Source organism: Prosopis cineraria, unplaced genomic scaffold, assembly GCF_029017545.1.
Source record: "Prosopis cineraria cultivar Desert tree isolate PC_DT_omini unplaced genomic scaffold, ASM2901754v1 PC3, whole genome shotgun sequence".
In the NCBI taxonomy this organism is placed as follows: domain Eukaryota; kingdom Viridiplantae; phylum Streptophyta; class Magnoliopsida; order Fabales; family Fabaceae; genus Prosopis; species Prosopis cineraria.
The window spans coordinates 42343914-42400022 of NW_026555334.1; the positions used below are offsets into that span (position 1 = coordinate 42343914).

A 56109-nucleotide genomic window follows, 5' to 3' on the forward strand; every position below is an offset into this window, starting at 1 on the left:
ATGCTACTGAATAATAATAAAATGATCGAGTTTTATTGATAATAAACTTTTCATGTGTTGTATATACTCTATATATTAATATATTGATTATTATTACGCCATTGTAACTTTTAAAATGATTTTTAAAAGTTGAATGGAATTCCCATTAATTTAGTTGAGTCAAGAGGAAACAAAGGGAGACAAAAATTTAACAATGAATATTTAATGTAGCTGTTTAGTATTTAAATTCCAGATTATTAGTTATTACTAATAAAACTCTCAATTGGATCAATTAAGCAGTTGTCAGATGGATTTAGATATTTTGAATGTATTAATATTATTACCATATGAACTAATTACACATCTAATACGTTGTTTATAGTCCACAATACAAGACAACATTAATTACCTTGCTATTCTAAAAAATTAATAATTAAAATCCCAATCTCCTGGATGGTTTTATACATTCCTCATTTTTCCTCGGGTGATGTAAGGCCTAGCTTTAAATAGTTGACTCCTTTAAAATACGCATCCTTAATTACAAGGAACAGTGATAATAATAGATAGAGAGATGAAGGAAATCATCTGTAAAAGTCATAAACATGACACATCGTGCTGTATTTTGGGTTGGGCAAAATTTCTAAAAATTGTCCTATATCATGGATCAAAGTCCAAAGGGTGTGAATTAACAAATAACACACGTAAAAGAAAACATAATGTGGAATTTTAACTACACAGCAATTTATAATAATAATAATATATATATATATATATATAGTCAAAGATGGATCAGATGTGTTATTTTGAAACTTGGGAGACACGCTTTTAAGGTTGAAACTAATGCGGTTAGGAATAAATGAAGTAACAAATTGAGTGATTATAATTATAGAAAAGCGGACAGTCTGAGCAAAATCTGGGTGCGTGCGTGGCTGCTGCAATTGGAGGTAAACACTCGCGGCGTCGTCAGTCTTAATATTAATTACATTGTACTATATTTTTATTTATAAAAATAATTATTACTTTTTATTTATTTTTTAGTACAAGTAAAATTATATATTTTAATAAATATTTATTACATATTTTTTTAAATTGCCCTCTATAATTTACATTAACAATAAATAATTAATGTATGTTCAGATTAATTAATATAAAGTACTTTAATTTTATTTTTTATTTTCAGACATAATTATTATAATTAATTAATTATTTTTGAGTGTGTGATATAATTTTTCAGACATAATTATTATAATTAATTAATTTTTTTTTAAGTGTGTGATATAATTTTTTTTCTGTTACATATAAAAGTGGAGGAAGTAAAATATAAGGTGGAAGGTAGGGCTGCACAAAGGACTGGACGGCACTGGACTTCACCCTAACCCGAAGTCCGGTCTCTTTCATGAAAAAGACTGGGTTAGGCAACCCGTAGTCCAGTCTTGTCCAGTGATAACCCGAAGATTAACAGGACCGGACTTGGTTCATAGGACTGGGAGACTGGTCCTGTCAGTCCAGTACTCACTTAGCTTTTTTTCCCTCTTTTTATTCTATGAGAGACAATAATCCATTCCAACATAATAAACTCAATTAAGATAGTAAAAATACTTATAATAATAATAAATTCATAATAATTTCTAACAATAAGAAAAAAAATATTTTTGTTATAGTCTAAATTATTTAAATTTATAAACTTTAATAAAAACAGTACTCAAAAAATTCAACAACACTATATTACAATAACAATTTAGAAACAAACTTAATAAATCTTTATGCAATCATCTCCTTAGCATCAATTACACTTTAAACATTTGTCAAAAATAAATTAATTATAATTATAATAAAAAAAATTAATAGGACTGGACTGGACCAAGTGGTCCGGATGCTTGGTCTCTTGTCCAGTCCAACCCGAAAAAATAGTCTGGTCTTTTTAGTCCTTTTGGTCCTGAAGGACCAGTGACTATACAGACCGAACAAGACTGAGACCATCTCGGGTTGGACTGGACCAGACAGGACTGGGAGACTTTTGCACAGCCCTAGTGGAAGGGGTTCTGCGCGTGTTGCTTCATTATAAGAATTGAAAAGTGGATATCGTGTGTGTGTGCGCGTTGAAAACGAGAAAGGGGACAAATTCTGTATTTAAAATGGAAGCATTTGGCAGGTTTTTTGTTGTGTTGTGGGATGCTCCACCTGTGTTTTTCAAACTGACAAACGTCCCTTGTTTTCTTCCAAGGGGGAAGCCCTGACTCCCTGACTTCCTCACTAGGTTCTGTTTCCACGCCTCCAAAGAACTGACTTCGTTTGTCAAAACCATTACTATTATTATTATTTTTTTTTAAGTTTAGGTGAATTAAGTCTGAACTGATCCCTATTTGGTGTAAGTTTTGTGTCTTAAGAAGCTTTTTATAATATCTATATCCACAACAAGATAACATGTTTTGCTTGGTATGGATGGATTCTTCACCGATTAGTCTACCGTCCATTGACAGGCTAGAGTTAAACTCTGACTTTTGTTTAAAAAAGTATAGTCACTACAATTTACAAGCAGCCAATTGCAGTAAAAATTCGTGGATGCTGCAATTCAATAGGACCGAGGCGTACTCAAATTTCATGAAACTTTTATGCACGAGAAAAAAATTAGAAGTACCCAATTCATATTAATGCGTATGCTTTTAGATGGGAAGGAAATTTACACGAGCGAGAACAACGACGACAATATCACCGACATATGTTTCCTTACGAGAACATTAGTATTTAGGAAGACGCTATAAACGTCAATGCAGAGCACAAGACAACAGAAGAGCAAAATTAATGGTGAATTAATTGAGAAGATTATTTCGTTGAAGGGGATTAGATTACAAGGGCCCAGTTAGTGGCCTTGTGTGCAAACATGGTCTTTGAAGACGTACATATTTAATAGGGCTAGGAGAGACAAGGTGCCATTTTTCCTTAATCAAAGGGCATCTCTCGGTCGCATCACCCACATATTCAATGCCCACAGCATAAATTATTCTCTGCTCCTCATACACTACATCTATGCCTACGTCAATTATTTCACCTCCCTACAACAACATGATGCTTGTTTAGATTCCCCATCTATACAGCCAAAAGAGTTTGTGTGTTGTCGCTGTTAAATTTTACGCAAAGAAACTAGCTAGAGTCTCCTGGTATGTAAGAGCCTCTCTCGTCTCCAGAGGAAAAAAAGGTAACTTTATTGTAAACGGAAAACCAGTTCTTCTGATCATCGTGTTATTTTGGGGTCATCTCATATAATATGGCGCCGATTGAGGGTGAAAATAGTTGTATACTTTATTTTTTTTTTTAATTCCAGTTGCGGACGATGACGGAGAGACTACGACAACACTGAAACAAAAGGGGGGCTATAGTAGCAATGATCTTATCCTGCAGCAGGGGGAAGAAAAGAGGCAAGTCAAAAGGACATGACAAGGACGATCACATGTGCACGCGTCTATACCGATTCCATGCTCATTTTGCTATTCATATACGAATTTGTCTTCGTCACCGCCAATAAAGACTGAGTACAAAGAGTTTTAAAAAGAATGCAGAGTGAGTGGAATAGTCTGATCCAACGCTCACAACCTTTTGGGACAATATTTGCATGAGCATTATTTGACTTGCAAAAGAGGTTAAAATTATTAGAGGGACAAAGTCAATAACGTGGTGGTTAACAAACTATGGGGCCGAATAATTTGGTTTGGTCATGTGTATTCTGATTAAATGGTGAATGAGGATGCTTAGGAGTTGGGGAAGGGAAGTGGCTTAGGATTCAGTGAGGAGGTCATTGGATCCAAAGGAAAAGACAGGGGGAAGGAGAAAGATGATGGTTGTCTGTCTCCGACGCGTACCCACAAATAAAAAAGGTGGTTACAAAGCGAAGGTGAATGGGGTCACAATCATTAGGGAGCTTCTACATATCCATCCTTTTAATTATCAATCAAAGGGCTCTTCTTTATCTCCTTTCTTTCTTTCTTTCTTTCTTAGGAGCATGTGAAAGTAGAGAACTTGGACTATGGACAATCATGGTGTCTTTCTTTACTACAAGTAATGTTATTATTGTCCGTGGAGGCCTTGCGAATTCATAGCCCAATCACTGCCTGCCACCTCGTTTATTTCATCAAAATGGTTGACCCTCCTGACACTCTCTGTTAATTGCCACCTCCAGACAGAAAGACACGGGAGACACCCCCAAATTACTGCATGATTGGTTACCCCACACAGGAAGCCTGACACTTGGTCTTTTTTTTATTTTTGATATGAACCATTCGACGTCTTGAAATATTCTGTGTTTATTATCCACTCCAGATTAATTCAAACCTCTATAAAGAGACCTTACGATGATAGCAAAATATTAATGGAATGACCTCTTTAAAATTACATTAATTATTACGTTTGTCATTCTTCAAGATTTGAACCCTCACTCATTGATCCTTGATTCTTATTTCAAGTTCATTTATACTCTAACTACGTCTCAGTTTAAGTTTCAAATACTCAGCCCATAAAATTTGTTAAATATATTTTATCATTTTATTTTTCTAAAATAAAAATATATAATTTAAAAAATATCATTCATTTAATATAAATATTAAAAAAAGAGATAATGTAATAAAAAGGAAAGAACAACATTAAAAATATATATTTAATAAAAATTTATTCTTACTAAATTATTTTATATTTTGAAGTAGGGCATCTTTAAAATTATCTTATAAACCAAAACACGAGCAATTGTTTATAACTGAAATGCTACTGATCGCATGTTAGTAGTGACTCCGGTTCGTTTTTCACATCTCTTGGCCCTTTAGGGGCGCGCGCGGGTATGGGGATTTGTGTCTTTAACAAGAATCTCTATGATGTTTTTTTTTTTTTTTTACAGTAATTCGATTTAAAAGCTTGCATGGGATGGCAAATATGAACGACTAATTAATTAAAGCAAGTTGGCTTAATTACCTGGGTCCATACAATAATGGCGTTTGAATGAGAGGGGATAAACCTTTGACGAGCACAGGGAGATAAAAACATCCGGGCATTACTCATTATATTCCATTAAACTACACAAATTGCAGCCTAATGTGCGACCTGTCTGAGTTTGTAAGACGATGAATCTTGTAGATTAAGACCAAAACCCGAAAGGGCAAACTAAACCTACGAGTTTAGGGCCGGCCTAACATTCTGTTCGGGACCTAATTTCGCGCAATGTACAATTTAAGTCAAACCCTATAGCCAAAATTCTGAGGATTAGGTTACAACCAATATGATGCACTTCCTTAATCTTTCCAGTTTCTGCTTCTATCCGGAGTGGGTTAGGTTTGAGTCCTTTTTCAAGGTAATTTTGTTCAGTTATCGTGAAAAAACCAACCTCACCAGCTGTTCATAGGATTCTGAAAAGCATTGTAGTATAAGGGGATCAGCTTGACTATTTTGCAGTTCAAATCATACAAGTCCTATAGATTACCGCTTACATCACAGCAGATAATTGAAGAGAGAGTGCTCGCTACTCAGTAATTGAGAAATAAAAATGGGAAAGAGAAGAAATTAAAATTAAAATTCCTTCGTTTCCCAGCTCTCTTCTTAATAATTTTGGATTTAGAAAACAATTCAAACAAATTTCGGATCAGCTTATATAGGGTAGAGAACACTTTCGGATAGCAGGAATTAATGTCCCAGGAGGCAAGAGAATCTTTAGGCAAAACGGAGGCTCCAAATAAAAGAAATTAAATTGGTAAAGGTAGAAAAATTCCTGGACTCCAGTGGGACGGTTCTGTGCAACCAGGAGAGGGGACAAGAGCTTGATGGCTCACCAAAACAAAAATTTGAACTACTTTATTCATTCCATTTTTCCCTCCTCCAATTTCGTTTGCACAGTAAAATACTAAAATTCATTGCACGACGTCGTAGGAGCTAACAAGATGGAGGAGGAGGAAAAAGGACAGCCATCCCTATTGCGAGCTTTTTTTTTTTTTTGGTTTTTATCCTCGTTCTGGACTGACACAGCCTTAGATCCAAATAAAACCACAATAAACCACCAAAAAACAAAACAGTAGATTGATCTATCAAAATGGGCCATATAATGTAACAATCAAAATTCAAATTCTTATCAAAATAGGCATTTATATTTAATGTTCAATAATATTTTAAAATTGAGAAAACGTCTTGAAGGGGGGGTTTTATTAAATCAAAACATATAGATCTTTTATAAATTATTTATTTCTCAACATATGCTTTTTATTAATATAATTAATATTAAAATTTACTTATTTTAATTTGATTAAATAAAATATATTAAATATATAAGACTACACACTAAAATATTGAATAAAAAAAAAGTTATGCCACATAGTGTTTAATTTTTCTGTACCAAAATTTAAATTTTTAATGTGTTTGGAGTAATTTTAAAATATAAAATTTAAAACCATGAATATTTATTTTTAACATGCATCCGAAATTTTACCCCACGAATTTCCCAAGCTATTGTCCTTTATCTTTTTGCTCTTAATATAGAAAACTCGGGCATCGTCTTTCAACGAGCAACCAAAGTTGACCCCAGTGTCATTCATGATTCTCTTTCTCCCCATCTTTTGATTCTAAGCTTCGTCACTGGCCTCCTTTATTTTCCTGCCAAGTGCAATTTTTTTTTATTACTCAAGGTATCCACCGCCGATAACGGTGACTAATTCTTTTACCATGAGATCTTCCACAAGGGAGCAAACGACTGGCCATAAAGTGTTTTCCATTCGTATGAGTGAGAAATCAAACCCCCCACTACATGCTTAAGGGACGAAGTAAGATAGCCACTATGCCACACTCACATGGTTTATAATGCAATTAATAACATAATGTCCAGTTCACAAAAACATTCCATTGATAAAATCAGTTCAGCAGGCAATTACATAGATCAGGAAATGCTCCAGACAACTGAGATTAGCGTGGAGCACAACTCATTTCAACTTTGCCAGTACTACGAATACGAGCATGCATGGCTTAAGACAACAGCTCACATATTACCTACCTTGTTACTTGAAACAAACTAAGGAAAAGATTATACACCAAGTTTGCGAAAGATACAATTGGCCTCGCATTAGAATAAAGACCCCAAAGCCTAAACAGCACATAAAGACCCCAAAGCATAAACAGCACATATCATCAATGAAAGCGCAAACTAGCACGCTTGAGCGATTTTAACTTTAGAGCCCATAGATGCGAAACAAGACAATCAAGTGGGAACCTTTGTGTACTTTCTTTACTAAAACATGAACATGCTTTCCAGAATAATCGAAGAAGATGCAGCATGGGGAGATTAAAACTAGACAGGAAAGGCTTAGAACCAAAGCAAACGAGCATAACTGGGGCGTTGAGCTGTTATCCACGCTCAGCTACATCTCAAAACATAAGAAAAGGTTCAATATTATTATTATTTAAAAAAACGAATACAACTAAGGATCCCATAGCATCCAAATACTTATGTAGAGGGAGGCTAATGCTGTAGTGCATCAGTTGCATTTTTCATCACCAAAATAGCTCCGCTAATGTTGACCCTACGAACTTGTACTATTCATATCCAACCATCAAGAGTATATCAATTAGATCACTATCCAAAACATTTAACAAATCAATTTCAAAGAGTGTAAAAAGAAATTAAGAGAAAATTTAAAAAGAAAAAAGGAAAAAAGAAAGAAAAAGACAACCTCCCTATGGAACCATCCCGTGGTCATCTATTGAAGAAATTTGGTAAGTCATCTCAGTTCTTCGCACCCGCTCCCTCCCTCTGTGTCTTCTGTGAAATTACATTCATTTCAAACATATTATCCTCAAAATACTCCCTGTAAGGATGGTTCTTAGGGACAAGCCTCCGGAACTTGTCAAATTGTTTTTCGGCTTCATCTTTTTTTCTTAGAAGAGTATATATAATACCCTGACATAAGTAAGGCCTGAAATCCTTCGGCTCTTCCATTACAAGCTCCTGATAGGCCTTCAGCGCATCAGAAAATTCTCCCTCCATTACTTTAATCTGCGCAATCAGGAGCCTCAAATCCCTGACCTCCGATTCCCGCTTTTGTTTCTTGAACAATTCCACTGCTTGTTGAACCCTCTTTAACAAATCCTCCAATGGCTTATCCGACTCCGAAGTTGCCATTACTAGGCCATGATAGGCCTCGACACGATAGGGATCTTTCGTTAGAATTTCTTCGAACTTCTCTTTGGCTAATTCGTAGTCACCATTGTAAACATACATGTGAGCCTTCAGCAATGGCCACTCGAACTCTTCCGGTTCGAGCTCAATTAAACGGTCTATAGCCTGGATTGCTTCATCAACTTTGCGCGCTCTGACCTTTATCTCAATGAGCGACCGAAGAGCCTCAGTATCATTGGGATTGTTTCTCAATTTCTCTTCAATAGCTCTATGATTTTCTTCACTCGAAGAATTTTCCATCGACTCCTCACTCGACTCCACCTTAGGCATCTCAAGCGGGGCTGCCATAGCGGGCTTGTGGTGAAGACGCATGTAGAAAAACGCAGCCGCTGCTATGATGGTACAGGTGGTTCGGACGACGGGTGAGAAAAGGGAGTTTAGGGTTTGGAAGGACTGCGGTATTGTGGTTCTGGATCTACCGAAAGCAGAATCAGAGAATGATTCTGACGGCGAGGATGCCGCTATGATGGAAGATGACCTGAAAGACGAAGAAGATAATTGCGAAGGCGAAACACGGGGTGGTAGAGACCTGAAGGAGACGGAAAATATGGGTACTGACAGTGAAGAAGAAGGAAGGTGATTGAGTGAGAGGGGAAGCGGTTGGTGACAGTGATGCAGTCTGGCCAGAGACTCCATGGCTCGGGCCTCACAGGAGTTGAGGACGAATCGGAGACACGAGCAGCGAAGGCCGGAAAATGGGCTAAAACCCTGATTGCAAAGGAAATGGATAGCGGAGACCAAAACCCCTGGCGATATTTCGTAATTATTTTAATTTTTTAGGATTAAAAAATAATTTTATTAAAAGACAAGAAATTAGAACTAAGCGACAGACAAGGAGAGTGCTTCGTTCAATTGGTGTCCATGAGGTTGAATTTGCTCATTCTGTAATCTCGAGTTTTAAGGTAAGCAATCATGTTAAATAAATATACTAAAGATATTCGTTTTTGATATACTTGTGAGACATGGTTGATAATAATAATTTCACATGGTGAGAGATTGAATTAATTTTGAGTGAGAATAGAAATCTGCTAGATTTCACACATAGTGATAGAATTTTTTTTTTTTTTTGGGGGGGTGGGGGACTAAGTGGCAGATGTAATTACGCAAGGGTCCAGCAACGAGTTTGCAAAGTTTTTTCAGGTAGCAGGTGACATGGCCAACTCGGTGCCGGAGAATAAAGTTGATCTCCAAGAAAGGCATTCGCAGTCGGTATCCCGAAGAAGTAGAACTTAGAAATGTTTCCAAATTTTATTTGAAAAAGACGCTGCAAGTTCAGATCCTTTGATTGTAAACCATCCAATTTTCATTTACAAGACCCGTGCTTGAGATTAGAATAATCTACTTGTCTAATAGAAAAATAAGAATTAGCTAAAACAAAGTTGCATATTTATAACACGCAATAACGAAAGTTATCATTCATATAAATTAAACAAGCAACGTGGTATAATTAATTTAAGTGGCATTTAGAATTGCATAATTGATACTCCCTCCATGACTCCATCTCCTTTTATAAGACAAAACAAGTGAGAGTTACATTAGACGTCCTTTTTGAAAAAAAACAATTGTAAACAATAATTAATTGAGATGTAAGCCACATTCACATATCTAACAAAATAAAATTAACAGCTGTTTTGAATAGATTTCGGATACAAAACAATGATGGAGTTTTCTGTGATAGCCACCAAGTCACGTTTAGTCAATTCAGTAGTAAATAAAATATCGAAAGACATGAGATGACCTGTTCCTCAATCACGATGATGATGTTTATAAGGGAAGAATGACAAGAGATATCAAAAGAGTCAATTAATTTAGAGTAGATTTTAATTATTAAATTTTAAAAATTTATAACTCAATCTCTCAATTTTATAATTTTATTATGATAAATTTATAATTTATATTTTAAATTTTAACAGGAAACATAAATTCTGTTTATAAAATTATGATATGGAATTACATTCATCATGATATAATCATTAAATTTAGTTTATAAAATTAAAACATTAAATTTTTAAAAAATAATACTTATCTAATTATGATTTTCATTATTGGATGTTCAATACCGCATTCTCATTCTGTGCTCATCAGAGTGATGAGCACTGAGAGCTCATCGGACAAAACGGTGAGTTTCTGTGAAAAGAATCCTGACCGTTGGTATAGATTAATGTTAACCGTTCGATCATCCAGAATTCTTTCTTTCATTGGTTGGGTGGGATTTTGTTTCCTTTCTCCAAATTTTCCCGCAGGACTTCAGAGACGAACAGAGATGGACGACACAGTTCAAAATGCAAAAACAGAGCAAGAAAATGGAAGAAACTGCATTGAAACAGGGCAAGACGATGAAAGAAATTGCATCAAAATAGAGGAAGAAGAAGGAATAGAAGGATTGATGCAAGCTAGAGAAGAGGAGGAAGGAAGAAATGGATCGCTACAACCTCAACAAGAGAAGGAAGGACAAAGACAGTGGGTACAATAAAACTAATACACTAGTTATATGATACACACACAAACACCCATTGAAAAGCTGAAACTTCATTGAAAAAACACAGTTAAAACCTGCAGTGAATGTGTATATATACACGCTAGCGATATGCATGTATGTATATAAATATACACGTTGACATTGCTATATATATGGACACACGCATATATAAAACTTGATATTTCACACACATGTATATATAAGATGAAAGGAGTTAATTAAAAAAGTTGAGATTATAATTTTATGTTTTATGAATTTTTCTTAAAAAATTGAATATTTGATATAACTTAAATGGAGTTGACTTTATTTTGCACAGGGACTTTATGATGGAGGATGAATTGGAACCCAAAATAGGAAGGGAGTTTGGAAGTTGGTAAGAGGCATGGGAATTTTGGCAAGAATATGCTAAAAACACTGGGTTTGGACCTAGAAAGTATAATGGTACAAATAGCAGAAAAGATGGTTCACTTATTACATATCGATATGTATGTTGTAAGGAAGGTCGTCGGAAAGAAGGTAAAAAAGAGACATATTCTTTCAAGTATCGGGCAGAGACAAGGACTAACTGTAAGGCAAGAATGATAATGTCTTTTATTGATCAAAAGTATAAAATCACTAAATTTGATGAAGAGCATAATCATCCCTTGCACACACCAGCAACAAGGCACTTCTTAGCCTCTCAAAGAAATTTATCAGAAGTTGATACTTATGGGATTGATTTGGCAAGAAAGTCTAGGCTCTAACAAAAAGCTACGTTTGACTTAATGAGTACATATGTTAGAGGTAAATCAAGTCTTGGATATACTCGAGTAGATATGCAAAACTATTTGCAAAAAGAAAAGCAAAGAAGTATGAAGTATGGAGAGGTAAGGTGTCTATTTGAATATTTTCAAAAACAACTTGTAGTAAATCCTACATTCTACCATAAATATTAGGTGGACACAAAAGAACAAACCACCAATGTGTTTTGGGCAGATGTTGGAATGCTAATAGACTATGCACTTTTTGGTGAGGTCGTATCTCTAAACACAACATATTACACAAACCGTGATCATCGACCTCTTACAATCTTTTCTGGCTTTAATCATTATAGAAGTGCAGTCATTTTTGGAGCAGCATTATTGTATGATGAGACCACTATGTCTTTCAAGTGGCTATTAGAAACTTTCTTGGATGCTCATATGCAAAAGAAGCCTGAAACTGTGTTTACAGATCAAGATCAAACTATGGCAAGAGTTTTAAATGAAACTCTTCCTAACACAAAGCATTGTTTGTGTACTTGGCATTTAAAGCAAAATGGCATCAAACACTTGGAAAATTTAATGAAAGATGGATCACATTTTTTAACTGATTTCTGTAAATGCATGTCTAAAATTTTAGAAGAAGATAAGTTTGAAGAAGCATGGAGCTAATTAATCTCTTCTTATGATGTCCATGAGAATACATGGTTGATATCCATGTATAAGATTAAAGAGAAATGGGCTTGGTGCTATGTAAAAAATCATCGTACTCTAGGTATGAGAAGTACACAGCTTAGTGAAAGTGTGAATGCTGATGTGAAGAGATGCACAACACCGGGCTTAGCTATAAATGAATTCTTTACCACTTTTAACAAAGTTGTTGTAGAGGAGCAAGACAAGGAATTGAAGCTTGAGTTTGATTCTCGACAACAAATACCGAGGATGGTTAATCAAAGTGCACCTATATTGCGCCAACTTGTGCTAACTTATACCCCCAATGCCTTTGACATGTTCCATGTAACACACCAAAAATTTTTTTTTTTATAATTTAATTCAACCATAGTTGGGTTACAGCCACCCAACACATTTTAATATCAATAATTTCGATATAAAATATTTTATAATTGGCTTCAACTCACACACTATAACATTTCAGATAAATTTTTACCTCCCACATGCCATTAGGCTAAATCACATTTGTCCATCCTTATACTCCCAACAAGTAAACTAAATCACATTTGTCCATCCTTATACTCCCAACAAGTAAAATAAGCAATTTAGTCAATTTTCAACACAAGCCAGTTATTTGGCCTTATAATCATGCCATTTTAACCAATCCAAAGTAAACCAAATATTAAAATTACAGTCATCCAAATTGTACTAAAAATAGAAATAGTTTGAAAGGCATGATTACATTTATATATTCATATAATTGACAATAAACAAAAAGCCCTAATATTGGCAATATAACACATTATAAATCATAAATTAAATACCCAAAAGAGACAGTGGATCTATACCACTAAGTCTCTGGGACTCCTCCACGTGTCACTTGTGGCTCTTCTCCTGAAAATTGTTAACCACATAATGAGACTCAAAAGTCCCAGTAACCAAAGCCAATTTATGATAGTGTATACAAACAGTTAAGTGTGTGCTTACTAAGTGAGAATTAAAAATAATATAATTCCAATAAATATAAGGAATATTATAATAAACACAAACAACCATCCTTATATCCCTCCATTAACCTCGAGCCGTAGCCCTCACTCGGTGCTAAATTACCCAGCCAAAGGTAGATTAGCCCGAGCCCTTACAAACCACCTATTGAGCTCCAATAGGGGCATACCACGTGGCACATAAATACAACAACAATAGCAAGTCTCCCAACACCTCCCACAATAATCAAACAAATTCATAATAATATTGCACAATTATACAATATTATAAAATTCATAATTTTCTCAATAATCACCCAATTAACATGAAGTAACACTAATCACAAATTAAAAGCATGGTTACCTTGTGGCTTTTTCAATAAATTATTCCTTAAAATTTCTCTCTCACCACAATCTTCACCAGTAATACAATCTACAAATAACATATTATTTATAAATATTAGTTTCAATTTTTGAAACTAATAAAATAATTCTAATAATAGAATTAAAAATATAACATAATTCCTAATCTCAATCTTAATACAAATCTATAGTTAATACTATTAAGTATAATTTTTAACTCCTCTTTTAATTATTAATAAACATTAATAATCTAAAAATCAAATTTTAAACTAATTTCTATTATCAAAATTTTTTTTATTTTATAAATTCGTACCTAAAATACCCAAAAATTAAAAATTGAGTCTCTAGTTTAGAATCATAATCCTATAGCCATAATAATTTATTTCTCATCCCAAATAATCATCTAAACCTCAATAAATCAACATATATTTTCAGATCTAGTTTAAAATTTGATCCATAAGCCACAGATTCAAAGATCATCAATAAATTTATACTCTAGAACATTTATTATACTACTGACAACCTCAAAAATCATATTTATTCAACATAAATTCATCCCTCTTCCAGATCTTGAATTTTCTACCACTACAAACTCAGAAACTAAAGAAGAAGGATGACTAAGAAAAATTTTTAGAACACTTACTTAGTCTTAAAAAGCTTAAAATCACACCCTAAATATCCTATTAAAAACTCTTACCTTAAAAATTTAGATATTTCGCACCGGTGACTCGCGTTCTCTCCGCCTCAGCTCGCGCGCAGGAATGAATGAGGAAATGAAGGAAGGTGAGTTTTTATAAAAATTCAGTGGGTCCCACACATTTTTTTTTAATTATTTTCTCTCTCTTCTTCTTCTTTTTTTTATTATTATTTTATTATTGTTACTGTTGAGGCGGCGGACGAAGCAAATTCGTTTTCTTCTTCTTCTTCCTTTCTTTTTTATTATTATTATAATAATAATTAATAATATTATTTTATTATTTTTTTTATTTTTTTTATTTTTTTAAATTATTTATTTTTTTATTTTTTTTTAATTTTCTATTAACCCAAATTAACTATTAAAATTTATATTGGGATATTACATTCCAAGGATAATGGAATCTCTAATTCTCTGTGATGTTGTCTAATCATGATGAGGAAGGACCATCATATGTATACATTGCTCGTATGATTGATGAAGAAGGAGAATGGAGAGTTGAGTTTAAACCCGACATATATGAAATTTGTTGCACTTGTCAGATGTTTGAGGCCACTGAGATATTGTGTTGTCATGCATTGAAAGTATGCGAGTTGAAGGATGTGAGAATTATGCCCAAGCAATACATTATCAAGAGATGGACTAGAGAAGCAAGAAGTGATGTTGTATATGATATTGGAGGGAGTGAGATACAAATAGACCTAAGGCTTGAAATCACACAAAGGTATAGATAATTAATGCATAAAATGGGAAGATTGGCAAAAAAGACAGCCAAGAATGTTGAAAGTTTTGAGCATGTTCAGAGATGCATCATTAAATTAGATAAAGAAATTTCAGATAGTAATGAAGATGCTACTCGTGAGCCAAGTAGATCACCAGTCATAGAATTTGAAAATATGCCTAAAGAGTTTAAAAAGAGAGAAGGAAGAAAAAGAAAGCGACGTTATAAACCTTAGGAGGAAAAAAATTTAATGATCAGAAGATGACTTGTAAAAGACCAAGAGGTATTGAGTTTTTTATTTAAATTGCATTTAATACAAAAATTTGTTACTAATTTTATATTTTTCTTGCGTAGGGAATTCAAGAGGCTCCATTCTGTAAGAAAAGAAGAAAAGATTCAAAAAACAAATTTACAAAGACACAAGCTGTAACCATTCCAGCAGAACTTATACAGACTCAAGAATCAACATTTCCATACTTAGCACCTTCAACTCAATATGTTTTTGCACCATCTACATCTCAACCATTGTCATTTACAAGCTTGTTGACGGTAAATAAGTTAATACTAATAATTATGTACAGTTATCATATCATCAACTCACAACTATTATCATTTAGAATTTAGGAGCCTGAAGAAAATGCAATCCCATCTCTTGAAGCTATAGAGATTATAGCAGCAAATTATTCACAAGGTATACAATAGAAGAGTAGATGGAATAATCTTTCATTCATTTCAAAGTTTTTATACATTTGCTACTTGTATACATAAATTGTCTCATCGCATATGGACATCACATTACATAAACCTAACTATCTACAATTTCTTCTTCATATAGGACATTAAAATAGATGCAAGATAGGTTGCTGGCCATTTTTTTGGATTCACAAGCATTACACAATTTTCTTGGACATTATGGTATACCCTCATCTCCTCTCTTGGAGCACATGACTTCATAGTATGATTCTTTTTGTTGGATGGCACTTGCTTTGCTTTATTAGACAACAATCATCTGCCCCTACCAGCATTTAGTAGTAAATTAATCTCCATCCATCATTGGACAGCTTTCAGCCTTCCTCTTGTTTTTTGTCAGTCTATGTTTGTAAATGTCCATTCAGCCTTCCTTTTGTTTTTTGTCAGTCTATTGTTCCTGTAAATGAAATATTTACTGAGGGTAAGAACTATATTCAGTTAGCATATCTACAAATGCTAAGAGTTTTAATTGATTACATGGATAGATGCCTTATTAAGGTTTCAAAGACCAAACTCTTTGATCTTTATTTTTTTTAGAACAAAAACAGCAAGCCAAAGGCTTAAAAGCTTACAAAAGGTAAAGCCTGATTAACTATAGATTTATTGTCTTGTAATGCCACACAACAACCAACAGATACATCATTGATAAAAGTTATCAAACTCCTTCATTTGACATGAGTTGGGAAGAGTAAAATCAAGGAGGATTGGAACAGATTTTTGTCCATCCATGTCAACATGTTATATTATTATACTTGTAATAAGTCCAGTTTGTGGGAAGAGCATGGAGAGCTAGCTGGACGTCTGGGTTATTCATATAGGCTTCCACATAGTAATCAGAGCATGGATCATAATTGTACAGCTGAAATTATCAATACATTAATTGAAAAGACAGTCTCATCAGATTGAGAAGATATTGCTAACAAAATAACTACAGGAAGACTTACAGAACCAGGCGGACCATTTCTGAGTGAGGTGTCAAGCGAACCAGGAAGACTTATATTATTAATACTTGAATGGGTTTCATATGAGATTAGAGCATGAGTCCATAAGTAATTAAATATTCCCTTTGAACTTGTTTCATCATCGATCCAAGCATTCCCTATCTGAGATTTCATCACAAATATGTCAAATTATATAAAATTTCATAGTAATTAAGTGTGTTGCAACAAGCAAATTAAAGGGCATTATTGTTAAAGGATGGACGTACAGTAATGCCTTTAAGGTTGATAATGGTTTGTCTAGGGAAAATATGTTGGACCAAAATGGTGTAAGCAAGTTGAGGCACATAATGACCAGCGTAGCACTCTCCAGTGATGAAGAAATCTCTGGATTTGTATTGTGGAAATCTCTCGAGCCAATTGATGAGGAACACATAGGCATCTCTTGCTGTAAACTTATCTCCTGCTTGATCATAATCAGACAAAGTGTTTGAGTAGGAAAAGCCCACTCCAGCTGGTGATTCCAAGAACAACACATTTGCCACTGCATGTATTCATTAACACCAGAATTGCAACCATCGAATGAGCACAAAGGCAAGTAAGACTGTATTAAGATCACACAAAGTATGCTACATGTTATAAATTGAAAATCAACATGTTCATTACATTCTTACAATCACAGAATTTTATAGAATTAACAAAAATCACAATAGCATAAATCATATTTTTTTCTTTTTGGAGGGGGAAAAGAATAACTCAAAAACATAGTTGCTAGATTAAAAAACTTGGAAAAGGATCTAAAAAAAACATTCTCTACAATCTTCAATTCCATTCTCCAACTGGGAAATTGCATTTAGGCTTGTTCGCTTCATGTTGTCAATTAAAGGAACTAATAAATTGAATATGCGTATGAACATATATGCTGAGAGTTGAATATGCGTATTCTATGTTAAGTAAACCTTATGTATGATCAAACCTCTTCAACCTTCAAAATTCGCAAATCATGAAGGGTTACTGTCTTGCCAATGCTACCACTACAAGTCTCTGGTCTGAACGCTCTTTGCCGTCTTGCTAGTGCTGTTGCAAGTCTAGTGCAAACGCCCTGAATGCTTTCAAGTTGGGGAGGAAGAAGCCTGGGGCGAGCGATCTGAACGGAAACGATTTGGGGAGGAATACGTCCGGTGCGAAATCTCGAGTCTGAAATGCAAATGATTTGGGGAGCAAGAGGAATAAAAAATTAAAAAGAATATTAAATATTAATTATAAAAAGACGGTTGAGATTATGTAAAAATCAATGATTTAGATCTGCTCACTTATTGAAACTCATCGTTTTGTCCGATAAGCTCTCGGTGCTCTGATGAGCACCGAATGAGAACGCGTTCAATATCTGTCGGATGGTCACCGGGCTAGTGTTATCGGGCTCTATTGGGCTTAGGTGAATTTGGTTTACCCCAGGGCTTAGTTATATTAACGAACACCGGGAAGAAGCAAGGAGACAAATCACCAGAAACTGATGGTGACGTGATGAATGGTTAGTGGGCGACGACGAATTAAGTTAACCTCGGAGTAAAGGATCTCAGCTGTTCAAAGTGACTTCTCTTATCCTTGGATCTGCTTTGTGAACGTTGGAATGAGGGACCATAGTCCGCAGACATTCAATGCTAGGATCCGTTGCAGAGAAAGATCTGCTCTCGCGGACCAAGTGAAAAGCATACGATTTGAGCAACGGTCTCCTCTTTTATTGTTGACGTTTATGGTGTCGCATTTAAATAACCAAGCGGCCGTTTTATGGGCAGTGTGAGAGAGCACGGCATTTACGTCACCTGTTATCCTTTTATTAATTGGTCCTAGTCTGGGGCGTGTGCGCGTTCGTGTGTGCAACTGCGTGTGGTATTAATTGGTTCAAATAAGAAGCACTCCCTCCGTTTATGTATATATATATAAAACAGTACCACACAATTTAAAAAAAAATAATTAATTATAACAATTATATTTGAAAATAAAAAATTACACTAAAATGCCCTAAATTAATTAATATAAGCATGCATTAATTATTTTTCATTAATGTAAATTATGAGGGGCGATTTAGAAAATGTGCAATAAATATTTATTAAAATATGTGATTTTATTTATATAAAAAAATAAGTAAAAAGTGATAGTTTCTCTTATAAATAAAAATGAAATAGTAGGCAGAAAGAATCATTTGCAACTTACTCCCTCCATTTCTATATATAAGAGAAAAAAATCATATCACACATTTAAGAAAATTGATTAATTATAATAATTATGTTTAAAAATAAAAAATTAGACTAAAATGTTCTACATTAACATAAGTATGCATTAATTATTTTTCGTTAATGTAAATTATGAGGGGTGATTTAAAAAATGTGTGATAAATGCTTATTGAAATATGTGATTTTACTTATATAAAAAACAAGTAAAAAAGTAATAGTTTTTTTTATAAATAAAAACAAAGGAAGTACTTTCTCCATCCTTATATATAAGAAATCTTTTAAATTTTTTTATCCTTAAATATAAAGGGTTGTTAATATTTTTTTATGAATGGACCATTATATTCTTATTAAATTAAAAAAATAAATATTCTTATTTATTTATTTAAAAAAATTATTTTTTAATTATAATAATAGGAGAAAAATTAAAATGTTGTACTTTTAATTAAAAAATTAACTTTTATTAATTTATGTAATTTACTTAAAAATATTTTACATATAAAAATGAAGGGAGTAAATGTTACAACTTACAAGCGGCTAAGGCTTGAAGTCTGCAAAAAGCTTCCACAAACGTTGCTTGGGTCACGTTTTTATTTTTTTGGTGGTAAATGGTCAGGTTGTATTAAATATCTACACTCCTCCATCAAACGTTGGGCCTATATGTTAGACACCCACACTCGTGTCTTGCAAAGCAATTTGTATTTTTCTTCATACAAAAAACAAAAAATTATATTGTCTTGAAGGCAAGCCGCAACCATTTCAGTCAAATTTTTTAATGACGAAAAGAAAAAGCTTTTTTCTGTTCTCTCTGAGTCAAAGAATCCCTTTTTGGTGTTTTTAAAAAATGTATTTCCCATCATCCAGTGATAAACAAAATCAAATAAACACCAATGATCTTGTAATCTACCGACACGAAATCCACCTGTAAGTAAAGTGTGAGTACAACTCCGCTGGTACCTTCAGGTTATTAGTAACTAACGTAATTAAAAAAATACATATAAACTCCAAAACTACCACTTTTTTCACAACAGAACTGCCACTTTCCTCCTCAATTCTCAGCACACAACTGACTACTCTCTCCTCTGAGTCATGATTTTCAGAAAATGTTGTTTACTGAGAGGCCTTACAAAATATAAAAAATCATTCTAAATCATTGCCACTTAATATTTACCACCTTTTCATTTTACCAAAATCTACTTACCACGGTAAAGACAGTTTGATTGGACTGCTCGTTAAATGCGTCGTTTGGAATTAGAAACCACAAGCCCGTGTGCTAGAAAGTAACGACCAGGAAAGCAAAGAAAAGAGGGGAAGGGGAGGAAGGAAAGACGAATGAAAATAGGAAAAGAAACGACACAGAGAGCAGAACACAATATGATTTCACTATACAGTGTGGGGTCATGAAATAAACATACCATTAGAAAGTAGCGTTGCACAAGAAATTCATCTCCAAACTCATGTTTTCTCCTCCATGTCATTCATTCATTCTGTATGAGGTACTTACAAAGGATAAACACGTTTTGCTTCCCCAGTGAAGAAGGGATGTCTTAATGCTTCCCTTGCTTTGAACCGTTCAGCAGGGTCATATCGAAGGAGTCCTTGAAGAAGATCAATCAAATCGCCAGCAGAATGATCAACATGCTGCATTATAAGGTTCTGCAGTGTCATAAAGGAGAACTCGGTGTTAAGGAATGTGTTAATAACCTTTGCAGCATTGACAGGATGGTGGACTATACTACATAGAAGAAATAAGAATATTTCCGCATATCAGAAAAAGAAAAAGAAAACAAAGGAAGAAAGAAGCAAAAGAAAGAAACAAGAATATTTCCTTTAAGGGTAAGCTTTATTTTATTGAAAATACGATGATACCAAAAGTTGAGGGGATTTAAATTAATAAAAGTTTAAATGTATTGTGTGTTGGATCAAGCACTATTATGTTTATACATCCCATAACCTCAGCCTTTTCTCAGTTTATACACCGATCCTAACACAAGCTGTCTCTTACACAGTCCCAAGAGAAAGATCGTTTGGTTATAGAGCTGTACTCCATTAACTGAGCATTTGACACTCCGAATTGTGAATTTGTTAAAAAAGCAAACAGCAAAGTTAGCTTGCAGAACTGTAAGGGGAGTGGGAAGCCTTGACTAATCAACCTGACCGCCGCTCAAACATTTTGATGGTCAAGATAGGAGACGCAGACAAGTAAACATAATGAGACACAAGATATTTTAAACTTGCAAGGCCCCAGGGATTTGCTTGGCACTAAATGCACTACCAGATTACAGTAGACAAAAAGAAAAGATAACACCGAATTAGATATGGTGTCAACACTAGCTTAATTAAGAAGGAAAACATATACTTTGCATGTAGCATTTCAAAAGTTTCAAAGTAAGTACCGGCAAGCGAGGCAATTTCCAGACAGCCCTCATGCTTTCTCTTGAAGTTGAACTATCTGGCCAACCCAACCGTGCACCCCTTCTAAAATATTTCTCAGCTCGACGGCTGGAAATGTAGACGAGATATGAAGCTAAATGAAAAAGGAAAAGAGGAAACAATTACTTAAAGCAACGAGAATCCAGAAGCACTTACTCAGCCCTGACCACCATATGTGGAGGTAGTGGCCCCAAAACTCTCTCCATCATAGCTAGATGCTCCAAGTTCTCATGAGTTTGAAAAAGGGCCTCACCCTGTTTATATACAAGAAAATTATAACGCTAAACATGGACTCCCAGAAGCAATCTTGATAAGGTCGTTCAAGGCAATAGGAAATAAGCTAAACTGCTACAGTATTCAAGATAACGTCATTTATGGTAATCAGAAATAAGCGTCACTTGTGAAGCTAAGAAAATCAAAATCTTTGCTCATATAAAGATTATTGGATGTGTCAAAATTCACTTTTGACATTTTCTGCCTCCATGGGCCTTCAGATTCCACGAGAAATTGCCATTCAACTCTTGAAGGAGCGTCATCCAAATCCATCACTTCAACTCGCTTGTTATTTTATTTGTGTTTCAACTGCCTTCTCCCATTAGACAAGAATTATTTGTGAAGTTAATTCATAAGAAATTGATCGCATCTAGAATTAGCATGACTCATTGCAAGATAACTATTAAGTGCACACAAACAAGTGAAGCAAGAATGCTCTGTGATGGCTTTAGAAAATGAAAATATTTGTGAAAATTCAGAGGTAGTTGCAAGAAAACTTGTTCCGATGATCATGTGCTCATCCCCTTCATATTCAGAGTTACTTGATATGTAAACTTATATGCCATTACTATTTTTTGTTCCCAGAGATAGACATGAAAACCTTAACTTGGCACTGCGAGACGCCCATAACTGGTTCAGTTTAATCAGTCATTCAACCTTCTACCAAGGAAAGTGAGTAAACAAATGTGAGTCAATACTGAAAGGTCACTTACAGAGCAGAGTTCAACCAGTATACACCCCACACTCCAGAGATCGCAAGGATAATTCCACCCAAGACCTGCAGAAAACATCAGACGACACCTGATACAAAATCACAGAGGTAACAAGCATGTGTTTCACAGCCAACAATGGTTACCTAAGATAACCTCTGGTGCTCGATAGTGTCTGGTTGACACCACGTAACTGTGATCCTGATGTTCAAATGTTGTACTCCCGAAGTCAATGAGTTTTATGGAACTTGACTTAGGTAGGTTTTTGAAATAATAGCCATCTTTTGTTGTTCGAGCCAGAAACTTAATTGACAGAGACGGATTATGCCAACAAAAGAAGGAAAAAAGTGTCAAAGTTTTGGTCTTTGAGAATGATGACAAATAAGTACAGCAATATTTCCAATGTAGCATCATGAGTGGTGGTGAAACATACCTTATAGTCTGGCACTTTAATATAGTCTGATGAGACAAGAAGAATATTCTCAGGCTTCAAATCAGTGTGAATCAATCGTAAATCATGCATAACTGCGGATATAAGCAATGGAATAAGTTATCTAGAATCAGAATAGACAGTCGTAATAACTATTTCTGTCAATTCAATGAAAGTTAACTTGATTCAAATATCAAAAAATTATCATCCATATTTAGAAAAGCAATTACATATGCCCATGTCTTAAAACTCTCAACAAGGAAAAAGGGGAATCCATTAGATGATAAATAGATAATTGGGTACAAGTTATGTCCACACACATGCTACAGACTCCAAAAGTTGTCTGCCAAACTCCCGAACAAGATCAATGGGAAAAGAACGATAGCTGTTTTTGCGGAGAAAATCGTATAAGCTTGGCCCAAGCTTCTCAAATACCTGTTGAAACCATTTAAATCCATCCGCAAGTTTTTTAACTCACAGAATATTTAAGCATGAAGGAATAGGCATTCCCATCATATTAATCAAATTATGAACATCAATAAATACTTACAATACAAATATGATTACGATAGTCAAACCAATTCCGTATTTGCACACAACTGCAAAGAATGAAACAACTTATACCAAAATCGCTTTGAACATCCACAACCAATCAGGGAAGGTAAAGAGAGAAACATTCTTACCGTGCATTGCCAATGTCATGCCTGGCAAGCCTCTGCAAAACATCAATTTCAATCATTGCGGCCTCACGATACTTGTGTATGGAGCGAATAACTTTGATTGCAACAACTTCCTCTTTTTCATTGTCAAAACATTCCAAGACTTGGCCAAACGTCCCTGCATAAATTTTAGAAAAGATGTACATGGAGCAAAATCATCTGTTAGTCAAACATACTAAAAAACCTCCGATAAAGTGTTTTCAATAACACCTTGAAAATCAATTAATATAAAGAGTTAGAGGGGTAGGATTTTAAGAAGAAAAAATCAGAGAAATTATAAAAATTACCTTCACCCATTTTACTGAGAATTCTGTCTGCAAACATCAGAAAGTAAACAATTTTACTGAACAAGTACATGCATAGCATAATCATAAAGCAGGAACAAAATTCTCCAAAACCAAATTCAATTCAATTAGTTATCTTTCTCCTCCTCCTCCTTTTTCCTGTGGAGGGTGTCAAGAATGTTCTAGTGCAAAGGGGAAAACAGTTTTTTTTAATCTAGTTAATTGGGCCATACTTAAATGGCACTAAAAAATTTCTAGAAGTTACGAGTCAAGGAAATATTCAAGTTTTTCATTTCAGTTCAAGATTTCAGTCCACATTAAATGAGGGTGAGGTAAAATAATAAACTGTGCTCATCAAATATGCATCTAATAGACTATGCAAATCTACATGAAAATGAATCACTTACATCGTGAGGTTAGATTTTCACCAATAGCAAAAACGTAATGCCCATCTTTATCATCGGGTCTCCAAGGAGGTGATGCATTGCGAGGCACTCCCCTGTAGATCACGGAAGAATATACATGATTTGGAAGCACTCCATTCGCAAGTTCCTGGCTGCAGTATAAAGCCGGAAGAGCCTGCAAGCATCCGTAACTCAATTATTCAAAGGTGATAGAAAATCTTCCATTAATATACATTTTAGGCACAATAGCATATGCCGATATGCGTATATCGTAACTTCACACTTCCCATATGCCTGTCTGGGAATAATTGGTGCAGCAAACTTCATCTAAATTTTAACACAACCATTTCCCAAGGAAAAAAATCGTAAATTTGAATCCATCGAGTGGAACATTCCTATACAACACGCTCCAATCTTTCCCGCCACGGACGCATACAATTTACCGGGGGATGGTACGGCCAAGCAATCAGCTAGAACACGTACGGAAGAATTATACAAATTGTATAGAAAATTATACAAAGTAAACGCACCAAAAAAAAATAAAGAAACTAACGACCGTTCGTGAAAGGGCAAGTAAAACGAGAAAAATATAAATCACCGGGAAGACAATATAGAAACAAGCAGGGATGGAAGGAATTAAACCTTGGAAGCCGGAGGAATAGCAGGGGGCATGTCCCATGTTAGACGAGGTCTCTTCCTGGGGCGCTTGTCCATGTTCTGATGAGGAAATTCGATAATTCGCTGCGTCTCCATTTATCGGTGTCTATGTCTGTTGTGGAGAAACATGGAACAATTATCAACGAATTACGCGGTCGGGAGATCGATCTCGAAGGAATTGGCGAAAGATATCAACAGAGAATCAAAGACAAATCTTCCAAATTGAAACCCTAACGATGGAGTAGATCTGAAGCTAAGCAATTACAGGAATCGATGAGGGAGAGGAGAGAAGGAGTTTGACCGTGGTTAGGAGTATGATGGTTTGCTAACCCGGGTTGAGAAGTGGGCCCAATAATTCATTGTTGCCTTCCGTTCTCGCTGTGCACAGGACGTGCCGTCATCGGGATCACCAGCTAGGGGTTGAAATTATTGGGCTACTTTAAATGGGCCATTAAATTTCACCACACTTTTCTCGGCCCATTGAAATTTCCGGCCCTCGTAGACAATGAATCTCGTTGGATCCAATTCCAATCTGTGATCTTTTTTTCACCTCAAAATCTTTTGGTGGGTTTTTTTACCTTTGATCTTTGTCTGCCCGGGATAACGATATGGAACGAGAAAAGTGATTTCTTTAATAAAAACCTCTAAATAAAAAGGATAAAACATATATAATTATTGTTAAGTAATGATAATAAAAGGTACATCAAAGTCTACATTGCAGGCTACCTTCAATACCAACAAGAAAAAAAGACTACACTCCTCAAAATCCATGGAATGAAATATGCTCTTTCCAGTCCTATTTATAACATATTTTGTACATCTTTTGTGTGCTTTAAAAAATTTATTATGTTTCTTGTTAGCTTTTGTTTTAACTTTCCAATTATACTCTTGTTAAAAATAGAAAGGAAAGTGATAGGTCATTTTATCTGTACAATGCTTCCCAGAGCAAGGTTAAAAAAGAAATATTATTCTCTTTTTTTTATTACCATGTGTTAAGAACCATTGTCTGTGTTTACAAAGTACACCTACCATATAAATAGAATTAAAGAGAATAATTCAATTTTCATCAAGATAGTTAAAACAGGGCCCCTGTAGCGCGCATGCCCATCTTCCCTGTTTGTGTGTATTAGTGGGGGTTATTTCTTGTTTTTTAATTGTATTGTGTGATTGCATCGTGTCAATGTGTTAGGAGCAGCTCCGGCTTGGGGACTGGAGGAGATGATAGAAAATGTACTCCGTATAAGCATGGAAAATTACACTCAATGAATATAGAATTTTAAATTTTGCATCCTCCCTTCCCTTCACATTTTGCACCTCAGGATTTAATCATTTCTTCAAACTTAAATCTAAATTTTTAAAATTTTTTAACCAAAAATCCAGTAATATAATACATCTATATAATTACTTTTTTAATTGTTAAATTATTCTTGAAATTATTATAAAAAATAGAGAGAGAAAATGGTCTCCTAACCTGAAGTCCTAGCTCAGCAATTGCGAATTTAGGTGAATTTAGGGATGATGATTGTTCATGGGTAGAACCTAGAAGAGTTAGAGAACAATGATGACTCTTTATATTTCAAGTATTTCGAGAAGTTTTGTCAGTCAATTAGAAAGTCATTTAGTGGATTTTGATTATATTTATTGTATTTGATGTTAGTTAACTTGTTTTATAAATATTTTATTTTGATTCATTTTAAAGTAATTTTTATTATTAATTTGAGTCATTATAATTTTAGGAACCCCTACAAAAGTTTGAAAGATGTGGAGGAAGAAAAATATCGTGATTTTAAGAAATAACTTGGAATTTAATGATTGTCCACTATGTCAATATCATAAAGGAAATTCTAAATCAACAATAGAGCTTGTTATAGTAAATTTTGCACAAGAAACGCACGGCTTTGGTTTTTCAAATGGAAAACGTGAAAGGGCAAGGGTTTTTAGATAGTTTGCATTTTCTAAAGCATTTTGGATTAGAGGAGGCAATTTTAAAGGCTGCGCATTAATCTAAGAGTTTGGAGGAAGATAGTTCATTTGATTTTCACAATTCTATTTAGTTTAATTATGTTTTTCTCCTTCTCCAATGTTTCTGATTTGGCTCTTTTATTTTGTTAATATTGGACTAGTGTTACTAATGTGTAGCTAGATTTTCTTTATGATTTAAGCAACTATGAACTTGTTTATATCTTGATACTATTTTATCTAATTACTCTATGTTAGTTTTGGGTTGTTTGATCTCATTTATTTTGTTTTGAGTTGAGATTTAGGGGTTTAATATTTATCTTGGAAAGGACAACCTTGGATGAACCTTGAGATTAAGTAATATGACATTAGAATTTATTGTAATATGTCATTAGAATAGAAATATACCTCTTGGACCCATATAATCATTTTATAATGTTATTTTGAACTTTAATACATCATGGACAGTTGTGTTTAAAATAGCATTCTTAACTAAGAAATGGTCGTAATTGATCTAGAAGATAGTTTCAACTAGATTGACTCAATCTAAGTTAACAAATCAATATTAATCATAAATAATTCAGTGAAGATAATAAAGTCTAATAATTAAACATGGGAGTAAGAGCTTAGATAATCTCTTTTATGAAATTGTTGTTTGGTGAAATTATTTGCCCTTGCATATTAATTGTTAACTTTTCAAGCTCATAAACTCTCAATTATAATTTGTTTGATTTGAATAAAATTGAAAATTTAATACATATTTATTACTTTACTTGATTTTTTGTGAGGTCAACCTTAATTTATTTTAAATTATATTTGCGACCTATACACTAGTTTGTATTGGTTTTTGATGGCATCAAATAACTCTACACTCAAGCTGGCGAGCTAACGAAGCCTGAACCAAACTTGTCAACGACTTGCTTTATTGACTACGAGCATGTGAGGGAATGAGTCAGGGAATAACTCTACGCTCGGAGTTAGGTTATTGAATGTTGTTGAACTATAATTCTATAAATGATAGACTAATCCTTTTTCGGCCAGCAGTTTCTCTTTTTAGATGATGTTTTTTCAGTACACTGGCGTTTTTTAATATCCTTTATGCAATGGGTTGATACATCGGAGGGTTGGTTACGAATTGTTAGGTATGCGTACGCAGTAAGTATCTAATTAATTGGTTCTACGTTTTCTGGAAAGGTCAAAACAAAAGAACAGTCATGTATAGTTAATTGTCAGTGTATGCGTGTTGAAATTTAAGCATTTTCTTCAACATCTTCTCCATTCCTTTCATTTCTGGAGCAGGGTGTGAACCGTGAAGTTTCAGTTGGGTTGTGACATAATTAATCTCCGAAACAGATGGCGGCTCATCCGGTGTTCATGTCAATATTAGCAGCAGATATTTCATCTCACCCAACTGCTCTACCAACCAACACGTGCTTTTCGGCCAGTCACCTGCACGAGAATTCCAAGTTTCAGAGAACATGTTGATTGATTCCGTATAATTAACAGTTTTTAATATTACGTGCTACAAGCAATTTAAACAGTTTTTAATAATATTACGTGCTACAAACAATTTATACTCTATAAGTTAGTGGCTCCCTCGGATGGCTCAACCATACATAAGTGTATCTAAGAATTTTTCACGAAACAACAAAGATTTACACCTTACGCGACTCTACGTAATATTTTGGATAAGTACCAAACGAAGATAACCGTAATTTCTGCAGTATCCCGTCACCAGTTATGTAATAAGCTTCTTGAGCACGTGTCTTCTTTCAATTGGTCAAAAAGGTCGACTAACTACTTCCACAACCCCAAAAAATAAATTCCCTAGATTTGAACAAAAAAGGCAACTCCAACATTAATTAATTAGTCAAACTTCAAGCTGCGACTACAATGTTGTGATTTAAACGCATTGTTTTTAGCTCTTAATGATACTTGATTGCCAGGATGCTTCTTGAGAACCAGTAAACTTTAACTCATGCCTTTCAGGGTTGAATATTGTGGTGGTTTCCTAGCTAATTCCCCATCCGCTCCAAGTTACACGTAAATTGGGTTTTGACTCCCGACCCTCAAGTTTTACTTGCATTCTCAACAGATCGAAGCTATTCGCCCCAACCCTACGTACGTATCTGCGACTTGGAAAGTTCTGAATCAATACTAACATTCCTATAAGCTCGTCATGAACAAGTTGATCAAAGAACATGTATTTTACTGAGACAATCGTTTGTGCGAGCAAATCATATGTCCTGAGTGATCGTTCCAGAGAGAAAAAAGTAAACATGAACAAGGCTTTAATTTACGTACCGCGATAAAAGTATACGGAATCTTTAAATGCACTTTGAATGTGACTTTTCAAAAAAAAAATAAATTAAATTCTGCGAATGAATCTTCAAATTTTATCGAAAAAACCATGACTTCTGATCTAATATTAAATATAAAAAACACAACAAAGTATATATTTGGCGGCCCATTTTTGTTGCAATCTGTTCGTGGCAGATCACTTCAGTAAACAATCAACGAAATGCATCTAGATTAATGTCTAAGTACTTAATTACAAGTCTGTGCTACTATCCCGCATAACTCACATGAAATTTGTATGTAATAAATAAATATGCATTTATAATTCATATACAGTAAAAAAAACCCAAGTAACTTTCCTGAGAAAAGAATTTTAATGTTCAGAGAGGAGATAAGCCATACTAAAGGATATATAATTGATAAATAAGGTTATACGATCAGTCCCTCGATCTTTTTTAATTTATTTTTTCAATTAACAAATTCTTAAAACACTTTGTTAATAGTATTCCATAAATTTTTTTTATTAAAAACCATTTGAAGGTTCCAAAAAAGTATAAGAAAAGGGCAAGCCTTCGACGACTGTAAAGTTGGATTCACGGAATAGTATAGCTAAGAAAGGAGAAAACCCTTGTAAATACGGCAACGAGTCAAAGAGCCACTGGAACTTGATGGCCCTGCACAATTCCATGTATTTGAAAAACTCAATTCAAACCAACAATCCATCGGTCAAATAACACCTCCACTCCAAACTCCTATAAATGCCAATTTTCAATAACCATTCCTCATCATCAACCAATCCGCCCACATCGATCCCATGGAACACGTAGCAGTAGTTAAGGAACAGAGAGCAGATCAAAGCAGCTTCGAGGACATGGCAAAGTGTCTGATGATGCTATCCCATGTCCAAGACAATAATAACATTATGAAAAAGCCTCGAAGCGGCGAAGTAAGCTGTGTGGAATACGAATGCAAGACATGCAAGCGCAAGTTCTCGTCGTTTCAGGCGCTGGGTGGGCACAGGGCAAGCCACAAGAGGCCGAGGCTGGAGGGAGATCAGGACCTGAGAGCGCAGGCCAAGTCTCTGCGCTTAGCGACGTCGAGACCCAAAATACACGAGTGCTCGATTTGTGGTCTGGAGTTTTCGTTGGGCCAAGCACTGGGTGGCCACATGAGGAGACACAGATTCGCAGCCCTAAAAGACGTTGTCGTCAGCGACAATGATCCTGGCTTTTCTTCCAAAGTGCCGGTTTTGAAGAGATCCAATAGCAAGAGGGTTCAGTTCTTGGACCTTAACTTGACCCCTCTCGAGAATGATTTGAAGCTCTTGTTTGGAACTGTGGCGCCTAAGGTTGAGGCCCTCATCTGATTCCATTTCTTGTCGCTATACATTTACTTTTTCTCCTTCACATGTAATTTGTATCTATTCTTTAAACTTTTGTATTCCTTTAATTCTTACATGTAACATTTGTTATTAGGTCCATTTTCTATACAGATCTCTTGACTTATGCTTGGGATTTTTTTTTCTTCTTTAAATAAATTAATAATTCAATCTTTAACTGAGATCGCTTGATCTCCTCTCCATTTGGCATTTAAAACATTTCAAGTCATTTTTTTTTTGGCTAACAAGTCATTTTCATGAAAACAAAGGAAAAGTAGTCGTTAGGGTTTTCGATCTTGATTTCCTCAAATTACAAGCATAAGCGTGGACTTTTAAAAAAGCTCAAGTATGTACAATAACGTATGACATATATACATTAGTTTGGTGGAGGCGGCAGGGAGAAAAAGATCCAATCCGCTTATTTCTTTGACAATCCACGTTGAATCCTACTGTATCTTCCTTTTCGGACCGGGCTTTTCTTGGGCTGCAACAACTTATTGGGCTGACATGGTCCGGAAAACTGAAAAATGTCACAAGAGCTTGTCAAAACAAAAACTTAACAAAATGTTGGTATAGTTGCCAATAACACATAAAATTATGAGTTCAAATTCAATTGTTGATGTGATAACCTTATTGATAGGATTTGTAAGTACTCTTGTAAGTACTTTTAAAGCTTGAAAGCAAACTTTGATCCTAGTGAGTTCTTGAGACATAACATACTTAAACTTTTGTGAACAATACCCTAAAACCCTCTCATTTTCCACCCATGTTCATTGACATTAGCTTGGACTCCATGACCTAAGTGGATATGATACAAATCACAACGGTCTAAGCCTTAAACATCATCCCAATGTTCAATTTCTGGAGGTATGTATGGAAAAGTATTGCTTGAGAGAAGATGATTTTGAATGACATTCAAACTTCCAAGGAGATTAATCCTATAGCTATTGGCTAAAGAGATAACTTGAGTAAAAAAAAAAAAAAACACATACACCGCATGATTGTATATAGATTTTATATGGAAGATGTAATGTAGTACGTGCAAAATAGTGCCTTTTGAAACTCGGGCGATGGCCATGCAGAAAGCATTAAAAGACAATACTGACAATTAGTGATAATTAAATGTAGAAAAACATGTCATTGCCACCTTATTTATATCTATTCGTATGACTAAAAAGTAGATGACTTGTCGACATTCAAAAAATGAAGTCACCAAAATACTAGCTCTTTTTTGTTTGGGCAGAAAAATACCTGCTCTTTTTGATTAATCAACACGAGGTATTGTCATACAGGATTGAGCCAATTTCATTTTTCGTTTATTAGATTTGAATTATTCTATTTTATTTTTTAATTACAATCCTAAATCTTGAATTTTAGCTTAGATCAAATATGTTATATTTTAAATTTATTTATTTATTTTCATAATTTCATGTTTTAATAATAATTTTATGAAATATTAAATTATAACCATTCAAAAATTAATTCAGGGATTAAGATAGCATGTGGAGAGGAAATGAAGAGAAACTAAATAGAGATAAGCCAAGTCCAAAAGAAACAATCAACCTGGTAATCCCTAAGATATACAAGTACAATTTGCTTGTATCTTTTTTTTTTTTGGTTGCTCAAAGTATCTTCACAATCAACAACTATAAAATTAATCCCTCAAAAAATTTAAATGCCATAAAGGTTGTATTCTTCCAAGTAATGTTTTTTTTTGGAAGAGGTATTGAATTCAAACTCAACATTGAGATGTGTTGTTTGCTTGTGTCTTTGGTGCGATTCAGTTGTCTTCCACCGACCTAAATATGCGCCTAACCTGGCAAGGACATTTATTAATTAATTAAGTAGGCATGACAAAGATTATGCTACTTTACATTATTTTTGTTGCTCGATCGGTTTAATGTTTAATGAACAGCTTAAACTCACGATCGCTTTTTGGGTCAAGTTAAATATAGCGTGTAGAATCCTCGCCAACATGATACTCTACTTGTTCGCATTGGTTCGTTTCACTGTAGTCAACCTAGAAGCTCAAACTTGTGTATATTCATTAATCACTAGTTGTTCGACTTGTGGGTTGCACATGACGACCAAGACACTTAGTGTTGGCTTTGATAATAATGGATTTAACTGGATCGCTACTAAATCATACAGGGTTTGACCATCTTTCTAAGCAATACAATGATTTGTCAGGTCTTGATCGATAACCAGGCCCTGCCAAGTGCGATACACTCGCACCAATACATAGGTCCGTGATGACCAAACATAAGTTAATTAGCAACTTACATCAGCATACATAATGAGTTTTTTTTTAAAATAGTACAGATGATGTGGGTACTATGAGATGAAATGAGATGGATGTGGCTTCAGATATTTTAGTTGGAACGGTGACTGGGCAACATGAGCGGGAAATGAAGACCCAGGTTGGAGGGCGTGCTTGGAACGTGGTTTCAGATGCAAACGTGTTATTTGAAGGTTGTGTTTTGAATTTTAATTGAAAAAGATTAATTATAAAAAAATTGTTTATTAGAAGATAGATTTTAAAAAATTAATTTTTATTAACTATAAAAAATTGGTTATTAAAAGTGAGGGGGATTGATTCCTTACTCATGTGAATGGGGGGCACTTCATGACTAATCATTTGCTCCTTTATAAGAGATCTTATAGTGAGAGGATTAATCATTACTACTAGGTGAATACCTTAGTCTTGTATAAAAAAAAAAAAAATACACACTTTCTATTCCTCCTCTAATTGGTTCACTCATAGCTACACATTCGTCTTTTTTATTTGACTTGGCTAAGAGCACTGCCTCTTTCAAGAACGTCCTTCAGCAGGGCACGTAGCATTCGCATACAATTAGAATGAAACCTGACATTTGTTTGTTCTGCATGACTTAATATTCATTCTTGTTAGAGGTTCAATACAACAAGAATAACTTGACTTCATATTTGGAACCTGAAAGTAATATGACAGAGAGAGAGAGGAAAAAATTAAACTCTATTTTTAAGGCATTTGTCAATTTCTAATATTTTTCTTTACATTTTTATTCTTATTAATTACTTTGAATAAAAATACCAATGGTGAAATTTAAAAATATTTATTAGAAATAAAGGTAAAAATTTATTAAATTTTAAGACAAAGTTAATGAAATTTAAAATTTTTTTAATTTCTATAAAATATATTGAAAGTGATTTATAAATAAAATCAAAGATAGTAAATGTTTGGCATAGTGTAAAATGATTAAGGCATTGATTTCACCAATGACTAAACATCAAGAAGCTAGACTAAGAGAGACGTTTAAACATAGCAAAAAAGAGTAGTTAAAAGTTGTACTCCTCTAATCCTCCTTATAAAATAAAAAGATAAAAAAAATTAATTATATTCATAAGGCACTTGTCAATTTTTAAATGATTCTCTTTATATTTTTATTCTTATTAAATATTTTAAATAAAAATATTAGTAATAATATTTAAAAATATTTATTAAAGGTAAATGTGAAAACTTAATTAATTTTAAGACAAAGTTAATGACGTTTAATATTTTTTTTGGTTCCATTAAAATATGTTAAAATACGTTTAATATAAATAGTAAAACATAATATAATATCATGGCCAAAACTGGAAACTATTCTAAATAATCCAGAGACAGGAAAAATTTAATCTCATATAAAACTGTAATGGACGTCTTGAAGCTAGAGTGCGTGGTTATTAAAATTCTTCATATTATTAAGATCGTTTATCATGAAATGTTAGTACCATACACCATACTGGTATTTTGTAGTAAGCTTGGCCCTACTTCAGACAAAGTGAACAGTCAATGACTTTGAACTTCATGATTTTCTGTTCAATTCCCACCACACCAACCGTTTTCTTGCAGTCCAATAGTTCATCTTCCCCTTACTTTATCTACATATAATTCTTCCCCATTTATACCGAGCAAGTCCCAATCCATGCCATGGCAGCCGCGATGAAATTTTGACAATTGGTCCCACTAAATTTTATGTTTTTTTTTGGACCTGACTAAATTTTATGTAACTTCATTAATGAAACGGGACTGTTACTATTTTAAGCAATACTCTCTGCAAAACCACCTTTGAGGGAAGAAAACCACGGGACCAGAGAAGCATAAGAAATCACTAAGAAGTCAGCGTTACGCATGCCTTTATACTAGATACATCTGAAAAGGAATAAAATTTGAGCAGCCTCACTAGCAAAGAGTTCTTTACCATATTACAAGGAGTCAATTTTCTTGAATCCACAGCAAAGAGGAGCCACTCTTCCCGATCGGATACATGGGAATTTTTTTTTTAAAAAAAAAATCAATAAACTTCATTTGATTTTGATCACTTTGCCTTTGCGTGTCAATTTTCTGGCACCTTCTGCCCCAGTTCTCTTTCCTACAAATCTCCTCCTACCTCTCCTTTTGTTTTTCCGAGGAACATCCCCCAAAATTTCTTATGCTTCCTTCCCGCCTCACTGCTCCACCAACTCGGAATCTCAAACAAGCTATTTCTCTCTGCTCTTTTTAACCAGAAGGGAAAGAGGGAAGCAGCAAGAAAGCTGGAATCTTGAGTTCATAAACGCTCTCGTTCATTCTATTATCTGCAAGACCTTACATCTCCTTTCCTGTAAGTGCTCTTTCTCTTACAGCACTGTTTTTAGAATGATTATTTCTGGTCCTTCATTCTCTTCTTCTTTGTTATCTTATTTTTCATTGAACAGTCACACATCAGTCTCCAAGTAGGCGTAGCAATGTCGAAGGCCCACGCCCCAATAATCTTCTATTCGTGTTTTGTTCTGCATCATTGTCCTGCTCATGTGTCTGCTCTGCCTTAATCCTCTCCTTTGTTTTAATTCATTCCTGTCTTCAGAACCTTTGTATTTGGTGGTTCTATGCTTCATTCACTTCCATGAATACCGTTCCTCCTCCATTTGGGATTCAGTACATGATATTATCTGCAGTATCTTTCAGGCTTTGGAGTTATTGACTGAGATCTCATTCTTGGCTTTGAGATCATTTCTCTGAGTCAATAAACATAAAGAAGCACACAGCCTTTTTGATTCTTTATTTATCATTCAACCTCTCCACTCCGTCCTACTCTCTGGAAAGCCCCAAACCAGGGATTGAAAATTTGAAATATAATATTCCTCAAAGAAACGGATCAGCCTGGCCTTTTCTCAACCTTTTCCTCTTTTGTATATTATATGCCCGCTACTTGATTTCTTTTATCGTTTCTGAGTCCTGACTTCGTCCCCGATTCGGTCGTTGCCTCTGTTTCCCCTGCAACTGTCTCTTTTAATATTGCCGTTGAAAACTGCCTCGGCACTAATTTATGTCTTTCTCCTGCTAAAATATCTCGATGCATTTTCTATCTTTCTCGGAGACATTTTCTAGTTAATTTAAAGTTTTTCTCCACTATATTATTAGAAAATGTTTTCCCTCGTGGATTCGGATAATCCTTACCTCCCTATATAACCTACGGTTCCGAAGGCATTATTCTGATGGGTGAATGTTGGATTCGGTTTTGTTTTCAGTGAACGGGGGTTGCAGCAATGAGAGCAGAGTCGACGAAGATATCCAAGGCATGCACATAGTACCGCCGTCTTTCAATTTCTTTATCGAGTCTTTTGATCTCCGAATTAGGTTTGATTTTCTTTTGGTGATTATAGTCTTCGTGGCCGAAATTATCCATGAGGAGGTGGCTTCATATAAAGAGCTTTGCGGATAAATCTCACTCAGACTTCAATGAATTGGGTAGAGAAAAATCACTTGGTCGTTTTCCTTCTTGATTTTGATTCGTGTTATCTAGATTATTACGTGTCGTGTGCTGGGAATTAACGACTAGTTCTTCTTGTTCATGGTGGACTCAGGCACTCAGAAAGAGAGGAGGAAGAGCTGTTCAGATCTAAAAAACTGTTACGTCGTCGTACCAGACGATTTCTCTGGTAACTTTCCAATTCTTCCGACTAATTTATTTCTTAGGAATTACTCATAGAAAATCAGTGTGGCGTCGGAGGGGTCCGATGGATGAATCCGACGGCCTCGTTCACATGATTTGACATGAAAAAAATACGAGTTGTGAAATGACTTCAGGGGACGAGACCCCCTGGGGTGGGCCCCATCTAGTTCAAACCCAATGGGCCTGCCACGTGGAGGTACATTTATTCAGGAAATCCAGATATTGATGATTACGGGGCTTTATTTATTTTGTTTCAAAGAGGGGTGGTTGTTGGAAGCTGGGAACGGAGGGAAACAATGTACCGTACTGGAGAAGGAAGCACCAGCTGGGAGGGAGAAACTCAACCTTAGGTGAGTAATTTCAACACCGTCGCGTAGAAAATAATAATGAGAGTTTTTGATCTGTGGTTTAGTTATTATGGAAACGTCGTTGTTATAGGATGTTCGTGGGGACGTGGAACGTAGGAGGGAAGTCACCTCACGAAGGCTTGAATTTGAGGGACTGGCTCTCCCTCACTTCTTCCCCAGCTGACATCTACGTTATTGGGTATGCTTTCTCTTTCTTTTTTATCAGTTCCCAATTCTGATCACTTTCCACTTTTAAGAGACTGCTTCTCACCCTCAGCCACAGTACAACACCTGCTACTCATGATTAATTTACCGTTCATTTTTACTTCTCTTCCAATTCTTGCCCCACGTCTCGTTCCAAACAACTCTTACTATTTTGGATGAGATTTGAACTGTTCAAATGTAGTTTAGATAATTTAAATTTAAAAATTTTAAACGTATAATTTGTAATTAATAAATTTATTTTTTAACAGTGTAAATTAAGAGATTATTTTTATGTTTAATTCTGTACCTATAAAATAAAAATTTTATTAAAACAATATATAATTATTATTAAATTTGTACCGTTTAGTTTAATTCGACTGCCTTTAGGCTTTAACTATTAGGATTAGGATCCAATGGACAGTTTTACCCCCACTCTGCTTTGAGATCGCTTTTATTATTTATTTGTGTGATCCCCCCCGCCCCTCTTTTTTTTAAGTTAAGCGGACCCAGGGAACGTTATTCAGACGCTCAAGATCCAGCTTTTACATCGAGCAATAATTTTTTTAGTCATTTTCTGTTTCTCTGAACGCATGAATGTATAAATGTACGACAATTTGGTTACATGGATTGCGCTTGTTAGGTTCCAAGAAATCGTCCCTCTCAATGCAGGGAACGTGCTGGGGCCAGGGGACTGTGGGCCGGCAGCCAAGTGGCTGACACTTATTGGTCAAGCCTTGAACTCCAACGAGCTTGACTCCGATTTGAAGCCAACCTCCAGTTTCTCCGGCTTGCTTTCTTTAGAGCAGCCTCTGTATTGCCTCGCCGCAAGCAAGCAAATGGTCGGCATCTTCTTATGCGTGTGGATGCGAGCCGATCTTCACCAGCATGTCACCAGCTTAAAGGTGTCTTGCGTTGGCAGGGGTATAATGGGCTATCTTGGAAACAAGGTCGGTTCATCGTTCAGTTCAAGGTTCACTGTGACTCGATTCCCCGTTTATGGCAAACTTGTCCATATAATTCCTTCCTTTCTCGGTGAATAGGGTTCAATTTCAATTAGCATGACATTGTACCACACCACGTTCTGTTTTGTTTGTACCCACTTGGCCTCCGGAGAGAAAGACGGTGATGAAGTTCGAAGAAACTTGGACGTCTCTGAAATCCTGAAGAAAACTAAATTTTCGTCCTCTTTTAAAGCCATTGGACATTCACTCTCCCGTGAAAGCATATTGGAACATGAGTAAGCCCTTCATTTTTTCCTTCGTTCAATATTTTATCCTGTCAACTTCAGATTCAAATTATATTAATTATGCAGCGAGCCCTTTATTCATTTTTCCCCTACTATGTGCAGTAAGATAATTTGGCTCGGGGATTTGAATTATCGTTTAGCTACCGGTTATGCCGATACCCATGAGTTATTAAAGAAGAACGATTGGCAGGCATTATTAGAGAAAGATCAGGTAAACAAGTTACGTTTTTTACTGACTCTTAATCGCATTGTTCTTCATATATCCTGGCTCTCTTTTCTGATGTCTGATTGTTATTGCCTGGCAGCTAAGGATAGAACAAAGAGCTGGTCGAGTGTTTCAGGGTTGGAAGGAAGGAAAAATATATTTTGCTCCTACCTATAAATACTTAGCCAATTCTGACCACTACGTTGTCCAAACCTCGAAATCCAAGGAAAAACAACGAACTCCTGCGTGGTATGATTTTTTATTTTTTTCTCTTTGGTTGAATCCTTTGAGAAAGCCTTTTCTTTTGTCATGATAAGCCTTTTGATACCCTTCATGAATCATGCATCGTTATATTTGTTTATGCTTTTGATATGGCGTGGTGAGAGAGATGACTCTAGCTTTTAAGTTTTATCAGTTGAACGGAGCACTGCAATTGGATGAAACAATAATTAAAGAACACAATTTGCACTTGTTTATTAAGCTGTAGTAGGTGTTGATCTTAAGTAACGTAGGACTCAATACTACTCTCACTGAAAAGTGATTTACTTGTGATGATATATGATTTATCGTGTGTTTTGCAATATTGTTAATTAGAGGTCACGGACAAGGACAATTATTATTAATCATGCCTATTACATTATTAAACACAGGTTTTATGTTGACGGGAGAGAATTAGCATAAAATATTTTGTAAATTGCGTGATAAGATATCATGCATCTTGCTAATTTGATGATTGAATATATCAAGCTTTCCATGGTTTCCCACCTGCAAGAAACGTCAGGGTAAAAAATAATAAAAAATAATGTAACCCATTTTCCCCTTAATAGGCTGACCATATTTTGTCTTTAGTCTTGTGCCAACATAAATGGAGCAAATTTATTTTTAGTTTATCATTATAATTTCTAAGGATTATAGAGAGCCCCTCATAACTGAGAACCCAGATTCAAATGATATATTGAGGCTCTAAAAATCTTTTTTGGTTGCTGAATGTGTATTAACCGTGAAGATGACAGTATGAACTGACAAATAATAAAATTGAAAAATGAAAAGGTGCGACCGGATTCTGTGGAAAGGGGAGGGGCTGAAGCAGATGTGGTACAAGAGAGGAGAGTTGAGATTCTCAGACCACAAGCCTGTCTACTCAGTGTTCTCAGTTCAAGTGGATACGACAACCAAGAATCTCAGTCCGAAACCCAACAATAATACCGCCCTGTCGTCGACCTACGCCGCTACAGTTCAGGCAGAGGATCAGCTTTTGTTACCAACAAGGGTACAGTAGAGTTGCATAGAAAGCACACCCAGGTTCTGAAACACCCACTCCTAATTCCCATAAAGCAAAAACTGACACCAAGGAAGCTTGTCCAGTACCCCACAGCCCCGACACGTTCAACGGCCCGAAGACGGCGACCAGAGTCGGCGGATTTTGGGCAAATTGTTAGTGTTCATCTAAAGGTTTGACAAATGCCGTGGATTATAACGTAAGCCGGGCAGAAGAAGAAGATTGATGACGATGAATATTGGACAGTACGATCGTGGGCATTTATTTCCTTCATTTTCGGGGGAGGATTTTGAAGGCTGAGCTTTTCAGTGAATTATATTTAAGCTTAGCTCTTGAGAAGCGCGAATAATTTGTCCACTCGAAGCAAAGGGGATGAGATGGAGTGAGAGCAGTTTTTAGGGCTCAAATCCTCCTATTGATTGCTTCGTCTTTATAATCAAGTGGGCGGGTGATGGCGATTGGCCTTCGTCAGTTACATCATCATTATTCGATATTCAATTCAATGTATAAAATTTATCTTTTTGTTTAATTTATGCTTTGGTTGGGATTTGACAAGCATTTTTCCCCCTTGGAAGTTGGCCGGCTGTTACACGATTCGTCAACGATTTCATCTCACAGCGTTCAGTATTATTTTGTCCCGGTTTTAAGGGATGAATCAATTCCCACGGCTAGATCACCATCTTAGTGCCTGTTTGGATTGACTTAAATAATCATTTATATCAACCTAAACCGAGGTTTCGATTAAAAAACTCATAAACACCTCTATTTTTTTCATAATCAACTTTTCCTTCCAAAATTTCCTACTTCTCATTTTCCATTGTATCTGTTGGTGACCTGTTGATGACATTATTGTGTTTCAAAATTTGAATCTACCAAGTATACCTTTTGTTTTATGATAGAAGCAAGCATACCTTGCGCTCAATGTACCCATGTCTCTGCCAGCGAAGTTAGGACTTGAAATCAAGGGTACAAGATAATTTAATTTAAAAATTAATATTTTGTTAAAAATAATAATTATATTAGGACTAAAATTATAATAGCATAAATAGATTGATCATCATTTTTTTAAAAAAATTATATTGAACATGTTAATATGATCTCTTATATAAATATCTTCTTCATATTTTATTTGAATTATTAAACTATTATATATTTAATAAGTTTTTGAACTTAAATATTTTTTATTTAATTCAAAAATTGAAAAATATCAAAAGTAAAAGGTGCAGAGTTGCAAAATTTACACCCGCTACTTATGATTTTTTTCAAAGTGAGGAGGGGTGCATCCCCCCTCCCCCGCCCAAGTGGCTTCGCCACTGGTCTCTACTATATATGTGTATATATTAAACATTCATATTGTGTATCATTTTACAATTATTTTCCTTTTTCACCCAACATTATTTAATCTTATTTACTTTGTCTTGTACGTGAAATAAATAGAGAATTTAATACTATTATATGAAACTTTATAATTATTTAAATTATAAAACTCATGTCCTTTGTTATAACTTATATATTAGCAATTGATTTTATTTAAAATTACCTAAACATCTTTAATTTTATTAAAATAAATTATCTAAACATCTTTAATTTTATTAAAATCAATCTCAAAAAATAACATCTAAATATATTCATATTATAATATAATCAATTAGAACTAATTATATTAATTAATTTTTTTACAATCAATCACTTTTTTTTATATATATAAGAGAAAAAATTTATATCACACAGTTTAATAAAGTTGATTAATTATAATAATTATGTTTAAAAATAAAAAAATTGAGCTAAAATGCTTTATGTTTGTTAACATGAACATACATTAATTATTTTTTATTAATATAAATTGTAAGGGGTAATTTAAAAGACCTGTAATAAATGCTTATTAAAATAAATAATTTTACTTATATAAAAAGAATAAAAAGTTACAGTTTTCCTCACAAGTGGAAACTAAGAGAATACATGCAAATGAAATTTAAACAATGAGAGTTTGCCACGTGTAAGACAAATTGAGTGGCACCGACATCCGCAAATAAGGATGGTTGGGCACTGGACTCGACGATGGCTGGTCCGTACACCGGCATGGTCATTACCTCTATCTGTGGCAAAACACACATTTATCATCTACACATGCTCGTGCAGACGACATGCCACACTATGCGTCATGCGAGGCACCATCTTTGAGCATTCCCGTCCTTAACAAATTCCTCAAACTCAGCTTCTCTATCTGTTAGATCTCAAGACGAGCCTCCTCCGTACAATGGTCGCAACATTCCAGCAATGTTACGTTCATTAGGTCCCTGTTACCGACTCACCATGGATCGTGAGCTGGTCGGGTATGTGCTGTTACGATCCTGGTTTAAGCTTTCACATCTCAGTTTCCTGTTGATGAGGAACAATGAATATAGAACAGGTTAAAAAAATGAAGATACGCATTTGTCCTCTACTTTCTAATCATAAGACGAAGATTAAACGACGTGCTGTAATTGCATTTGCCTAGTTTGATTGGAAAATGCTGTACTCTGGAGTCTGCAAAGATGAGATTCCATCAGTTTTACGTTTTGGTTTTTCACTTTCATTTGGATGGAAAGAGCATAGAAACAGTTATGTGATCTTCATTTCCTGTTCACTCAATTTTATTTTGTGCACTCATTGGCAAGCAATTTGTTTTGTTATGAGGAAAAAGTTTAATGCTTCTCGATATCGTAAAAATGAAAGGCTACTATTGAAGGAAAGAATTATCCAATCAACAAGGATCTTGCAGAGGAAAGGCAAATGGATGATCGATGGCTTCATTTAACTGAACTTAAAAAATCATCATTCAATAATCTCAAAAATATTATGCCATGAGTCCTGTGTTAGGAGTCTCACAAATGTTGTGGAGTTTATAAGTTTAAGGGACCCTCTCATCAAATAAATTAATCTTTTGAAATGACTTCTCTCTTTAAGCTTGTACTTGTCACATTGGTGCTTCCATTGAGAGGCTTGTGTCACAAAAAGGACTACCTATAGAGGATCTTGATCAGCAGAAGGCTGAGTGAAATGCCTTAAATGGAGTTGCTAAGGACGTCAGCTCTTGATAGGGTAGCATTGTTATAAGTTTTATATTAGGGAGTCTCATAAGTGGTGTGAGGTTTATAAATGTGAGGGACTTTCCTACTTGTTGGGTGGTGGTATCACTCCCTTTAGACTTATGGCCTTAAAAAGGGCGTTCCATAGAGGGTTCTGACTGGGCAAGGCTAAGCGAAGTGCTACGGAGTAGGAGCCATGGAATTATAAGTTTAAGAGCACTCCTATTAAGCTAGTCTTTTGGGATGGGTTTTTCTTTTGGGTTTGTACTCGTAACATTAGTACTTCTATTAAGAGGCTGGTGTCATGGAAAGGGCCCTCCACGAAGGGTTTTGATCAGCAGGAGGTCGAGTGAAGTGCCACGGAATGAAGTCATCGGAGACGTCAGTTCTTAACTAGGTGGCATTGTCACAAATCCCACATCAGGGAGCCTCACAAGTGACATAGGATTTATAAGTGTGAAGGACTCTCATGCCTAACAGGCTAATTTTTTGATATGGGCTCTTCTTTTGAACTTGTGCTCGTTACATTGATGCTTTCATTGAAAGCCGGTGTCATGGAAAAGGCTACCACAAAAGATTTTGATTGGCAAGAGGCCGAGTAAAGCCGTTGGGAACTTCAGCTCTTAACAGGATGACATTGTTACGAGTCTCACATCAGGGAGCCTTACAAGTGGTGTGATGTTTATAAGTACAAGAAATTCTTCTACTTAACAGACTGGTCTTTTGGGATGGGTTTTCCTTGGAACTTATATTTGTCACATATTAACTATGCAAATTTGCTGCGCCATAGCTTTTGTCCATTTTTAACTTTTGTCAGAACTTAATGAAAGGAAATTTTTATCCAAGTACTAGCATTATTGTTTCCATGTTCAGGGAAAGAGTAACAAAGGGAAATTGCCTGATTTTTTTTTTCTCTTTACTTAAATCCTAATAGAAAATGGAAGGGTTGTGCCTTATCTTTTTATTTCTCTCTTTTTTTTTTCATCAATCAATGCACTGATGAACTTACCTTACTCTATTAAATGATACACTATCGTCGACTCTGGGTATAAAATTTCTGTCTTTTGTCATTTGCTTCCTGTTTTATTCTTTAAATGTTTGCTTGTATCGCATTTATCTCACGTCTGTTTTGTGCTGGACTTCTATGTGGACAAATTTGCGACCCAGATTAACTGGCCGCCTATAACGTATTTTTCTCCTAAACCGTGTCTTGACACAGTAATGTATGATTATTTTCTCTGATTGGTAATAAGATGTGTATTGTTCATAGTTTTCTATATGTGTTGCCGGTGCAGTGTCATCTTTGCACCCCCTTTTCTTGCTTCTTTGAAATTCTTCAGGAAAGGTTTTCTTTCAATATATATATTTTGTGGTAGACTTTACACAATCGGGAATTTTTGATGGCAAACTTGCTGGATGTTTGGATGACGGTGACATGGCACAAGACAATTCTTCTGGGATGGTCCTGTGGTGGATATTTTTGTCAAGAAGGAAAGGGCAGAAGAGATTTTAAGCGGCATATCTCCAGATGTTGACTAGGCGAACGTGGTAATAGCGGATAACTTGGATCCCATATACAAGAAAATCGTCTTTCTGGTCTAAACTGTGGTTGAATTAGGAAAGTTAAAGTCAGCAAGGTGAGGGGATATGATGATGTCGTGTCTCTTCCTACCAGGAATTCCAATGATAGTTAATATACGTGGGGAAGGTAGAAATTCCATATTAATGAGTCTCAATTATGACATGGGGGATAGCAATGTTGTGTCTGTGCCAACAGGCGATGCCAATGATGAATATGCCAATCAAACTTTGGCAAGTTGCCTGTATATAAAAAGAAGGGGAAGGAGTTCCATATTAACAAAGGTTCTCATCTATGACAAAGCGGATCTCAATATCACCTCGATGGATGATTTCTGTGGCGGAGAAGATAATAATTGAACCTATGGGCCAGTCTTACAGTAAGGGAGATGGCAACTTATCTTGGGGTCCAGCATACATAGAGATTTTCAAATACCATATCAATGTGTCAGGAATTTAGCAAGGATGATGGAAATATGATGTCCCCTGCTTAGGGTTTGAAAAATGATGACAATTCTATACAAAGAGATCACATATTTCATAAGGGTTGAGGACTTGGGAGCGCCATAACAATTGGTTACACCTACTACAAATTTTTTTTTTTTTGGGGGGGGGGGGAGAGGTGACATGTGATTGTTTACTTATTCTTATGAAGAGTGATGCCAAATAATATCTTTCGTCAGGTGTGTCATTTTCTGCTGTAAGTCAGAACAGACACCAATATAATATTTTTGCAGAATATATTATTTGATCTTAATCAGACAATGTAATAACTCACGCTGTGATGGTTTCTGTTGATGCAATTATTTTGTTTGTATACTAATGTCTCCTCAATACTTCTCACGTTCGCCAGAAAACTTCTCAGATGAATGAACTTTCAGATACGGACAAGATCAAATGCAGCAACGTAACTGTCATAAAGGAGCATTATTTGAGTTGAAAGGCAGTATCTTCAGTTTTAGTTCATGAGTGTTCTTTTTGGACATGAATTTTGCTGACTAATAATCATAAACTCAGTGCTAATCTTTTTCCAGTGGAGACAAGTCACATTGCGAACACATTTAGTATTCATTGTATGCATCTTAACAACATGAAGGCGCTAATTTCTTGAAGGTAAACTGAATTTGATGTAGTCCTTGTTGATGGAACAAAATACTTGGACCATGTCTTCTTTCCTGTATTTTATGGGATTAATTCTATTGTTTTCTAGAAGGATGATTTTTGGTCTTTGTTCGCTCTGCATGGTTACTAGAAACTGAACCATATATATTTCTGCACTTGAGAGAAGATTTATATCTGAAGGATAGTGGAGAAAAATGAGGAAAGTAGGGTGAAAACATTAGTAATTTTTTTACTTCTTTAACCTCGTGCTTTTAGCATTTTATGCAAGTTTTTGAATTAGATGAGGATATTGTTGGAACTATTGGGACCCAAAAATTGAAGATTGAAATCTCTCTATTTTCTTCATTGGCAGGAGAGATGTTCCCTTAGTTAATTAACTGCATTCAGCTGTCCAACAGGTGCCAGCATTGCCATCTTGCTATTCAATGAATTAGAGTCGATAAACATTTAGATTAAAAGGAAAATGGAACTCCATTCTTGTCACACTTGCGAATTTTATGGCATTATATGAAAAGAATCAACTGGAACATCTCTCCAACCTTTGATTTTTCATGCTGCTGAGGGTTAATACTTGACATTTAACTTTGCAGCAATCCAAGGTATAGACGCAAAGTCGGACTCTTTTCTTTTGTGGGTTATCTTCTGCCTTATTGAGTTTCTAGTAACTGTTACGTTGAAAACCTCCAAAATCACAATTGAAAGATCAAACAAATTAGCTACCTAAACTTCTGCGTGCTTTTGTTTCATTGAGAATGGGTCTGCATTATAGCTGGATTGCTCCTGGATAACTGTAACGTTGATGATTGCTGTTATGTTTTCCTCATACTTGTTCCTCTCTAGTCGTTTGATTCCTGCTTCAAAATTGGTGATAGTGATGACCTCATGTTTGGAGTGCTCAGTTCGGGCATTTCCCTCATCTGGACTGAACTTGTCTGGCAGTATTTGCTCCTTGGGGATTGGAGTTGGTGAATCATAATCTTTGCTTTTACCCCACACCACAAGGTACAAACCCAAAACAATGACAATGGCGCCGATCACACTGTAAAATTTCAGATTTTTTGTTCTTAATTTTTTTTCCTTTTAGAGATCTGTTGATTTGGAGTTCAAAATTCTAATAGGAGTGTTGTGTGATTGGCAGTTGATTTTCGTAATTACCTTCCAAGATACAATTGCTCAGCTAGAAAGATGGGGCCCATGATAGCCACAATTACCATGTTGAGGGGGTTAAACGCAGTAACAAAAACCGGGCCTCTAGTTTTCATCACAACCCCTTGGATGTAATAAGTCATTCCTGAGCAGACAACGCCCTGCACGCAATTATTTTCCAAATTCTCAGAGGAAAAAAAGTTAATCGTCAATCATATTTCGGCAATACTTTTCAATATTTGTTTAGTTTCGAAACTTTTAAGTGCATAACCTTGGCACTCAGGAGATCACGATCCTAGTGGCTACAGGGGCGACTTACGTTAAGGGTTAGTGTGGTTCAAAAATGCCACTACTCTCCCTGATCTTGCACCTATTGAATGGGAGAAAGTGGAGAAAAGGGGGATGAGACTAGGAGCGGATAGATTAGGAAATATTTTATATTTTTTCACCATTACTATTTACCCCATAAATATTTTTTATTTTTTATTTACCCTACTATACTATTTTGAAGAGATGTTTGAGGTAAATTGTCATTTTTTATGTTTATTTTTAGGTGAAACCTTTAGTTTAATTTTTATATTTTAAACAAAATTATTTTTTGCATGCATTTGCTTAAATTGTGATTTTTAATTTTTAATTTTTTAAACTAATTAAATAAACTAAAGCATGATTTATAATATATCATTAGAATAAATATTTAAAATTTGAAATAGAATGCTATTTTTATGTAAAATACATCACTAGATCGAGGAGTAACAATATGCAACTAAATTTAATGAATTGAATTTTGAACAACATTGAATTAGGATAAATATTAAACACCTGCTATTATATTTAAAAATTGTACGGTATATGATTTATTTAATTATATATCTCTCTACATATATACATAATATATTTTTAATATTTATATATACTTTTGATAATATATCTCCTTTTTTAAATTAAATTACATTATTACCCTCACTAACATGGGTGTCTATATTGATAATATTTATTTTTAAAAAATTAATTATAATATCTTTCGCTCTTATATTTAGAGGTAGATATTATTTATTGTTAGCAGAGTCTTCTCCTTAATTACGATGATAAAAAAAATTAATTATATTAAATTAAATTTCATTTTGAAAAGTTTTGCCCTCGCTAGTCACAGGTCCTAAGTCCACCACTGATGTTCCTTTTCTAAGTTGGCTAGAAGGCCTTACAGTGTAGACAGCGGCCAGCAGCTTTGCATCCCAATTTAAAGACCAAATCGAAGGGTTGCCCCTTTCCATAGCAAGGGCAACCACAGCACCTTCAACTGATCCTAACAGGCATATCCATGTTGTAAGAGAGAGCTCAGATGGGTAAGTTTCAAGAGTAATTGCCTAGAAAAACAGAGATGAAGCTGCGTCAGTAAACCCAACAAATTCAAGAAGAAAAGGTTGTGATGGGGGGTTTTTTGTTTTTTCATTAATTAGGATGGAGACTAACTCACTTGGAGGATCATGAAACAAGCCCAGCTAAAGCAGCCTATCGTGATCATGAGTGATCCCTTTATTGCATGTTGAAGATTTTCCCTGCCAGTATAGTGGCTGCTGCTGCTATTTCCATGTGTTCCAAATAACTCAAGCACCGGACCTTTCATCAATGTCATGACCATGGCTCCTGCAACAGATGCTACAGTACCAGACACCTTGGCTTGGCTGCGTATGCTTCTTATTTTCAACTTCTCAAGCCTAGGCAGAAGCATAGAATTTGATTGAATGGAGGAATCAAACCCTCACACAGGGTGCAATACGGACTATCTGATTAACTTTGCTACCAAATTTCTGAAAATCTCTACAAAGGGGTGGAAACTAATTTTACTCACCTAAGAATGCAGGCCATGATGAAGGTGATGGCGGGAAGGATATTAGTCATTGCTGCGGCAAACGTTGCCGTTGTATATTTCATTCCCAGAAAGTACAAATTTTGGTCAATAACTGGCCTGCCAGTAAGAAGTGATACAAGAGAGTCAGCTTTATTGTTTTTCATAGATTTGAGTATGCATATAGCCAGGAAGGAGTATTACTCTAGCACGCTAAGCGCCACTATCTTCATGAAGATTGAAAATGTCATCTTTGGCCTAACATTCCTGTGAAAAGAAATATAGTATGGCTTCAGTTTCAGTTGAGGAATGCAAATACAAACTGAGAGATGCTCATGCACGAACGCACGAAAGGAGAGAGACAGAGAAAGAAAGAGACTTGTCCAGGATCACTGCAAAAGGCACGATGACAAAAAAGGCGACGACATGACGGTAAACGACAAGCACGTAATTGCTCATCCCCTTGTTCAATGCAGCCTTGGATAGAACATCCATGCCTGCAAACCCAGTCTGCAAGAATACCACAGCCATGAATGGCTTCATTCTTTCAAACCACCTGGGTTTCTGGTTCTCCATCACGTTTGAGCTCTAACCTTAACCTTTTTTCCTTGAGCCACAAGAATGCTACTACCTTACATGGCTCATGCTTATATGGTGGGCTGACGTATGAACCGTCTTAGTGCTCCGAGAATCAGAAGCATTGGATACGTACATTATGATTATATATGAAGCTCCGGTACATCGCGCAACCAAATGAGCTGGTTAAAGTCATGATGGCGATCAAGAACCCATCCGCGTATCTTTAAAAGCCGGTGTCTGCTTTTAATTATTATTGTACTCACTCGGGCAAAATGATATTTTTCACGACAGTTAAAAAAGTATTTTTTGCAGCACCAGACAGAGTGGGAAGGAAATGGATGTAGCAAAAATACGGCAATTTTCGCGATAGTTGGTAAACGAACCGTCCCCGTAACAGGGTATATTTAAAAAAATTGTACAATATTAGTCCCAGATTTTAAAAAATAAAAACTTTATTTAAATAAAATTATACTTAAAAATAGCTTACACATAAATGGTAAACAATGTACTAAAATTTAATTGAAAATGACATGAATAAATAATTTAATTAAAAAACATATAATATCCACAAGTTTTGTACAACAAACACATATAAGCAAATAAACCGCTCTATACAAATTATGAACCTCCCTGAAACAAAGCATTATTTAACATCTTCCTATCTACACACTTACGTCTCCAAAAAAACGCTTTAACCTGAAAAATAAAAAATTAATATATTACTTTTATTGATTAAAACATAGTAAATCAAAATAATTTTGGCAATAATATATCAACAGTTTAATAAAAATGAAAATCAATTAGTTGAAGCCAGCATGTCAAGGCCAAGGTCAGACTTAAATTATCAAATAATTATAATAGCTGAAGAGCCAGATTCTTGGTATTAAAATATTGGCTAATTCTAATGGCATAACAAAAGACTAAAATATTTGGCCTTATGTTTAGATGTCTAATAAATTGGAGAAAGAGGTGCATGAAGACATTACAATATGATTAGATAATTGTTGTTGGATGCATGAAAATATAATTGAAAGTACAAGACCTAAGTGGTGTCGTGGAGGTTTGAAGAGAACAAGGAGCCAATGACAACAGCCTTCTCAATCCATTATGGGAGATGTGAGCAATTATTTTGATTATAATAATCCAATAGGAATTTGTATATAAAAAAAAATCCATGGGACACAGTAAGGTATAATGCTAAAGGGTATTTAGGTTCTTGAGTCAAGCTAGCTACTTTTGGATTCAGTTGGTCAAAATCCATATTAAAAATAGAAAACAATAGCAAATTGAAATAGGACTTCACATTTTGGTATCCCGATTGAGAAACAAACTAGCTTAGAATTAAAAAAAAAAAAAAGTAAGCACAGAGACAGAAATAACGGTTTGCCACAATGCAGACCGCTTCCAAGCTTCAATTCTTCAAGGTCTAAAAAAGAAAAAAAATTATCAAAACTAAAAATGCTGATGTAGGAAATGAATCATTACCATCTTCATACACGAACCAATAGAAGCTAGAGCACCATGGTTCGCATATGAGCCATAAAACCATTGGATCCTCAGTTGAGCCAACAGCAAGTGATTTATTCATCTGCCCTGCCAACCAATCAAGCAGACAAGCATAAAGCGTCTCTACCAATATTAAAAATGATCTTACTAAGTCTATTAATATTAACTGAAAATATCAGGAAGGAACATAAACTTATATTATCCATATAATGATTTACAAATAGGTTTTCTAACAGAAGGATCGTAATTGCTATAGTATCATGGAAAGTTTGCTATAGAAGAGCTCATGAATTAGCATGTCCAAATAAATTTCTAATCCATCAGTAAAGTGCAGAATAATGTTTGGGAGAAATATGAGACAGAAAATCATTGTAGACTACCTAAAGAAACAAAAAAGATTGTTTAAAAATCAACGGTTTAAATCTTTGAAGGGGTAAAAAAACCATTGGACAACTTTTTCTTTCCAAGTTTAGTACAAAGTCGAAGACAAAATTGAACTTTGGTACAAGATCCATCAAATACACACATTATACCTTATCCCAATATCTTAAAGACTTGAACTATTCCATACACAATAAATGAGCTCTCTTCAGCTGAGACTTCCTCCCTCCATGTCAAAGAGTTCAATTTTAATTAAATCAAACTCTAGAAGTTCTCATCATTTTCATTCTTCTTAAACTTCATCATTCTTTTTTATCCTCACTATCATGTATCAGTGTCACCCACAAAGTCACTAGAGCTTAAAGCATACAAGTTCAAGAAAACTGACAGCAAATATTATCAAAATGTCCAAAATGTAATGACTTCAAAATTTAACTTAAATTAAAATCTATAATTATATGATTTAAGTGCATCTTATTAATTTTTGAAGTAGACATAATAGTGGATTGGTAGCTTAGTGGCAATGTAACACTCCAGAACTTGAGTAAAAATGAAATAAATGATAAAGTGTTTTCTCATGACCAAAAAAAAATATTTAAGAACTTCAAACAATGCAATAAATTTTATTTAAGCGTCAAAAGAGGAGTTGGTGTAAATTCAGAAAAATTTAAGATAAATTAATTAATTAATTGATAAAATTTTTCTCTTGGTATTTTGACTTAAATTTTTCTAACCTTAGAATTTTAGTAGAATTAAAAATTTATAATAAGAAATTTTGAATGTATTTTATTTAAAGTTTTGGAGTAAATTACAATGACTTAGGAATTTAAGTAAGATTAAAATTAATAAAAAGTTGTTGATTGTATTTCATTAATTTGTGGAGCAAATAAGACAAGAGGGAATGTTGGGTGTAATGATGGAAATTGTATTAGCAATCCATCTATTGGGTCATTGGTTTGAGTTTTGCTAATGTTTGAGGGGTGTTTTATTTTTCCAGTCTTTGGTGAGATTGCTATATTGCCCCTTTTATAAAAATAATAAATAAATAATAAAATAATAATAATAACAATAAAAATCTGGTGGGGCACTATTTTAAAATTTTTCCCAACAAACTTTAGGTCTTATTTGGTAGATTTCACTAGGAGTTTATTACATAATACTCTTCTCCCTCCTTGTCGGTTAAAAGCTGGAGAACAGAGTGAAAGAAAGCATTCATGTTCGTCTTTGTTTCTCTCCATCTTTCTCGTCGTGTAGGCTTCATCTTGCTGTCGGTGTGCTTGTCTCTTCACTGCCAGCAAGTGTCCGCCACTTTCCTCGATTGTTCTTTCATCTCTGTCCAGTAAAGTAGCTGAAGTTCTTGTTTATGCTTTGTTGCGTGGCTGCCGAAGGTGTGTGCGTGTTCAATCTTTCTTCTCGTCCATGTGTATGTGCTTAGTAAGCTTAAGTCCTTCCTCTTTTCAATCTGTAATTTCAGTTTGTTTCCTTCTCTTGGGACAACCAAGCTGAAGCTCTTCTCCTCTTCTTTGTGTGGTCCGTGAAGTATGGTGTTGCATCTATTACTGTGCTTTGGTTGAGGTAAAATGTTAATTCTTTCTTCTTACGTGAGTATGACCCTAATAGCAGTGTGAATCATGCCTATTCTTCCCTGAACCAATGCGTCCCTGTTTTTCTTGTTGCTGTTATGATTTTTTCCCCTTATAAAATAGAAATTATGTGGCAATTTGATTGATGCTGTCAGTTGGTTAAGCTAAATATTGATGCTGAGAGATTTTGGATAGGATGTTAAGGATGAAGAGGCTTGGTGTTTATTTGAATTTGGATGCATATAAGATATTCGATAAAATACTTAAAAGTAAATTGAAATTATAAATAGAGATTTTTAAAGAAAATAACTTTTTTGATAATTCAAGTACTGAATTGTTATGTATGTATTGATCTTTGAAATATCTATTGAATGTTGTAGTGATGTTAGAAGAAAGTTTGTTGGAATTGTAGGAGGCCGAATAAAATTTTTTTGTGTGTTATAAGGAGATTAGAAGAGAAATGAACTTGTTGTTATGATTTAAGCAATGATGGTTACAAGATGTTTGATGAAGTGCCTGTTAGAATGAGAACTTTTAGATATTTCATTAACTTTTATAAGCACATAGTTGGTTTAAGTGTTAATTATCCATGGATTTAACATGAGTTTTGTGAGGATTTTTTTATAAAGCTATTGCGAGACAAATTGGCTTTTGAGAAATTACATGGCTAGTTATAAATAATAATGTTATTTTAAGACTTGATTTTGGAAACACACCTAAGGTGTTCGATAAAACGTGTGATAAAAGAACTTTAAAATTTTAACATGGTTAAAGGTGGTGCATATATACACAAGTTTAGCTACATGTGTGTGTGTGAATATATATACTTGAGAAGGGTTCGATAGAAGCAAAGTGTTAAATAGAGGGATATATATCTATATATATTAAGTTTAGTAGATATTAGAGGAATCTAGGCATAAATTATATTTAGTTGAAAACTTAAGTGATCTTGGTTGTGTTGATATTGTAAAAGAGTTTATTAAATTCAAGTAATATATTATTGAATTATCTTATATATTGAATAGGGTGCTTAGAAGAAGAAAGATTTGACTGTAAAGAGTGAATTTACACTCGAGAACATTATAGGTGAGTGGATAACGTCTCAATGAATTTATATATTTGAAAATTTCATTTTATCAACTAATATTTTCAATAATTTACAATCATTAATATATGCCACTCTAGTATTGGTTAATGTTGTTGATTAAGTTTCTTTAGCTCTTGAAGTTATTATGATTTATACTTATAAGATTGGCAGAAATGCTTTTATAAATTCTAATACTCTTTTATTTAATAAAGACAATCATGAAAATGGGTGAAGAAGTTTATGGAACGTTAGTTGTGAATCTTTATATTTTAAAGGATTAATATTTGAAACAGTTCATGCGAGTTTGATATTGAAAAGAGAAAAGTTTATTTTGAAAGTGATGATCTTCTCGCATGTTTGAAAATGAATTTCAAGAAAACTTTATACAGAACACTAATTGCTAACGACAGTTTCGTTAGCCCTTGGCGCGCCATGGTATACCTAGCTAGCAGGATGTTTATAGGAGGTGCTAGCCCCATGCAACGGCCAATGCACATAGAACGGAGGGATGATTATTCGTGAGCATCGTACCCATGTTTGTTTCGTGGCTTCGACTGCGTTTAGTTACTTACCATCGTGGATTGTGTGTTCACGTTTGTCTTCGTGCCAAGAGTCGCATTTGGTTATTTACCCTCGTGGATTATGTATCCATGTTTGTTAATTATTCTAATAAGTCCCTGTAATATAAATTTGATTATTTGATGATTTTACATTTCATTGATTTTTAACTAATAAACTATTTATAATTATTTATTTTATTTATTTACTTTCTTGCAATCAAGTGATAATAATATTTGACACAATATTTTAATAGTTTAAGATTTTATCTAAACTTTATAAAATTCTTTTATTTTGAAGATTTTTAAATTTGTATGAAAATCGTTGCCTCTTTAAATTGCATAATTATTTCAAACTTTCCTTTTATTCATGTTCAATTTTTTATTGTTGGAACGTTATTCACTAGAAAGATATTTTTGATCTCAGATGGTACAGCTAAACTTTTGTTTCGAGGTATCTATTAAGGAGTTTATTACTAAGTTGAAGTAGAAGGATTACTTTAAAAAATCTTAATTTGAGGAAATTTTGAACTTTGTACTTATGTTGGAGTTTGATCTTAGGTGCTCCACGTAAACTACAGGTAGGACACTCATATTTCTTTTAAAAATGAATATCTAATTTAATATTGTAAAAAAAAGTTTTAATCATCCTATTAATGTGTTCAAAGTATTAACTTAGAAGTTTCTCTGATCAATGTTTAAGGAATGTGAGTTTTGTACTCATATCTCATGTTGGTCACACTTAATTTTTAGGGTGTGACCCCAAATATGATTTCCAACTTTCACATATTTGCTCAAGATGAAATATAACCAATTCCATTAAAGCCCAAAATCTAGTTGCAACGCATCTTTCATCAGTACCTTTTTGTATAGTTGAACGTTACTAGTGATGGTAAACCTTTCATGCATATTGGCTACTTGTCTTAGATTCTTTCGGGATTTGTTTTGCTGGTCTTCGAATGCTTTTGTTAGTTAAATCCATGGACGTATTTTGCCTGCAGTTGAGGCAAGAAAGAGCAAGCTATGAAAGATGATTGCGAGCGAAGTGGGAGTTCATGTTTAAACTATAAATCATGAATCCATGATTGACGTTGATGATGACAACCTCAGTGGAACGTGAAATTTATGTCATGGGGGTAGCAAATAAGCTAATATACTGTTTGTACATTCTCGTACGATTCAGTTGTACGTACTTTCTTAAATATCACCTTGCCAATTTAATGATTAACTGATTAAGTATCTAGCTCTCCATGGCTTCCTATTTGCAAGAAGCTTCTGCATAAAAATCAATAAAAAATGTAACCCATTTCCCCTTTGCAAGCCGACCATATTTTGTCTTTAGTCTTGTGCTAATTACATAAATAAAGCAAGTTGCTTTTTAGTTTATCATTATAATTTCTAATGATTACAGACAGCCTTGCAAAACTGAGAGCCCAGATTGAGGTGATATATTGCGGATCTAATAATTTTTTGGTTGCTGAATGTGCATTAACCATGTGAAGATGCCACTACGAATTGACAAATAATAAAATTGAAAAATGATAGGAAAAATTGTCCATAAATGCCCGACCACAAAAATTGCCCCCCAGAAGCCCCTCCAATTTGTGCAAGCCGAAGGTCCTTCAATGTCAACATGTATAAGAGTTAAATCATTAAATTATCCTGACAAAATTCTCTCCCTCTCTCTCCTCTCAAGTTACGATGTGATTTCCGGGGGGCAACTACGGCGAGGAGATGCATCCACTTTCGTCACCTTCTGTCACCCCCATTCGTGTTATGCCGTTCTTGTAGTACTTTGTTCACATTCTTCCATTCTCACCTATCTTGCGTTTTGTCATTTCTAGTTGTTGTCTGCTTCGTTACTGATAGAGTACCAATTAAAATAGATGATTTAGGAAGTTCGAAAAATATTAGAAATAAATATTATTTTTTATTTATTTTAGATATTTTTATTTAATAATACTTCATCCATCCTAAATTATAAGATACTTTTAAACAAAATCTCACATGCCAATAAACTTTATATCCTTACTTTTTCAAGAAAAAATATAAACTTTCAAAAATGCTCTTTATTTAATATTCTATTAATAAAAAAATATTGAAGAGGGATAATACATGACAAG

At 34.6% G+C, this 56109-nt stretch overlaps 5 protein-coding genes and 1 long non-coding RNA gene across 6 annotated transcripts; 2 read left to right on the forward strand and 4 right to left on the reverse strand.

The window, feature by feature from the left end:
- Positions 1–7373: 7373 nt before the first annotated feature.
- Positions 7374–8938, reverse strand: LOC129306398 (protein SLOW GREEN 1, chloroplastic-like). Its single transcript, XM_054946992.1, has one exon. It carries the CDS (start codon positions 8810–8812, stop codon positions 7724–7726), a length of 1089 nt encoding a protein of 362 aa, XP_054802967.1. The 5' UTR covers positions 8813–8938; the 3' UTR covers positions 7374–7723.
- Positions 8939–15535: 6597 nt separating this feature from the next.
- LOC129306743 (uncharacterized) lies at positions 15536–18693 on the reverse strand. Its single transcript, XR_008592254.1, has 5 exons — positions 17830–18693; positions 17493–17713; positions 16786–17060; positions 16523–16681; positions 15536–15975 (listed from the first exon to the last, which is right to left on the reverse strand). It is a non-coding gene; the product is annotated as an uncharacterized LOC129306743 (long non-coding RNA).
- A 1419-nt stretch (positions 18694–20112) lies between these two features.
- Positions 20113–24978, reverse strand: LOC129306437 (serine/threonine-protein kinase AFC1). The gene is made up of 12 exons (XM_054947050.1): positions 24643–24978; positions 24004–24175; positions 23600–23626; positions 23277–23430; positions 23144–23192; positions 22914–23028; positions 22597–22688; positions 22310–22466; positions 22167–22231; positions 21337–21434; positions 21144–21249; positions 20113–20403 (listed from the first exon to the last, which is right to left on the reverse strand). Exons 1-12 carry the CDS (start codon positions 24751–24753, stop codon positions 20248–20250), a joined length of 1302 nt encoding a protein of 433 aa, XP_054803025.1. The 5' UTR covers positions 24754–24978; the 3' UTR covers positions 20113–20247.
- Positions 24979–29692: 4714 nt separating this feature from the next.
- Positions 29693–30419, forward strand: LOC129304435 (zinc finger protein ZAT11-like). Its single transcript, XM_054944086.1, has one exon. It carries the CDS (start codon positions 29729–29731, stop codon positions 30278–30280), a length of 552 nt encoding a protein of 183 aa, XP_054800061.1. The 5' UTR covers positions 29693–29728; the 3' UTR covers positions 30281–30419.
- Positions 30420–34658: 4239 nt separating this feature from the next.
- LOC129304981 (type I inositol polyphosphate 5-phosphatase 8-like) lies at positions 34659–40132 on the forward strand. The gene is made up of 11 exons (XM_054944855.1): positions 34659–34917; positions 35825–35872; positions 35960–36044; positions 36161–36235; positions 36509–36599; positions 36688–36795; positions 37441–37747; positions 37841–38037; positions 38149–38257; positions 38352–38500; positions 39302–40132. Exons 2-11 carry the CDS (start codon positions 35843–35845, stop codon positions 39528–39530), a joined length of 1380 nt encoding a protein of 459 aa, XP_054800830.1. The 5' UTR covers positions 34659–34917; positions 35825–35842; the 3' UTR covers positions 39531–40132.
- Positions 40133–46018: 5886 nt separating this feature from the next.
- On the reverse strand, positions 46019–48892 carry LOC129305629 (WAT1-related protein At2g37460-like). Its single transcript, XM_054945613.1, has 7 exons — positions 48673–48892; positions 48498–48560; positions 48297–48413; positions 47922–48162; positions 47650–47811; positions 46454–46605; positions 46019–46337 (listed from the first exon to the last, which is right to left on the reverse strand). Exons 1-7 carry the CDS (start codon positions 48867–48869, stop codon positions 46019–46021), a joined length of 1251 nt encoding a protein of 416 aa, XP_054801588.1. The 5' UTR covers positions 48870–48892.
- Positions 48893–56109: the final 7217 nt, after the last annotated feature.

Coding starts and splice junctions, on each gene's coding strand:
- LOC129305629 (XM_054945613.1), bottom strand. CDS start 48,869: ATGGAGAACCAGAAACCCAGGTGGTTTGAAAGAATGAAGCCATTCATG. Junction 47,812..47,921: donor CTTGTTTCATGATCCTCCAA/GTGAGTTAGTCT, acceptor CTGTTTTTCTAG/GCAATTACTCTTGAAACTTA. Junction 46,338..46,453: donor GAGCAATTGTATCTTGGAAG/GTAATTACGAAA, acceptor GAAATTTTACAG/TGTGATCGGCGCCATTGTCA.
- LOC129306398 (XM_054946992.1), bottom strand. CDS start 8,812: ATGGAGTCTCTGGCCAGACTGCATCACTGTCACCAACCGCTTCCCCTC.
- LOC129306437 (XM_054947050.1), bottom strand. CDS start 24,753: ATGGAGACGCAGCGAATTATCGAATTTCCTCATCAGAACATGGACAAG. Junction 22,689..22,913: donor ACTTTTGGAGTCTGTAGCAT/GTGTGTGGACAT, acceptor TTATATCCGCAG/TTATGCATGATTTACGATTG. Junction 20,404..21,143: donor GGAAATTGCCTCGCTTGCCG/GTACTTACTTTG, acceptor ATGACACTGCAG/AACCTTATAATGCAGCATGT.
- LOC129304981 (XM_054944855.1), top strand. CDS start 35,843: ATGAGAGCAGAGTCGACGAAGATATCCAAG. Junction 38,038..38,148: donor GAAAGCATATTGGAACATGA/GTAAGCCCTTCA, acceptor TACTATGTGCAG/TAAGATAATTTGGCTCGGGG. Junction 38,501..39,301: donor AAACAACGAACTCCTGCGTG/GTATGATTTTTT, acceptor AAAAATGAAAAG/GTGCGACCGGATTCTGTGGA.
- LOC129304435 (XM_054944086.1), top strand. CDS start 29,729: ATGGAACACGTAGCAGTAGTTAAGGAACAGAGAGCAGATCAAAGCAGC.